The sequence below is a fragment of the Mytilus galloprovincialis genome, chromosome 8 (assembly GCF_965363235.1).
Source record: "Mytilus galloprovincialis chromosome 8, xbMytGall1.hap1.1, whole genome shotgun sequence".
In the NCBI taxonomy this organism is placed as follows: Eukaryota; Metazoa; Mollusca; class Bivalvia; order Mytilida; family Mytilidae; genus Mytilus; species Mytilus galloprovincialis.
Window position 1 is genome coordinate 31,128,309 of NC_134845.1, and position 72,089 is coordinate 31,200,397.

The following is a 72,089-nucleotide window of genomic DNA, read 5'->3' on the forward strand; positions in this document are numbered from 1 at the left end:
CTTGATTTAATTAGTATAAGTGAAAGATTTTAACTGATTTAGTCATTACAAACGATCCGATTCAAGCTCAAATATGAAAAATCTCTCAAATATGCCAAAAAACGTCACTTTTCAGATGGTTTTTGTCAAAAATGAAAGTGGCCGCATCAGTGTTCATCCACAACCTTTATATATGTTATGTATTATCATAAAATACAATTTACATTTCAATATTAAGGATGAACACGAATGCGGCCACTTTCGTTTTACAAGGAAACTGTCTAAAATTTAACTAAAATGATAGAATTTTGAAGATTTCAGTAATTTAGCATGACTTAATGGTGCTACAACCCGATATATGTGCATTGTATTGTCAAAAACAGCCCATATTTATGTTGCAGAAGCATTCAACTGTCCAATAAATAACTAAAAGTTTACATTTAAACAATTTTGTAAAACTTTTATATTTTGGGGCCAAAAAGGGGTCTTACCGGAACTTCTCCTTTCCCCCTGCTAAGCCGAACCATTTTCTTTGTAAGAGTTATCTCCCTATTCACTGTTTATCATCAGAGTGCATCTCCTTCGTAACAAAAAAAGAAATCGACAAAATTCTTTTAACAAATTGTTCATTGGATCCTCAGAAATTTTTGGCTAATTTGGATCGTAGCGATTCGATGATATTTTATAGGAGTTATCTACCTTTACCAAATAAATTTGTCGGTATGTATTTTTAACTCATAAACCATTAACCTCATAACCCTGGAATGTTTTTATTTGAGACCCCTAGGTACTAACTTAGAAAATGAGGTCAAGGTCAAAGGTCAAGGTCAAGTTCTAAATTTTGATTTTGCCTTGTTTTGAGATTTTCTCCAACAGTTTTAAAGATACATTAAAAAACAAGCGCAAAATGCTTGCTTTATTGTAATGAAGATATTTTACATTTGATCTGATACAATTAAAGTGCATCTTATAGGAGTTAGTGCCCCTGAAATGTCTCAATATATAGTTATTTGATTACAACTTCAACTAAGTTCATTATAAAGCCATATAACCTTGTACAAAAGGTTAGGTGACATATGACCTTGAAAAATGACAACCGGAAGTGACCTTGAGAATACCGGAAAACGATATTTTTGCACTTTTTTCATATCAAAGTACTCAGAATTCATATATTTTGTAATCTAAATACATTTACTCACTAAAGACTAGAAGTGACTTTCTGTAAACTGGAAGTGGTCAATTATATCCCGGTTTACAGGCAAAAGTATATAGAAACTATATATTTTGGGAATCAGTGTGAAAGAAGCTATCATATGAGACCAAAAGTAACATTTACTAAACCGGAAGTAGCATATTATCTACTTTAGTTCACTTTCAAATATATCAAAACCATTATCGCATCAGTCTGAAGAAACTAGCTTCTTTTCAAAGTTTCTTTGATGTGGAAAGGCCTTCAATTGTTCTCTGAACAATTGGTTTTTAATTACTATATGATATGGGTATTGTTCATTGTTGGATCCTTTATGGTGAATTATAGTTGATTACATCAACGTCCTTTTGTCCTTCTGGTGGATAGTTAGAAAAGTGTAGTTCTGAATTGATGCATGTAACATTTAAGATATTGCCTACTGCATACTGAAGATGTGGTATTGTGACACCCACCGAGACAGTGCTCACAATTATGTAAATGAATTACACAGCTTTACCAAATAATGGAATATGTTTATTGATTATGATTAAACTAGAATAATTGTGTTTGGCAATGCAGGTAGATTAAACATATAAAAATACTCATTGTAACTAACAAACACTATTAAAAATGTGTTTGAAAATGCATTTATTTAAGGGGAACATTTAGTGAATCATGTACATTTTCATACAAATGTATGCCAAAGACGATCTATGTAAATAGACACGAAAACATTATAATTTAAACAGAAGACAGCGCTTCAAAAAAAACCAAATACTACTACACAATTCTACTTTTATTTAATCCCACAACTAGGCCAAAACTTGTATAGGGATTGGAAATATAGAGATATACATTCAGTCTCCAAAAATTTAAAGCTGTCTCTAAAAACTATAGTAATATAAATTGACGCCAAATGATGCTCAGTCGAGTAAGAACATACACAATTCAGCACATTATTGCTCTATGTTAAAAACTCCTTTTTTTGTAGGAAACCAATTATTATGTTTGTTTAACATGGTTAAATATTAGTGTAATCTATAAATTATCTTATATAATAGTATAAGATATCAATCTTTTCAAGGGTCCATAATAAAGGATTCAGAACATGATATTAATAAAAATCATACCAAAGTTGTGAACAAGTAAAGAACATATTATCTTACATTTAAAATCATTTTCAAATCAGAAAAATATTCACGTTGTGGTGATGAAAATGAAAGAAGATTTTAACCAAATCTAGGGAAAGCTCACATAACCTCAATATAGAGCTAGAGGAGGAACCACACTCTGCACACGCCACGCAGATTTGTCTTATGTTATCAATCGGTCGCGGGGATAACGTGTCATTAAAAACAAGCAGTTCGTGACGTCAACTATAACCGGACATTCACAATCTGTTGATTGAGATTATAAATATAATTAGTTATATACAGTTGCATTGGTTAAACAATATACATTTATGTACACATAATAAACGAATTAGGTAAAAAATTGTCATAATTCGGGAATAAACATACTGAAATCTTATCTACATATTACTGTTTATTATTCATCAATTATAAGTAGGGTTTCTTTAATAATGTATACATGTTAAATGTTTGAATCAAGTTGATCATTGAAATCATGTTTAGTATTTTATGTTTTGTTTTATAGTCATAATAAATCTGTAATTATTCTGTCTTTATACGAGCACTGTGATAAAATTTTAAAATTATTTGTAGTTGTATCGAATTTTAAAGGCTTGCATATTTGTGTAGTCACTGATATTATATATGGCAACGTAAATTATGTCTCAAGGTGATAACAGTGTAAGATTCAATAATGCACAAAAACCTTTGAAATTTCAAGAATATGGTTTGAACATTAATCCGTTACAAACAACTGTAAATACTAGTGAGTATTTTCAAAATAAATTTTTTTTGAAGTGCACATGGTAAAATTTAGAAGAGGTTCAAAGGGAAAATCACGTCTCCGATGTTTGCTACATGACATCGACTGGGGCAGATCCAGGATTTGTGTAGAGAGGGAAGAGGAATTCCGTGTAACGTAATTATTTAGCTTTTATTTGAAATTTTTGTTATAATTTTGTATTATTTTTTTTTGACAATATAGGGGAAGTTGCATCCATTTCCTCTGCACTAATCAGATAATTACTGTATGAAACCTTCTGAGAACTACATCGCCAGATATTATAGCATAATTGTTTTTTTTTTTTTTTTTTTTTTTTTTTTTTTTAAACATTTGCTAAATTCTTTGATTTGATATGATCTGATATTATAATGCATGGCTATTATAGTACTGCAACTGACATCGAAAAAGACGCTTAGTTAACGAGTTTAATGGTCCGGAATAACACACGGCTGCAAATGGTTTTAAATGATAGAATAATATCTATATTTTAATTTCCGTCGGGTCGTAAAAAGTTTCTATGGTCACATTTTTATTTTTTTATCCCTTTAATGGGGGTACCCCTCAATTTACGGTTTTGGGTAGTTACCTTAAAATCCAAAAATATATTTTTTGGTTAAATTTCCCGCTATTTTCGTAAATATTTTCTATGCACATATCATCAAGGATCATCGGAATGATGAAGACATAAATATAATACCATCTCCAAGTAAAACTTTCAAACTTAAAGTTGGCTGATTTTTTAGATAGAAATTTAACGCGTTTTTCTTTAAAACGAGAAAACATATGATTCAAAAACAGTATTCGACATTTAAGAGGACAAAACATATTATTGCGATACTGCATGCAAATTTTGTTGGGCAAATTCCAAACAATTTTGTCAAAAACTCAAAAATAAAAACATCATTTGTACCTTTCATAATTACGGAAATTTCCTATCCGTCAATCAGCTCCACCATTTATTTTTTCCTTCACAATCAATTTGATAGTTTCGATGTGATTATGTAGATTTTGTAGGAAAAGTTAATTTATTTTTGAGTGATTTGAATATATATAGTAGTTCTTTCGTGTATTTTCTGTAAAAAAGTTATATTTTTGTTAATAAAATTTTGACTTTATATAAAAGTTAACCAAATCCTTCGGGATAAGAGGTTTTTCCGGATAATGACTATAGTTGACATTGTGTGAAAATACAGTGTATGTCAATGTTTAATCTCAGAGCAATTAATATGCATGCAAGTGGTCGGGGGAAAAGTACTATTGAAGATTAGCAGAGATTTGGTGTGTGACAAGATGATGCTAAAACAAACTTCTCTTAATATTCTGCTTTCAGTGGGCGAATCATCAGTGATGTTATGAGACTTGCACCAGAATTAAGGCAAAATTGGTGCGTCTTTAAATTAGATTGATTGATTGATTGTTGGTTGCTTAACGTCCAGTGACAAATATTTCATGCATGTTCAGGACGAGACAAGTTAACAATAAAAACAATAGGTAGGTTTTGTCATAATAGAGGCCATTCGGGATGATGATCGGGAAAATTTAGACTGCCAATGGAAAATGATGGTATATTGGATGGGGACAGAAATTGTCCATTTCAACATGTTACCTACGGACCCCTCAAAGAGTTGATGCAAGGGTTTTTAACGTGCAAAGAACGTGACACTCCCTTTACACGAGGCATCGGATTTAACGTCCCCATTCTGACCGGACGTGAATGCGAACTTGATACATCCCGCACAGCTAAACGGACGCCCCACTTCGTTTTACTGCCGGTCGGGGGAAGACCAAGTGACCATATTTCGTTTCCCTAGTCACCCTAAGGGATCTTTAAATTAGAAACAACAGAAATCCATATATGTGATCAAACTAATCGACATGTATCCTCACAACCTGACACTTTTATACGATCTCGCGCTCAGTTTCTTCCTTGTAGTTTGGATATGAAAACAGGGGTTTTGTGTAAAAGAAAAACCTTTAAAAAAAAAACAGAAAACTACGCAAAACTGAGTCCTTTAAACGTGTTGACAGTCTGTTAAGTTGTGCTTATTAATGTGAGTAATCATTTATCCATGCATAACCAAGTACTTATTGAAGTCAACACCTGTGCAATTAAGTAAAACAGTTACTGAAAACTTAGAATTTGAACTTGCTGTCAGTTCATTAATAACGATTGTTAGTGATGTAATTTGTTCTTCTATAAGAAAAAGCCTTTCTCATGTAGCACATCCTCTATATATACCGATCAATTTTATCCAAGATTGTCTCTGATGCTTACCAAACTGCCAAACTCCAGAACTAACTAAATATTGTGACACCTTACAATTCAGACACAGTGGGGCCAAGGGATATGAAATATAGAGTTTAGCTCTGAACTCAATTTAGGGGATGCCATATCTGTTGCAGGAAAATTGAAGTCTATGTTAAGACTTTAAGAATTACACCAAGGTGTGTCTGAAAATATCAAGGATACATTAAAAGAAGAACAATTACTTCACCCTGCCACCAGTGCTCTTATGAGCTATGTCCTTGTTTTGGTATTTCTATGGAAATGATGCCCGCATAGCTTGTTAATAGATATAGGAAGATGTAATATGTGTGCCAATGCTACCATTAAAGGTCACGGTCCGGTCTTCAACACGGAGCCTAGGCTCAAAAATTCATTTGTTAGTTAATTGATGAAAAATAACACAAAGGCGCTTCTGAACCGTATATTGTCCCTAAAGATAACAAAAATTCGTAAACGTATGGCTATTACAAAATCAATCGTTTCTGTAGCAACATTCGCCCCATTACATTTGGGATTGGCAGTGCAGATACATCATGCATGTGCATATGGGAATATGGGTCACGAACATTGATCGAAACTTTGTACTCACATTTCTTTTGTGTTTCCTATGCAAAGGTAAGACTATATCTGACGAGTTTGACCGAATCATGACGATATTTACGCTCCAGATAGCATTTGTACTAAAAAAACTGTGTTTGCTTTGAACAAACTCTGTCCTGCGCCTAACTTGTTCTTATAAAAAAAAAGGTACCTCGCATTCGCCTCGGGTGACTTTAGTATATTTTGTGTTATAACTGCTCTGTTTAGACTTTGCAAAAACACAATATGTATTTATCTATAACTAGATACTAATTTTCACAAAATACACAACCTTTAAGATGAAAAATTAAAAACACTGTTTCAGCGCTTGAATTTAGTTTTTTTCAAAGATAGAAAAAATATTGAAATAATTTGATAAAGTGGTGTTTTAAACTTTAGAAAATAATTCTGTAATATACTATAGTTAAATACTATACACAATATGAAAGTTTATGGATGTGAAAAGGTCAAGGCCACTTCTTCTTTTGTTATGTCTTAAATGGAAAAAAATCAGAAGGTTCCAAATCAACGCCATTTTGTAATGGCAGCTCTTCATATAAGTAGTCAAATTTGTCGTTTTAACATCGTTTATATCATATGCTTATGATTGAATCGTTTTTGTAGCATTCTATTGAATAAATATCAGAATATTTCTCCTTTTTGTCCTTGTGGTTGAACTATTGATATTTTTAGGTCTGACCTTTGACCTCAATTTCACAAAATTGTGACCACTCTGGATTTTTACGACCCAACTTTTCTTATTGTACACGTTTTCCTCTTTCCATCGATATATAATTTAGGTGTGTGTTCTTCCGGACCATTAAAATTTAAAAAAATGAACTCTGGTTGCAGTACTATTATTGTATCATTTCGCAAATCTGTGTTTATTTTATGCCTATAGACCCCCATCCGGCTGTGAAGGTAAGGGTGCATTGTTTAGTTGACTAAGATACAGGATACTTTCAAATATACCGTGCAATGTATTTCCTGGTTCGATCCCCGTTCCGTGGAGAAAATTTCAGGGATACCATTGACATCATTTGTCAGTATGGTCTTGCAAACGATGATAGTCCGTCGGAAGATGACGATAAATGGCTGACCCGTGTTATGATAATGTATCTGGCATGTTAAAGACACCCTTGTAGATTTCGAAAAAGAACAGGATAATGCCGCTACAAGGCAGCACTCGCACCAGTAAATTGGAAAGGGATTAATATAAGTTGTCATTACTTGTTCCCCAATCCACTAAAAACAAGTATGTTATAACTAACATTCTTTTTACTGCATGGTCGTCCTGAATATGCATGAAATATTTGCCACTGGACGTTGAGCAACCAACAATCAATCAATTTTACTGCATGGACTGATTGCAAAAGTTTAATTAATGCACTGGTTTAAGCTGATAGTTCGACAAGGACTTAGCTTCTATGTAACTTTTTTTATTTTCGCTGATCGAGATTAAACTTAGTGGATTGATATATATGCGTCCATTCGTTTTTCGTTTCAAGAAATAAAAATTGGGAAATTTTACATCTTCCATTATTTTTTTAATTCGTTTTCCACATTCATCATTCACCATTCAATTTTTTTTTTTTTGTTATATTAGAATTTGATTTCAATATTCAATTTCAACATTAAACATTCGTTTTCTACCATTACATTCGTTTTCAAAATTCGATTTCAACAGTCAATATCAAAAATAATTTTCAACAATGTTTTTTTTTTCAACATCGAACATTCGAACATTCACCATTCAACACTCAACTCTAATATTCAACATTTGAAAAACAACTCTTCATTATTTTTTTTATTGAATTTCAACACTCAACATTCAATATTCGTTTTCAACGTTCAACAACGCAACATTCATAAGAACTTTTTGCTAACATAAATATCAAAAGAACGTATTACTGTTTAGTTATTAGCTTATTCTTTAACCTCCTCTGCATTTTTAACAAACAACAAATATAATGGGGTATTATAACCCCCTGGTTTAATACTCTCTCACCCTCACGTTATATATTGTTGAATATAACAAAAAGGGATTAGATGACTCAAACTATACCAGAGAAATATTCTTTATTTCTATGGTTAAACCCCTCTTGTGTGGAAGCATATGATTTCGAGATCACGAATTAAAAATTGAAAATACAGATAATAATCGAAAACCAAATTGAATTCGTCATACCGATTCCTAGGAACAAGTTACTGCAAAATTTTTCTTCGTGATCACGGATTAATTCCGTTATCTGAGATTGTATTTGTGGTTTTATTTAATTATTATTCGTTATCACGGATTGACGAATCTGTGGAATCAGTAATCACATTTGTTTAAAAAATGTCTAAAACAAAGTTGCAGAAGATACATCCCATGGTGAAGATTGTCGTTAAAGCAATGTATTAAATAAAGGCAACATTAGCATACCGCTGTTCCAATTCTTTTATATTTATTTATACTAATAATTTTGATCTATAAACCAAAAAAGTCCTATCTATAATGATATCAATCAAAGCAACAAAACATTTACATGTAATACGAATAACATGCAGAAGGATTTGAACACTAATACAGCAACGAGACAGCAAACAAACAACACAAATAACTTGAAGACACAAAGTGCAATATAGGTGTATATGCTTCGTATTAAGCTCTGTACCTAGAATAGTCAACTGTTTGAAACTGATAACAGGAAGAGAAATAATTGGTTAATTTTTTTTACAATGTGCATAGATAATTTCGCAACAATTGTAGCAAATAATTGAAAGTTGACGGTCATTTGATTTAAATAATTAAAAAGCCACATCAAAAAAAAAAAAACCACAATCGAGATCAAGAGCTATCGCCTATATACAATTGATAAATAAAAATGTTATAAGTACATTTCCTCATAAATTCGAAAATGATACATAATAGTCAAATATGGAGGACAAATGTATTAACTTAAACTTGTAACAGAGCAGAAACCTAAGCGTATATTTGCTATCTGAAGAAACGAGAACGTTCTGTTGAAACTATTATTTTCATGGCCGTCTTAGACAGCTCAATAAAGGAGATTGGCTTAGGTTTTCTGTTATATGCGTCTGACTGTAACTCCGTCTCGTCTCAAGATTTTGGTTTATATAGCTTATCATGAAGGCGTGGTTACATGAACCTGACATTTAGGACAGGTGTTCATCGTAATGTGAAATTTTCGTATTATATAGCCGATTACGGTTTTGACCCCGATTACACATTTTACGAAAAAAAAAAAGTGTAACAAAAATACAGAACCCACAATATCGGAAGTTTATACAAACTGTCAAAATCAAACTTAATCAACTAACGAAACGAGTGGAAAACAACTGTCACATTCCTAATTTGGTACAGGCATTTTCTGATAGATTTGCTGGATTGAACCTAGGTTAATTGCTACATTTTTAACATCCCACTTATATGACACTTGTTTATAGTTCCGTTCTACTGACAAAATGAATTGAGTGACATAAAATTTATCTATAAAAATGTGATAGTGTGAAATCATTAATTTTTTTTGGATCAAATAGTTAATCATTTAGTTTGGTCATACCAACTTAGAACATACATGTAGAACATATGTTAATGATGAGATGTTCATGCTGATATCAAGGTTCATTGTAAATGCGCAAAAGATAGAGCTATGGGAGGGTGTTATATGGAGACGTATTCGCGTAGCTCTTTTTAAAGGTCAGTTATCATTAAAATAATCTTCCTCTTTGAAACGTGCGGACAGGATTTGTGCACTGCTAGTAAATGGATAGTAAAACTTGTTTTTTTCATAAATTCACTACCTTAACATAGAAATAACAGATGGATTAAACATGGAGTCAAAAGAAAGTAGAAATTAAAATCTATACATTGCCATCTAAAAAATCTTAAATTTCATCCAATTTACCTTTTTGTTGTTGTTGTTGTTGTTATTTTTTTTTTAACTATTTATCAACTCATACAGCAAACATGGTTCTTTTCTAAAAGATTTAAGAAATCGCCTCATTTGCTATTATAAACGGAGTGTCTACATATCTGAGTCTGTATTGTTTTTGTACTTAGTATTTATACATCCAATATTCATGTTTTAGTTATGATGTTTCTTTTGTAAAAGCGGGGCGAAAGATAACTGAGGGACATTAAAACTAATAAACCGAAAATAAAATGACAACACCATGACTGAAAAAGAAAAAGACTATCAGAAAAAAAAACATTTGTACAAAAAACACATCATAAAAGACTAAATATTGAGCAAAACCACCCAACCAAAAACTGCATGGGGTAATCTCAAGTGGTTTGGAAAGTAAGCAGATCCTGATCGTCGTGTTGGTCATTTACGTATGTATGTTTTAAGTACGGCTAGATATTGTGTTATGTCTTATCGTTTGTGGTTTGAATAATGTGTTTTTGGTATATTTCACATATGTGTTATTTGTCAGTAAAGTCGATTTGATTTCCATTTTCCATGGCTGAAGTATTGTGTTAGTCCAGCTAATTATGACGTCGTCACAGCATTGATTTAAAATAGTCTTTAAGACCGTCGTAAGCATAATAATTATTAGGACTAGTATTGTGAAAATTATTGTGAAATTTTGGATCTCATTCCATATAATTGTATTTATTTCAAGATTACCTGTGATAATAAATACGTCACTTTTTGAGGCGTTGGTCCATTCATGTGACGCGCAGTGTGTGGTGTCCTATGTTGTTCATTCAAGGGAGGTGTCCGTTTTTATTCTGTAGTATATATGTTGTAATATACTGTTATTTCCTTTCTTTATGTATTTCTCTGTGCCAATTCGTCTTGCATTTCATCGGTATTTGTTAGCATTGCTGTATAAGCGCGAGGTTCGGCTAGACATGAAACCAGGTTAAACCCGCCATTTGTTTTTCTGTGAATGTTCCGTAACAAATCAGAAATATGGCAGTTGATATTTAATAGTCCGTTTATAAGTATGTTGACGTTTGTTTTTGTTGCAGTTTAGTGTCTCTGTTGTTCCGTCATTTTCCTCTTAGAGTTGAAGTGTTTTCTCCCGATTTTAGTTTGTAACTCGGATTAGTTTTCTCTTGATCGATTTATGACTTTAGAACCGCTGTTTACTACTGTTGCCTTAATTAGATTGCGTTTTACCCGTGATGTTTACATATACAGAACTTATTACACTACAAATTTAATATTTGTGCAACATAAATGTTGGAATTTACGACGTTCGATGTAAAAATATAAAACTACAATGGGGAAGGAGATTACTCAATCATATCGGCTGAACATAGGCTCAACAAAAGAGGAACAAATACCCCTAAAACGTACATCAACCAAAAAAAACCCAAAAAAAACATTATTTCCCAAAATCTTAAGTTGTTTCAATACTTTGCAATAAGTCTTAGTTTTAAACAAAATATTAAAAAAAACTCGATTATTTGATGGTAATGCATTTGAACACTTACAATTCTTTAGAATAAAACGTTTTATTTTTTAAATTGATATTTTTTGAACAAATTTCTATTAACTATTATGCGAATAGAAGGCTTTCTTTTATGAATGGAAATGTGTACAGCGATAATCTACGTCCCCATCGAGAGGCCCTGACATACTGTATATCGCTGTTTTAGTGACACTGATAAAGATAACTCGTTCCATAAAAAAAACAATAAATGAGATACGCGTACATTATCCGTAATGAAAATTATCATAATACATGTACATAAATGTATGATACGTTTATATTCAATGAGCGATTCAAGTTAGATAACGTTTCCACGTTCAGTTCACAATGAATGTTATCACTAACCGGAAGTCGGAAAAGATAACAATAATATAAATAAATGTCGAATACACACTTCATCAAGGTAAGTTTATAATTACTTTATGATAGGTATTGTTCATTGTTGGAAACCCTTATGTTGACTTATGGTTGATAATATCTTCGTCCTTCAGTCCAACTTTTGGATTTTTTTTAAAAGTATAGTTTTGAGAAAGTATTTAAAATATCGAACTTTGAAAGGCTCAAATAATTGTGTTGTCACTGATATCATTTACCGACGGGAATTATTAAAAGGCGGTCTCATAGTAATAACAATGTTTCCATAAGCAAATTTCAATGTTTTATCAAAAACGTTGAAATTTAAAGTTTGAACTGTAATTCATTGAAAACAACTTTAAATTCCAGTTAACGTATTTTGAAAATATGAACTCTATACATGTAGCTGTTGGTATTAACAAAGAGCAACAATGACGTCTACGAATATTTTCTTAAAAATATTTCACAATAGGCAATGGCGGATACAGGATTAACAAAAAGAGAAGAGCGAAATTCCATAAAACACAATTTTTAACTAAAAAATCATTATAATTGTAAGAAACATGAGATCTTTCAGCTGTAATGAAAGGGGCAAACCTCACTACACCCATCTTGGATTCGGTACTGATAGGGGTACTGATTTTCTCAACCAACTGTATAATATAACCTTGTTATTTATATCAAAAACTAGTAAAAAACTTTAAAAAAAACTCTCCCTTTTAATCACAATCAAAAGGTTACAATGTATAACTATATCTTGTTGTTACAGATAGGTGTTTCTTATATTTTCCAGATAGAACCAATGTTAGAGTATTCGTTTTTTTAAACAAAATTAAGTAGTTTTCTAGGTTTTATTTTTTGTTGCATAGCCATTTTTTTTTAATTAGTTATTCATGATTTATTTCTATTTCCGTATTTAAAAATAAATTACGCAAATTGTATTAATTTGTGCACTTATGACGTTATTGTAAGAAACTTTCCGAAAAAAACAGTGTCTGATATAACAGCGTTAATTATGCATGAATTTATTAGCAGATTAAGTATAAAGCTTATCTCTTGCTAATTGCATCTGCCAAAAATCTTATTTTTGATATTGAAAAGCACGGATTTTTATAATATCATATTGCTATCCTATATCCCACCCGCGTCGAAGGAGGGATATATAATTTAGCAAACTTAGATACAGACATCTTAAAATATAACGTGCGATACATTTTTACATACATTGCTCTTCAACATCCTGTTTAATGCAAACAATTATAGGACAGTATTACTAGTGAACAGAAGTTCACAACTCAACTTGTTTAACGGTAACAATTCATGAAAACTATGTTATTGCGCGAGTTGAAATAAGGTGAGAGTGCGTCATAATGAAAATAAAATCTCACTTTAACCCATCTACATATAAATCTGCCTGTCAAAATACAGTATAAGACACTTTCTTTCGTTGTTGCAGATCATATATCTTTTATGTTGTTTTTCCCCGCTTCCATCGGATTATGTCCCAATGACAAATACCCCTCATTGCGGTTTATAACTTTGAATTTTTGAAATACTAAGGCATTTCTACCTCAAGAATAGATTACCTTAGCTGTATTTGGCAAATCTTTTAGGAATGTTTGGTCCTCATGGCTCTTCAACTTCGTACTTTATTTAGCCCTTTTAACATTTTTTTATTCGAGCGTCACTGATGAGTCTTTTGTAGACGAAACGTGCGTCTGGCGTAAATAGAAAATTTCAAACCTGGTATCTATGATGAGTTTATTTATACATTATAAATCTGCTGGTTATTTCCTATCTGCAAGGATTTTTTTCTTTTGTGTTATATAGAATACTTCGTTTTGTATCAAATGATGTTTGCTTTTTCTTTCCAAATGAATATATCAACTAATTCTTGTTTACATTTTTGTTGCAAGTGTCTATCTATGTATGAGTTTCCACCAATTTACCGTTTATTATCTAGTATTTTATTTGCTGCAAAACTGTCAAATGTCTGGGGTGAATCTAGTTCTCCTTAAAGTTTTGTGTTGAAATTCTGCCCAATAACTGAATGTATTTGTATTTTTATATTTTGCTTTGTTGGTAGGTAATGCCAATATAATTAACTAGCAATAAAACTTATATTTGATTTAAATAAATTTATGGTCTACTCTGGCATCTTGTATCAGAACAAGATTAACAAATATCGTTTAAGAACACTCCTTCTGCGTCATAAATCAATGATTTTCGACAGTGTCGATTTAATTTAGATGAACAAATATTGTCAATAATGATATATAACTAAGCTGTAAATACTAAATGTTCCTTCGATAACGTTAAGTGCTTGTACTTTGATGTGGCGATTTTGAGTTGTAATCCCCATGTTTCAATGTCATAGATCAGCCAAAATTCAATATTTACTGCATGTGTGTCCTTATTTATCATCAAAGAGGTAAAAGAGGCAAATTTCCAACGAATTTAATTCACAAAATGAATATTGTGAAAAAAGTATTTAAATCTTAGTTTTATTTAACAATATCACAGCTCTTAACATAATTTATGGTCAAATCCATAAGTCTTAACGTAATTTTAAAATTCTTATGGTGATATCAATGATAAATGTCGTTTCAAGAACTTATATGTGTTCAGTATTAACAAAATATGTAATCAAATAAACGTAACCGCCGATAAGTGTTAACCGGTGTATTGTGTAGATTCAACATTCATTCGGAAAGGCATATGCATATGTTGATTTTGATACACACGATGTTGATATAATGTTAATTTCCAATTTCTAATATGACGTTCTTCAAACGAATACACACTCGTGGTAACATATGAATATATTGTCTGAGCTGTTCTGAACATACTCCCATACCTTGTGCTTTTTAGCTCACCTGGCCCGAAGGCATAGATTGCCTTAGCTGTCTTTGGCAAAACTTTTAGGTATTTTGGTCCTCAATGCTCTTCAACTTCGTAGTTTATTTGGCCTTTTTAACTTTCTGGATTCGAGCGTCACTGATGAGTCTTTTGTAGACGAAACGCGCGTCTGGCGTATATACAAAATTTAGTCCTGGTATCTATGATGAGTTTATTTACAACCACTTGGTCGATGCCGCTGCTGGTGGAGATTTATTTCCCCGAGGGTATCATCAGCCCAGTAGTCAGCACTTTGTGCTGACATGAATTATCATTGATATGGTTTTATTTATAAATTAACTGTTTACAAAATTTTGAATATTTGAAATACTAAGGCTTTTCTACCTCAGGCATAGAATGCCTTAGCTGTAATTGGCAAAACTTTTAGGTATTTTGGTCCTCAATGCTGTTCAACTTCGTAGTTTATTTGGCCTTTTTCACTTTTTGGATTCAAGCGTCATTTATGAGTCTTTTGTAGACGAAACGCGCGTCTGGCGTATATACAAAATTTAGTCCTGGTATCTATGATGAGCTTATTTTCTCATCACTTTGCGTCCGTCGTCCGTCGTCGTCGTCGTTAACTTTTACAAAACTCGTCTCCTCTGAAGCTACTGGGCTAAATCAAACCAAACTTGGCCACAATCATAATTGGGGTATTTAGTTTAAAAAATGTGTCCGTTGACCCGGTCAACCAACCAAGATGGCCGTCATTGCTAAAAAATAGAACATAAGGGTAAAATGTAGATTTTTTGGCTAATATCTCTGAAACCAAAGCATTTAGAGCAAATCTGACATAGGGGCTAAATTGTTGTTCAGGTCAAGATCTATTTGCCTTGAAATTTTTTTTCAGATGAATCGGAGAACCCGTTGTTGGATTGCTGCCCCTAAATTGGTAATTTTAAGGAAATATGCAGTTTTTGGTTATTATCTTGAATATTTTTGAAGATAGAGATAAACTGTAATCAGCAATAATGTTCAGCAAAGTAAGATCTACAACTAATTCAACATAACCAAAATGGTCAGTTGACCTCTTAAGGAGTAATTGCCCTTTATAGTCAATTTTTATCAATTTTTTGTAAATTTTTGTAATCTTTTACAAAAATCTTCTCATCTGAAACTACTAAGACAAATTTAACCAAACTTGTCCACAATTATCGTAAGGGTATCTAGTTTATAAAATGTGTCCGATGACCCAGCCTGTGAATCAAGATGGCCGCCATGGCTAAAAATAGAACATAGGGTAAAATGCAGTTTTTGGCTCATATCTCTGAAACCAAAGCATTTAGAGAAATCTGCTGTTGATAAAATTGTTTCTTAGGTCAAGAGATCTATCTGCCCTGAAATTGTCAGACCAATCGGGCAACTTGTTGTGGTGCTGCTGCCCGTGAATTAGTCATTTTAGGAAAATTTGGCAGTTTTTGGTTATTATCATGAATATTATTATAGATAGAGATAAACTATTAATAGCAATAATGTACAACTAAGTAAGAGCTTCACATAAGTCAACTTGAACAAAGTGGTGAATTGACCCCTTAAGGGGGTTCGCGGGTCTAAATCATTTATATAGGATTTCTCTATATTTTTCTATAAATGAACTTTATCTTATAGTTAATAGAAAAATAAAATAAAAAAGTGGGGTCACCGTTCATTTGCGCTCACAATGTGTCTTCGAAAGAAGCATACATTTTTGTAAAGGTATTTTTTTTCTGTTGATGTAATAGGAGAAATAAAGGTAATATCGAAAAAAAAAGAAAGAAATTTATTACAGAAATCGCTCAAATTTTACAATAATTTAGTTTAAGTACAGCTTATATGGAAATTATATTAAAAAATATAGGTCACCGATGAGTTAAAAAAGATATTTCAATTTGAAAGCCAAAAAATGGCATTTTTCCACCAAAGGGAGATAATTTGGAACTTTTTCAATGATGTATACATTTTAAAAGTCATCTGGGGCAAACACGAATTGTTTGTTTTGAATGATTTTTGTACCATATAATAAGTAACAACTACAAAAGGTAACAAATAAAATTTGAAATGAAAAACAAATGTTTATTTTTTTTCTGAAATTTTCATACCCTTGAGCCTCCTTAAGGAGTTATTGTCCTTTATAGTCAATTTTTAACAATTTTCATAAATTTTTATAAATTTTTACAAAATATTTTCCATTGTCTCTTCTGGGCCAATTTCATTATAGATAAAGATAATTGTAAGCAGCAAGATTGTTCAATAAAGTAAGATCTACAAACACATCACCAACACCAAAACACAATTTTGTCATGAATCTTTAATATGCACATAGACTAAGGTGAGCGACACAGGCTCTTTAGAGCCTCTAGTTTTCTTTACGAGCTACTTGACGTCATTGAATATAGTTTTCAAAGGTACCAGGATTATGAATTAATACGCCAGATGCGCGTTTCGTCTTCACAAGACTCATCAGTGACGCCCAGATCAATGAACAATGACATAAGAATAAACGCATTTTACAGGAGAATGCACGTTTGTGAAATCGTAAATTATCACAACAGGGAAATGTAAACAAACGATATTAAATAATATAATTTAGTATGCCAGACGCGCGTTTCGTCTTCATAAAGATACATCAGTGACGCTCATATCGAAATATTTATAAAGTCAAACAAGTACTAAAAAGTTGAAGAGCATTGAGAATCGAAAATTCCAAAAATTGTGTTAAATACGGCTCTGGTAATCTATTTAATTAAAATGTGATATAAACCCTTTTTACGTACTAAAAGTAAAGCTGTTCATCCAAACCTCTCTAAATGAGTTGATGTAACTAGTCTAAGCATGTCACTATTTCAGTTTACTCCGTTCTATTACGTCAATGTTATAGTGCTTTTTTTACAGGAACGGCAAATATTTGCCTTCATCTACAGCGCTTCGATCCAGAAGAATTGCCGTATTTGTCCTATAAGAATAGAAATAATTCATGGGGGTTTGAATTATTTCTTAAGTAACTCTATCCTTGATTGGAGAATATAACGCCATCCTTGATTGGATGGGTCAATAAAGTCTTAACATAACAAACATGTATGATGTTTATAAATATGATTTATTGATTTAATTATACATGGTCATCATTTTATTGATCATTCGTATTTTAACAATAGATGACAGTATTCAATTCATACATGTTTGTTTGTTTTTCCATTCCTTCATCCAATCAAATACAGCAAGTCTGTGTTGACATACTTATATTTTCTAGTTCTTATTGGTGATTTAACTGATGAATGTCGATTAATGTCCATCTGTGTGCAGTTTATGTATTATCAGAATATATATGATCAAATAAGCGTAATAAGCAATAGTTATTATCTGATTAAGACGCAGTGACGTTTGTCCTCAAACTTAATTGGATGATTTATCATTATCGTCATAACAAATATTGGTTTCTGACCAATAAATACAATTATACAAAGACTTTCGCTGCTGTTAATATATCAAAATTCAAAAAGGTATGGAAACGAAATCATAACAACATTGTTTTAGTAGCCAGTATTTACCGAATAATGCAAAGTTTTATGTGGGAAAAAAACTTGTGATATTATTCACGTGTTTGTTCCTCAACTATGCAGATTTTTATTGTTTTGTACCACGAATATCTAATTTAATCTACATCCGTAAATAATTATGTGTCCAATGTTGTTTCGAATCTTGATTCATACATCTATTCAGCGGAGTACTTGCTGTTGTTGGTTGATGATGACTGCTGTACTTTCCAATTATTTTGGGATTCCTTTACCTTTTACATGTAAAATCATAAGGTTGCTAGAGTTAAAATAAATATGACACACGCATTAACGTCTATGCCTTGTTGTTGGAATAACATATAGCTGATGTTTACCATCTATTGGTATTCAACCGCCATCATCTTTAATGCATATGACCCAGGCACCATTGGCTACTTCTTTATCTTACCATATAGTGATTAAATTGACCTGCTGGTGTTTAACCCTACTTTCTGCACTTTTGTGGTATTTCGTGTTGTTGGTTTTTATAGGTGGAGGAAACCGGATAATACCATGGATACAAACCTTTGATATAATTAAGTATCTATAATGCTAACTGTTAATGAAGCAAATGCTCGTATTTAAATACCTTGTGCTTTTCTTTTACAGGAAAATGGTTAATTCGTTACAACGAAGGACAGGTACTACTTTACTTGTGATGTGGATTTCATGGGCAATTGTGAATTTAATATACACAAATTATCCAAATTTCAACCCAATAAAAATGCTGCCGGCACCCAAAAATGAGAGTTCATTCAATTTTACTATTTTATTGTATGCCCCACCTATTTATCCAAAAAATTATTACAAAATTGACTTTTTAAAGAAATGTGTCTTTCATAATTGTAAAATTAGCTTTGACCGTTCCTTGCTTCGTTATAGTGATGCTGTGATTTTCTTTTATAAGGAAATAACTTTTAAACCGCCGTATAAATTCCCTAATCAGACGTGGATATTAACAAATTTCGAGGCTCCTAACTTTAAGTCACCTGGAAAATATATTAAATACTTTGAATTTGATTGGACCATGTCTTATCGCCAAGAATCTGATGTGTATGTACCATATGGGATTATAAAAGAGAGCAGAATACATGCTAAAAAGAATTATTCGTCGATATATGCAATGAAAACATATGACGTGGCTTGGATAGTAAGTAACTGTAAGACTAAATTTAGAAGGGAGGAATATGTTGAAAAACTTTCTAGATATATAGACATTGATATTTACGGTAAATGTGGATGGAATTCATGCCGAGGTTCATCAATTTTTCAGTGTAAACAGAGACTCAGTAAACGTTACAAGTTTATGCTTGCCTTTGAAAATTCATTATGCAAAGATTATTTGACAGAAAAAATATTTCATTTGTACCGGGAAAATATTGACATTATTCCTATTGTGAGAGGTGCTCCGAACACCGAGGAACATTTACCTAACAACACCTTTGTGTTAGTTTCAGATTTCAAATCTCCTAAAGATCTTGCACACCGATTAAAGACAATTGGAGGCAATGAGACACTGTATACCGAAATGTTAAAACAAAAAGACAAATACACAGCTTTTTCAGATCCAAATGAAGAAACGGGCATGTGGGGTCTATGCAGAGCATGTCAATTATTAAATGATAACTATCAATCAAATAAGACAATGGATATAGCAAAATGGCTGTCCGGAAGATCTTGTATTTTACCTTCTGATTTGTGATTATTTCAACATTGGAACTACAACATTATGCAACCAAATTGGCTTTTTTTGTAGAGAAAGTCATTATTATATATTTGTCATAAGTTATATAGAATGGTTTAAATCTAATGAGGATGAAGGTTTGAATTTGAAATTTGTTATGAATATAGGTCTTTCTTACGCTTGTTTTTTCCTTTGTTCAATGTGTAAGTAATGAAAATTAAAATGAAAAAGCTTGCTAATTGATTATTCGATTTATGATTTCGTTCATTACATATTAATGTGTGTTTGAAATCAATAAATTGTTGACAGTTGTTTTATTGGCAATTAGACCTTACCTTCGTTTTTTTACATGTAAATATAACTTCAAATTGAGCTCGAACTATATCTCAAACTATATCGAAGTGTGTCGAATAAGCTCTCGCCGCGATATAGCCTTTTTGTGCTAATGTGACGTAAAGCAACGAACAATCAATCAACCAAATTGAGTGTAAGCAGTATACTATCCGATTTATACGACATTGAAAGTTTAAGTTTTGGCGAGACATGCAGCGGCTACTTGTATTCTTAAAGATGGAAAGGAAAGACACAATCTTAGTTTTATATGTACCTTGATATCTTGGCAAAGTACTAAATTATGCTTCTGGTTTGATAGATAAAAATAAGAATGTTTATCACTAATTGTTTAAATGAACTAATAAATCAGAAACTATCCGTCCATTTTTGTTTGTAGTTTAAAAAAGTCACAGATTTACATTAACTTCGTGTTTTAAACTGATTTATAAGACTCCGGGTTAAATATATGAATGAGTTTTGTGAATTAAACCAAATCATGTGATATCATCTGAAATATCTTGAAATAAAAATTTGCTGATATATAAAGATTTTTAATTGCAATATGTTTATAATTTTACATAGTTTTCCCAGTTACAGTGAATCCAACAGAATATTTTGTGGCATTTGGAACAGTTTTGTAATTTAAATTTATTCTATATTCAGTTTATTTTGTTATTGCTACTGATTGCAATATTGTGTGATATTTATATTTGCATATATGTATGTAGGACTTGCAAGTCCTGAAATTAAATTGTGCTGATAGATTTTCTAATTCGAATATTATATATTCTTTCCAAAAGTTTCCAAGGCTATGGCAGATTTGCTTGCGAATTCAGTACGAGTCAATACATATATCTAACAAATTACTTTTCTTAAAGTAGTTTTTAAAAGAAATCTTCTTTTTCCAACATTACATGTATTCGTCATAAATATAGCAGAAAATGATAAACGTTAGGTATATGAAATCCATGACATTCTAATAATACACTTTTTACTCATTATTCATTTATTTTTAGTCTAGCCATAATATTAACTTTTTTCTTTACATTTCAAAATTTTGGGTACTTTTCATTGTGAGTTTTATCTTTTTATATATATTACGTAACTACCTCGCTAAACATTTCAACTGTATTCCTATTTTGCTCCTTGATTATATCACGTAAACCTTAGCGACCTACGTTTCACATTTTCTTTAATATTCCGTTCGTCATCAGTAATTTATAATATGTGATCTATTTCCCCCTTTTTTACATTATACCATTATGACTTGCTTAGGAGGTGAATATCCCTTGCTTGGGTTGACCATTTTGGATATTCACCGACTCAATGGGCCATGATTGTTTTATTATAACGAGCAAACATATAACTATGAAAGTAAAAATATTTTAACAGATTGTCAAAACATATCGTCGACATTAGATGAATTTCCAAGCCTTGTATGGACTTTTAACCTGGCCGTTGCCATATTTGTTTTTTTTTTCTCTGACGTGAAGTGAATTTAAAGAGAGTCAACGCTTGATAATCGAGAACGACAAGGGGTTATTCACCGGTGAATAACAGGGTTGTTCAATGGAGGCTTCTATTTGTCGATGTTATTCACCGGAGAATAATAAATGGAGGCTGCAATGTATTAGGGTTATTCATCGCTTCTGCCTATCTTTGAAAAAAACAACATCGAAATTAAACTATGACACGTGATACCGTATTAGCCAATCAAATTTTACTCTGTAATATAAGGTATGATAATAACATTTGTACGTTACTACTTGTTATCCCCTTAATTAGTTCTAATTAACATTTTTGACCTTCACTTCACATTTTCTTAATGTCAACACTTGATAATCGAGAACGACAAGGTTAATTCACCGGTGAATAATAGGGTTGTAAGATGGAGGCTTTTGTTTGTCGAGGTTATTCACCGGAGAATAATAGATTGAGGCTGCAATTTGTTAAGGTCATCGCTTCTGCCTATTTAAAAAAACAACATCGAAATTAAACTATGACACGTGATTCCGTATAAGGCAATCAAGTTTTACTATATAATATAAGGTATGATAATAAAATTTGAACGTTACTACTTGCTGTCCCCTTAATTAGGTCAAATTTACATTTTTGACCTTCATGTCACATTTTTTTAAATATAATTACGTGCTGTAGCTTACTTTTATCCTTACAAAGTCTTTGTCCATTTCATACTTATGTGGTATGCAATGTGCTTTTCTTTCTGTTGAAAGTGCATTGAATATGCAGAATAATTTTCTATTACAAAAACACGTTTATTTTTTGTGAAAATTTGCAAGCATCCTCATTATTTGACTAACACTTATATTTTTTCAGGTACACGCTTATGTGGGTTTAACTATGGAATATTATGCAACTGATACATTGTATAAAAGAGGGGCGAAAGATATAAGAGGGACAGTCAAACTCATAGATCGAAGTAAACTGACAACGCCATGGCTAAAAGAAAAGAGAAAATCTATCAAGTAATAGAACACAAAACACAACATAGAAAATTAAAGACTAAGCAACACAAACCCCACTAAAACTGGGGATAATCTTAGGTGCTCCAGAAGGGCTAGTAGATCCTGCTTCACATGTAAATGATATCTTGTGTTAAAGAAAATTTTGAAACTTATTATTTGTATTACATGTATTTCATAGTCGAACAAATATTAAAATTGGTATATCGCCATAAGTAGTGGTTGATAATAATGTGTTTTAAAATGTTGCAACAGTATTTAGTAAACTTTTAAATTCAGTGACCGTGTCAACGAAGCTGTCTAAGGACTAAAACGCGTTTTTTGATGGTTTCAGGTCACTAATCCTAATCCTAATCCTAAGTCAGATCTACGAAAGTGTCTTTATATTATATCAATATGATCAATCTGATCTTAGAGGTAGAATACATACATGTTTTTTTATGATGGTCTTACAGTAAGGATTTTCTAAATCGACATAGACACACCAAATATGTCCTTTTGTCAGTTTTTGAAGATTTTGTTGTATGAAGATACGTGTACGATCCAATATGTCATCCTTAATATTATTGTCGCCTCGTTTGATAGCCTGCTAAAAACGTTACCGTAAGGTTATTTACTTCGGCAAACACATACTCAAAAGATTAGTTTACATATTATAACCATATTTTACACAAACTTTTAAATTCATTAATAAAAACACTATACAAAGTATAATACTGTTAATCAAGCTAAACAAACTATTCTTCAATCTATGATTTTGTAAAGATTCAATTGTGCTGAATTTTTTTTAATATGTAGACTAATTATTCGATAAAATACTTCTATGTAATGACAAGAAACGTTAAAAGTATTAAGTTTAGTTTTTGGAACACTAATTATGTTACAAGTACTTTATAAGTAAGAAGATGTAGTATGAGTGCTAATGAGGCAACTCTCATGTATAAAAAGTAAATAATTATAGGTCAGGTCAAAGTATGACCTTCAACGCAAACCCTCGACAGATACCGATCAGCAACCTATGAAATGTTTGAACAAGACATGCGACCGATATTTGTGTAACATTATAAGATATAAAAGCACACTTTAAATTACCAATTGGAATGGCTTAACCCGATCAAAAGTTCATTGCTTTTCTATATGCAAAACAATCTGCAACGGGCATCCATCGTACCTCTCAAAATATTATGTTTTATGGATTAACAACTATACATGAGGAAACTACACTAAAGTAACAACGATTGGTTGATAACTTGTTTGATAATTGTGTCTGAGGAAACTAGACTAGGGTAACATAGAGTGGTCATTAAATGTTTGCCTATTGGGTATGAGGAAACTATACTGGAGTAACAAAATTGTTTTGATTAGTTGTGTGATAAATGTGTCTGAGGAAACTAGACTAGGGTAACATAGAGTGGTCATTGAATGTTTGCCTATTGTGTATGAGGAAACTATACTGGAGTAACAACATTGTTTTCATTAGTTGTGTGCCAATTGTGTGTGAGGAAACTATACTACAGTAACAAAGATTGACTAATTGATTAATTGACAATTTTTTATTTGGAAACTATATTAGAGTAACAAAGATTGGTTGATTGATTAATTGACAATTTTTTATTTGGAAACTATATTAGAGTAACAAAGATTGGTTGATTGCTAATTGTGTCTGAGGAAACTACCCTAGAGTAACACAGACCGGTCAATTAAATGTATGACAATTGTGTATGAGGAAACTACATTTGAGTAAAAAAGTTTGGTTGATGGATTGATTGACATTTGTGCATGAGAAAACTATACTTGATATTTATTTTTCAGTCATTAATGTTGGAACAGATTATGCCGTTAGTTTGTTTGTTTGTATTTGATAGTTTTCATTTAGGGCTGACACTGCGGTTTCAGGTTGTTGACCTACAGTTGTTAATTTCTTTGTCAGTTGGTCTCTTGTAAAGAGTTGTCTTATTGGCAATCATACCACATCTTCTTTTATCTATATGGAGTAATAAGGATTAGTTGAATGATTGCCAGTTGTGCATGAGAAAACTATATTGGAGTAACAAACAATGATCGATTGATTGATTGACAACTGTTCATGAAGAAACTATACTGGAGTGTCAAAGATTTGTTGATTAATTGATTGACAGCTGAGGAAGAAGAAACTATACTTTAGTAACAAAGATCAGTTAAGGGGGTTCGCGGGTCTAATATTTATTTATTTAATATAGGATTTCGCTATATTTTTCTATAAATGAACTTTATCTTATACTTAATAGAAAAATGAAATAAAAAAATGGGGTCACCTTTCATTTTCGCTCACTATCTGCCTTCGAAAGAATCATACATTTTTGTTAATGTCCTTTTTTCTGTAGAACTAATAGAAGAAATAAACGTAATATCGAAATAAAAAAAGAACTAAATTACAGAAATCGTTTAAATTTTATAATTATTTAGTTTATGTACTGCTTATTCAAAAACAACAATAAAAAATATAGGTCACCGAGGAGTTAAAAGAGATATTTTAATTTTAATGCCAAAAAATGGCATTTTTGCACCAAAGGGAGATAATTTGGAACTTTTTCATTGATATCTACATTTTAAAAGTCACCTGGGGCCAATTAAAAAAATGTAAAATATGTAATGAAAGATAAATGTTTAGTTTTTTTCTAAAAAATTATACCCGAGAGCCTCCTTAATTGACTGACAATGTTCATGAGTACACTACCCTAGACTATACTAGAGTAACAAAGATTTGTTGATTTAGTGACAATGTGTCAGAGGAAACTATACTAGATTAGCAATGATTTGTTAATTGATTGACAATGTGAATGAGGAAAGTATTTTAGAGAAACAAAGATTGGTTGATTGATTTCCAATGTGCATAAGAAAACTACACTAGAGTAACAATGATTGATTGATTGATTGACAATGTGCATGAGAAAACTAAACTAGAGTAACAATGATTGGTTGATTGATTGACAATGTGCATTAGAAAAATACACCAGAGTAACTAAGATTAATTGATTGAGTGACAATGTGCACGTGCATGAGTACACTATACTAGAGTAACTAAGATTGGTTGATTGATTGACAATGTGTATGAGTAAACTACACTAGAGTAACTAAGATTGGTTGATTGAGTGACAATGTTGGTTGATTGATTGACAATGTTCACGAGGAAACTACACCAGAGTACTGTAAATTCAGAAATGATTGCGATAATTTTATTATTGCGAAAAATGCGCCAGGGTTATAATCGCGATAATTTAAACTCGCATTTTGAAATATTTTATATGAATACAAAAGGATTTTTCTCAATATCGCAAAGATTATAATCGCATTTGAGTCTAAAATGACGAAATCGCAATAATAAGTGCACGCAATAATTTCTGAATTTACAGTAACTAAGATTGGTTGATTGTTTGACAATGTGCATGAGGAAACTACACCAGAGTTACTAATATTGGTCGATTGATTGACAATGTGCATGAGGAAATTAAACCAGAGTAAGTAAGATTGGTTGATTGATTGGCAATAAGCACGAGGAAAAAGTAAAATCACAAAAATACTGAACTTAGAGGAAAATCTAATCGAAAGGTCCATAATCACATGGCATAATCAAATAACAAAACACATCAAAAACGAATGGACAAGAACTGTCATATTCCTGACTTGGTACAGGCATTTTCAAATGTAGAAAATGGTGGATTAAACCAGGTTTTATAGCGCTAACTCAATCACTTTGATGACAGTCTCATCAAATTCCGTGATATTTACAACGATGCGTGAACTAAACAGACATAATAAATAAAATAGTCAAAATATGGGTACAGCAGTCATCATCGTGTAACAATTTTAAAAGGAACAATTTAACAGAACACAAAAACATCTCTACATAAAACTACACCAGAGTAACCAAGATTGGTTGATTTATTGACAATATGCATGAGGAAACTACACCAGAGTAACACTGATTTGTTGACTGATTGACAATGTGCATGAGGAAACTACACCAAGGTAACTAAGATTGGCTGATTAATTGTATATGCATTATTTAACTATTATTAAAAATGATAAAAACTATCTGATGGACTCACAAATCGAAAACAAACGAATCTTACAACAATAATAAACTCTTCGTTTGAACAGATAGCAAATTTAAGCTTTGGGATCTCAAAAACATGTTTAACCCCACGGCATTTTTTCGCCTGTCCCAAGTCAGGAGCCTCTGGCCTTTGTCAGTCTTGTGTGATTTTTTATTTTAGTTTCTTGTGTATATTTGAGTTTAGTATGGCGTCCATTATCACTGAATATATATATTTGTTTAGGGGCCAGCTGAAGGACGCCTCCGGGTGCATGAGTTTCTCGCTGCATTGAAGATCTATTGCGCACCTTCTGTTGTTGTCTGTTCTATGGTCGGGTTGTTGTCTCTTTGACACATTCTCCATTTCCATTCTCAATTTTATTTGGTATTTAACTTGTTATAAGAAATACATCTATACTCAATATTTTACTTTAATGTATCGTTATGTATTTCTATGTTTGTCATTCATTTGACTTTATTATGATATTTCTGTCTTTACTCATGATTTCAATTGTTTTTATGTGATGCCAGTTTGATTTGAAGTAAACAATTTGCAATGTAAGTATTTTCTGCAGTTTTGTAAAATTGTGAAAGTACATCGTATGCAAAAAATAAATAATAAAGAGTTATTTCCGTTGAGATATCATGTCGGAAATACATCATCAGCGCCATTGTCGAATTATCATGTAGCACACTATGTGTCTTTTAGTCATTTGAGTCGTTTAATTTCTGTCTTGTTGGTATAAAACCCGGCTATGTTAGAATGTAAGTATTTAAAGTTTATCATTTAAGAACTCAATCTCAGACAACAAATTAGTTATATTGTATACATGTATACACGGTTGTCATAAGGAATGTTTAGAAAAATTATCGTGAAAGAATAAGTAATGTACGTAGGTCAATAATTTTGATTCGATCATAAAATATCTGGTATGAGTTCGTAAAGGAAATCTCATCAAGAAAACACATACAAAGTCAATAGATAATATATATTATTAAATTATAAGAACTATTACAAAAAAAAAAATAATTAATCTGTCAAAATCGTCGAAGACATGAACAGTATCTAAAAAAAGATATCGCCGTTTTTACAAAAGTACAAATGGTAGCTTTGCATTTCAATGACATAAAAAATGTAAACAAACATGATTCTTTTCATGATATGAATGACTGAATTACTATTTTGTGAACAATGTCTTTCAATATTTATGTTTTGAATAACTCTCAAAATAAATTAAGTAACTCAATCAAAAGGTGGGTTTGAATATGATATTTAAGATTACCGTGTTTTTTTAGATGGTTAATATGATCTTGAAAAATCCTGTGTCGCTTATATATCACCGCACACATCATTTAAAGTGTTAAAATAATTTTACAATTATACAAATTTAATATGTAGTTAGTACAGCAGAATAATTGACTTCGAAGCCTTTTTTCGGTGAACTTTTTTTGTCTGGGAAGAAACTGTAAATAAATATAAGAAGATGTGGCATGGGTGCCAATGAGACAACTCTCCACCCAAGTCACAATTTGTAAACCATTATAGGGCAAAGTACGGTCTTAAACAAGGAGCCTTGGCTCACACCGAATAGCAAGTTATAAAGGGCCTCAAAAATGACTGGTTTAAAACTATTCAAACGGGAAAATCAACAGTCTAATCTATATAAAAAAAACAGAGAAACGAGAAACATATATGAGCCACTTCAACCTATAATGTTTTATGCCAATAGGTCTGTTTTTAGTCCGTCGTAACCTGGCAAGATTATACAAACGGGATTGGAATCTTAGGTTTTTCCGTATATGACAAAGCTACATGTCTTCACGAAATTTTACCAGCCTTGTAAGGATTGTGAATGAAAGAAGGCACGGATTAGTATGTACTAGGTCGTACGCTAAAGCAATTAGTACAACTTTGTTTTTCAGGCGTCAATATTTTCATGTCATTATTATCAACAAAGAATGTCTCTTCTTATACATATGATGTTTTAGAATAGTATATACTTTATATATCTATAAGAGGAAGATCCTTGATAATGATTTATATAAGTTCTGGTTAAATACTCACAAATTTTGCTTAATATCTTTTAAAACTAGATTTTCAAAAGAAAATGATCATTGATTCTGTTGATACCAAATTTGCGGTGTGTGAAAAAGTGTTGAAAAACATTGATTTCTTTGAAAATTAACAAATAAGGATTTTGTTTTATTAAGGTGTATTTTTGAAATTCCATTTTGATTCAAAGTAATTTAGTTTAGCCTCCCCTCATTTGTGTTTTGTATTATAAACGTGTATCAATTGTACCAATAAAAACCTGAAGACTCGATACAGGTTATGTATTACGATGCAACTCACAAAAATAATTGGTATTCAAGTTATACAAGATAGACTAAATGCAAGGTTTTAATGAACAAGTCTGTTTTAACAATTTTCATATTGTAAATCCATTTTGATAGATAAATTGTAGCAAAGTAACTTAATTGTGTATTTATTATTTGTAGGTAATTTCCAAACAATATAAAAAAGACTTGAACCAAACCAATTCATGTTTCAATTCAGAAATCTGTTTCCCGATTATTTGCGATAAGGTGTAACGAGGTCAGCTTTATATGAATGCATGTTTGAGCAGTAACTACAGAAAGCCGATCGATTTCATTAAGTTACGAGAGTAAGTTTAATATTATCAGTTATTTGATAAATCAATTCATGTCTTCGCTGCATACATTTGAATGCATGTAAACCGTCACACAGGTACTGAGATAACACTATTACTAATGTTTACTTCTGATATAAATGTATCGGAAGAATTGTAAATTCGTTTCTGTTATCAGTTGGACCAATTACACAATAAGTATGGAAACCAGTGTGTGTCACATTGCTTAGGGTTTTATTAATAATTCAGTGAGGGTAGACAGGATTGGAAACATCTTAAGTATGGAAACCAGTGTATGTCAAATTGCTAAGGGTTTTATCAATAGTTCAGTGCGGGTAGACAGGATTGGACAATAATTGATTATAATGAAAACATATATGTCATAGTTTCCATAAGGAGAGACATTTTTTATTATGTTTATTATTTTGTAATAAGTGTTACATATCGCAATTGTATTATCAATTTTACAGTGAATCAATATTGAAACATATTTGGACATGTGATTCTGTTTACTTCGACATACCTATGGTACATTTTATTTAAAGGATGTTTGTTGCAATTGAAAATAAAAGTATGATGTACGGTATAATATCCTGCGATATACATCCTCGTGTATTGCCTTTTATGGTTAAGTAATTTAGTAGAAAGATTAACCTTTCAAAATTTGAATATTATAAGTCTATATTTCGATGGCATACTTTCTTTCAGTTTCATCTATACGGTACTGTTTTTCACTCATTCATTTTGGTCAATCTTTCATATTTGGTAGCATTTGATATAAGATTTAGAAATCAGTGTTAATCGTGCGTTTTTTATCAGTCAATAGGTTTATTTTATACTGTTTTAATATTTATTAAACACTAGTATCGTGATTTTTAATATAACATATCTCGTTGTTATGATGTAATGCATTTTTGTTGTACGAAATAAATGCAACAGTAGTATACAGGTGATCAAAAGTCATAAATTGATGGAGGAAAACAAATCCTGGTTACAAACCAAAACCGAAGAAAACAAAGGAACAACAGGAACACCGAAGTGCAACAAAGACACACGCCAACACTTTTTAAGAAAAAAAATATGGTTGTTTAAACCTTGCTTAATGGCACGCCAAACCTCTCGCTTGATGACAATGTTTCAAAATATCGCTTAAAAACTACGTGACAGAATTAAAACACAAACACTCGCAAGAACATGCATAAAAGAGAAACGCACACACACATATAAAAGTAGTCGACACAACATGCAAACCGCAGAACTAAATAGTCAACCAACGATAACAATCTCATTTAAATTCGATGTTCTGATACGCTACACGGTAATCAGAAATTATGGTTTTAATGAGATTGCCAACGATCAGAGGATACAAAAAACAAAATGTGATGTTTGTTCTTTATGGGTCAATGCTTGGAATTTAATGAATTCGTCCATGATGTTAGAATATAGTATAGGCAGAGTTTAATTGGGTAATGTAGTTTTTTTTTATCGTCATAACATTTAAGTGCTATGTCTACGTTTTGATGTAAATATGTTTTTTGAACTTATACAATAAAGGTGTCCTGCAAGAAATGTCATCGTCTCGTTTTCATTGAGCAGGCATTGAATGAAGATGGAATTACTAAGTAAATCCAATATTACAGCAGAGCAAATGATGTTTGGCGCATATTAAAAATATCGATTGTAGTGTGCAGTGTAGTTTTTTTTTTCTTATGTCATACAATCAACCCTACCTAAATCAATATAATAACAAAACATACATAAAAAAACACAAAAATAAATGTCGGGTCAGATTATTCGAAAAAAAAACGTTTCTGCTTCAGCTTGAAAAATTTCAAACATCCAAAATGGTAGTAAAGCAAATGCTATTTACAAATATTATGTATAACAAAAAGGTTGTGTGAGGTAATTTCCGTTTGCATGATAACAGTTCTCAAAGCAACTTAAATTTTCTTTGGTGGCGTATTACAGGTTTTTTAACGGATTAACGATTTCCAACTAGGACCTATGGCTAAAACTGGTTTAAGTTTCTCCTTGGTTAAAATTCAACATTTGCATAGGGCAGAACCTTATCATTGTATGGTTTTTACATATATCCAATGATACGTTAAACGCTTGTATGTTCCCATGTATACAGAAATTGTCAACAGAAGTGTTTTCAAATAGTTATCAAAGGTACCAGGATTATAATTTAGTACGCCAGACGCGCGTTTCGTCTACATAAGACTCATCAGTGACGCTCATATCAAAATATTTATAAAGCCAAACAATTACAAAGTTGAAGAGCATTGAGGATACAAAATTCCAAAAAGTTGTGCCAAATACGGCTAAGGAAATCTATGCCTGGATTAAGAAAATCCTTAGTTTTTCGAAAAATTTAAACTTTTGTCTACATGAAATTTATAAAAAAAAAATGACCACATTATTGATATTCATGTCAACACCGACGTGTTGACTACTGGACTGGTGATACCCTCGGGGACGAAACGTCCACCAGCAGTGGCATCGACCCAGTGGTGTAAATAGTTATCAAAGGTACCAGGATTATAATTTAGTACGCCATAAAACTGTTCAGCAAGGTTATGAAGTAAAACGACTGAAATTTGGGAGTGATTTCATTCATGAGCTTCTTATAGAGAATGAAATGAAGTTAGCCATATCTTTTGACTTCACGTTCCGCTACATAGATTTTTTTTACGTCCTCTTACTAAATATTTCAATGTTTGGTGACTATGTTTAATACATTTATCCCCTCAAATTTGGATAAAGATACTTCAGATACAGTTAAATAATTCGTATATCTTGACTGGCCTGTAGAAATTGACATCGATGGTCGATTGTGGACAACATTTTTACAACGAATCAGAACATTTCAGTGTTTCAAGTGTGAACTTTCAATTTTATCTAACAAATTCCTGCAGCACAAGCTACTTCTGCCTCTGTTGTACTACCAGTTGTATGTTATAAATATCAACATTGAATAAATGTTAAATGTTGGTGAACTTGTGTTGTCTTTAATTAAGCTTATAAGATATATGTTACAGCTACTACTATAATGATTCGTTATCTTCTTCATAATTTTAATTAACTATATCAGCCACTGCAGTTTCATATGCAGTTGCACAAATAACTTTTTCATAGAGCTTAATGTAGAGAGCTTGAACTTAAATTAAAATTTCTTATATCAAACTTCTGTTGATTCACCTAGCCCAATCCTAACCCAATTTGACCTCAACTGGGTGTAAAAATAATAATGGCCGTTTGATTTTAGCTTTAAAATGACATTGTTGGAAATCAGTGTTCCATTATCTAACGAGATATTTGAGAGATATTCTAGAGAATGCGTCCAAATTTTCTTCTACCGACCAATTAAGTACTATGTTTTAATAGTATAAATGATCATATGACACTGTCGTGCAGCCATACCTGTATCTTGATATCAGTGGTTTGATAATATTGAATTTATGTGTATAAACACTTTGTGAATTCTTACTTACAGGTATAGTTTTTATTACTTTTTTTCAAATTGCGTTACAGAAGGGGTTTCTAAAATGCAAGAAAAAGAATATGCATTTAAAGTTGGCTTCAACAAATAGCACACATATTGTTCATCTTACTTTTCTTAAAAGAAAAGCACACACAAGGGACTGTGTTATATTTAAACTATACATATTAAAAAGGTAACTCTTTTTCCTTACCTGTTATGATGGTTAACATTTGATCATTCATGCTATTACAAAACTTATATATTTTCGTAAAATAAAAAAGACATTTCAAGCCTTGACACTTTTATTTTTCATATATATTTGTGTATATAAAAATATCTATGCTCTCAAATTGCAAAGACAAATATCATACAGACGACCATTTTATAAATCTAAGGTTGGAAGTTTTCCTGTTTTTTTTTTCTTGCCAAGATTTACAGGTCAAATAGGGCTTTGCAGTACTCCCTTCTCCCCTCCCCCCAAAAAAGGACAACCCATAAAATAAACGTGTGTATACAAGTTCAAGTTTTATTCGGTGTCCATGCTTTCATCATCAGGACTAACATGGCCTTCGGACTAATAATAGGATTCATGTATATTTGATAAAACAGTTTAAGCCTGCCAATTAATGACTTCTGATATTGAAAACACCATAGTTTAAGGCAAATGCGAATGCATTTATTAAATAAAAAAATAATCCATGACTTGTCATTTTAGGGACACAAACAAATCACCCCAATTTCATGCAAAAAATGATGATAACGAAGTTTTTGTATAGTTTCCTTTAAAAAAAAGGTGTGGCAACCTGACCACTTGGTGTTCTCGTATTAATCTGTCCAATTTTCACTTTAAATGATTTCTTTTCAAATATCGTCTGGTCTTACATTTCTCAGCAAGTCGGAAAAAAGTTAAATTCATTGTGATTGAAGGTATCTCACTTTTAAATCTTTCAGTTAAGCTGACAATTAGGACGCACTTAAGGTATAGAACCACTAATTCAAGCCCGGTCGGGAAGAACATACAAGAAAGTAGTACATATTTTAAACAAAATAGTTCCTACGCATAGCTGTATCTTTGTCAATAGTGGGAATATTTTGGCAGTTTTTATATCAAATGAAAGCTTGGGCACTTGGGATCACTGCAAAACCCTTTTACTTGAATAATAAAGGAGTATTTGAAATTTTAATAGGATTCAGATCAAAAGTTCCTGTTTTTGTACTATGAATCTTCGGGGAACCAGTGCGCTCTAATATGCAATTAAAGGTATGTTGATTCTTTCAGCACAAGTCAGGATAAGGTACAGTTTTGACATGAATAACTGCCACTTTATTTGAACTTAAGACAAAGTAGCCATAAATGCTTGAAATTGCAATTTAATTTAACATAGAAAGCAATGGGGCTATGAATTAGTGGTTTTATACCTATTACGCTAATCGGACTAGTCGGAAAATTCCAATAAAGCAAGAAGAGGCAAAAGAGGTAATTTATTATCTGATAAAATTTGATATTAAATGAAAACACAACAACACACACAAGACGTTTGAAACTGATCTCAACAATGTAATATCTGTCAATTCCCATTAGTAAATATTTGTTCTTAAGTTATCCACAGAATTAGTTCCCCTTATATTATTCTAATATATTATTCTAATATAAGGCAAAAAACAGCGGATGACATCATGACCAGTACCAAATTTATCGCAGTAGATGAATTTGAGAAAAACTGAAAATGACTTATCAATTCATAGATATTTCAAGTAGTCAGATCTTGTAGTCAGAAAATACCTGTACATTAGTTTTTCTCCCCCCCCCCCCTTTACTTATATTCCCCAATAATATTTTACCTGTGTACAATATTCTATTTGGCGGCAAGGTTATTTGTTTAAGGTAATGGTTTTTCCTTTTGTAATTATTTAACATTTCACAGCTGTATACTACTGTTGCCTTTATTATTTGCCCCTTATTTTATTGATTTTTTAATAACACTATGTCATAGATCAATTTCATTCGGTCAGTGTATGTTTACTTGTGTTTATATGTCTTTTAATTTTAGGGGCCCTTTATAGCTTACTGTTCAGTGTGAGCCTAGGCTCCGTGTTGAAGACCGTACTTGGTTTTTCTTTTAAAAATTGTGACTTTGATAAAAAGTGGTCTCATTGCCACTCATACCACATCTTCTTATATCTATTCATTGAAGTTTATTTCAGAATATTCACATAAACACACGCTCTTTTGTATGGTATTGTTTTTAAGTCTATTTAATTATTATATTTCGTTTTATATTTTTAGAACGTTAAAATTTTAACAGGAGATGAAGATTTTGAACAAACATGCTTGTTTGAAAATATCCATTCTTTTTATCATCACTGTTGTATTACTGATATCAATTTGTCAGAAAATGTCTGCACCATACGATGACGTTGTACTTAAAAACCAAATAAAGCATCTGATACAGGTACGCATTACTTTTAGTTTATAAACTGACATGATACACAAGTAATAGCAATCATATCCACTACAGTTGAGTCAGACATGATATTTTCAAAAGTTTTATGAATATCCGTTTTCTTTGGTGTACCTTGCAGCTCGGCTTGTTGTTTTGTTATGCCATAAGAGAAAATGCGTTTACTTACTTTGACGTCACATCAAATATTCAAAACATTTATATAAGTCTGGAATCTGATGTATAGTAGTTGTCGTTTGTTTATGTAATTTATACGTGTTTATCGTTTCTCGTTTTTTTATATAGATTAGGCCGTTGGTTTTTCCGTTTGAATGGTTTTACACTAGTAATTTTGGGGCCCTTTATAGCTTGTTGTTCGGTGTAAGCCAAGGCTCCGTGTTAAAGTCCGTACATTGGTTTATAATGGTTTACTTTGTTATTGTTATTTGGATGGAGAGTTGTCTCATTGGCACTCACACCGCATCTTCCTTTATCTACTTAATTCGATGATCTAGTGTTGTAGGACGTTGTACACTGTACAAGCCCAGTTGCAACGGTGTTGCATAAGCATCACACATCATTTTCAAGGGTATCACCAGCCCAGTAGTCAAAACTTCGGTGTTGACATGAATATCAATAATGTGGTCATTTTTAAAAATTTCCTGTTTATAAAACTTTGAAATCTTCGAAAAACTAGGGATTTTCTTATCCCAGTCATAGATTACCTTAGCCGTATTTGGCACAACTTTTTGAAATTTTAGATCCTCAATGCTCTTCAACTTTGTACTTGTTTGGCTTTATAAATATTTTGATATGAGCGTCACTGACGAGTCTGATGTAGACGAAACGCGCGTCTGGCGTACTAAATTATAATCCTGGTACCTTTGATAACTATTTACACCACTGGGTCGATGCTACTGCTAGTGGACGTTTCGTCCCCGAGGGTATCACCAGCCCAGTAGTCAAAACTTCGGTGTTGACATGAATATCAATAATGTGGTCATTTTTATAAATTTCCTGTTTACAAAACTTGGAAATTTTCGAAAAACTAAGGATTTTCTTATCCCAGGCATAGATTACCTTAGCCGTATTTGGCACAACTTTTTGGAATTTAAGATCCTCAATGCTCTTCAACTTTGTACTTGTTTGGCTTTATAAATATTTTGATATGAGCGTCACTGATGAGTCTGGTGTAGACGAAACGCGCGTCTGTGGTCTAAATTATAATCCTGGTACCTTTGATAACTATTTCAAGATATTACATTCTGGATATCTTTGATAAATTGTACAATTCAGCATGATAATTGCAACGACTATTCTTCGGAAATAACGAATAAAAATGTACTTTTCTAGCGCATTATTTTGATTTTCACATTTATTAGAACTTCACCGTCAGTTCCGTCTTTTTTATATACAATGAATTCTTTTCCACGATCGCGAGCATTGCAGAGCCATTAAAATTAAAACAACACGTTATCAATTGTAAGCGTCGAGTTTTTTCTCCATCATCGGATTCACAAACTTTATAATTTAAGTGTTCTTATCATTTGTGTATAAAGAATAAAATAAGAATTATGTGAGCATCTTGTAATCTTTCAGAGAGAAAAACCACATTCGGTCAAGGGAGATTTCAAAACAAAAGAAGATATACACTGCATTAGAACAGTAAGTTGCATATGACAAATTATATTTACTGTTGTGTGGTAACTCAGTGTCATAACAAAATGAGATAACTACATATATCGCTTAAGTACACTTAAAGAAATAAATATTCCCTTTACACTAAGTAACAAAAAGTCGCTCCTATTTGCCTATGGAAATGTTATATTTTCCAAAACAATGAAATACGCTATTCAAATGATTTTGTTTTTAATCATTTTTTAAATAGCACCTTGTTAATTAGCAAGACTTAAACACTGATGCGGAATCTCACTTTATTTAAGTAGGTCTTTCGTGTGATATCGACTATAGTCTTCAGAAATGAAGAACTTTAAAGATAGTAAAATATATTAGTTGAAGGTTTTAACATTATTTTTACCATTCTTTTGTTTTCAGGATGTAGTCTTTTGAATTTACAAAATTGACAGCTTGGTTAATTTGTCACAAAAATGCAACAAAATTTTATAAAACTTCCTAATATTAACACCAATTTATAGTTTTTAATAAGTTAAATTTATTCAGATTGGTACACTTCATCTTTAGTGAAGGCATGAAAAAAATTCAATAATTGTGAAATTATAATTTTTTTCATGAGAATAACCAAAAATGGGTAAAAATTAATGTAAATGTGAAAATCATAAAAAAAGATACCTTTAAATGGTGGTAGCAAAAAAGGAAGTGCACCACCATATGTGAATTTTTCTTCATCAGTACCTTTCTGACAGTCACTTAAAAGAAAAAAAAGTTAATTTTAAAAATGATTGGCTTCTCAGAGCTGTACATCCTTAGGAACATAAAATTAAGAATTGCAAGCATCAATTGTGATTGAAAACAAGTAATCTTTTTTTAAATCTTTTCAATCTGTGCACAATCTGATCTGTATTATGTGTTATCATTTTCTCCTTCGTGGATTGCAGGTCGAGCAATTTAGAAATAGAGATGGGAATTTTATTGTTCCACCAGATAAAATTTTGAAAGTATTGCCGCCTAATGTGGTTGAGTGTCTATATCACAGGTAACATTAAACCTTTGATGTATTAAGCTATAATTAATGATATTCACTAAAATATGATTTTATGCAAAAAAATAACAAACCTTACATACTGACCTATACATAAGACACAATAGATTAGATAAAGTTCTTACAATTTTACACCTGACTTGCACTGTCATGAGTCAATGTTCAGTGAACCGTGACGTGAGGAAACATCAATTGAATCGAGTGGATAAACATATGATTGTCAATGAAAAAAAATTCGTTATATAAAATATGGTATGATTTCTAATGAGAGATTTAAATTGCAGAAAATTGTAACTCACATGATAGAAAGACGTACGGAAACTTATATTTGCAACGTCTACGTCATTTTGAATTTGGTGTATTCTTCTCACATTCGCAATCATGCCACATCTAAAAATAAATTGGGGTTGAAAGTATAGGTGGAAGAAATATAATATAAAAAATGACAATTTTGGATAAAAAAATCACGAGTCGATAATGAAAGGACAACGATTTTTTTTAGAAGCCAAATATCTACAAGAAAAAACAATGTATTATCGAACAAATTTCAAACATTGAACAGGAAATGTTTTAAAGCCATCAACTTGTCTTTACCAAATAAGGCATTATCAATGATTAAGATATTTCTATACAATTGAAGAAATCGAATCCATGTTGATATCAAACACAAATTTATGTTAGCTTGTATATACAAAAACTATAAATACACAAAAATGATAAGAAATTGGAGTATGGAAATACGGAATATGCCAAAGAGACAACAACCAGATCAAACTCCGGACAACAGTCGAATATGTGATAACGTACTTTGCTGAGTTAAGCCATTTCAATTGATACTGTATATTTGGTCCTATTATGTTGTTATATTTCATTTTTGTTGCCGATTAGGGGGAAGGTTTGCATTAATTTTGTCTCAACGTTTAAACCAGCTGCATTTTATGATGAGTTTATTTATGCACTTGTCCTAATTCAGAAGCCTATTTGTCAGTAGTTGTTGTGTGTAATTGTCGTCCATAAGTGTTTCCCGTTTTTTTAATATAAATTAGGTCGTTGGTTTTTCTGTTTGAATTGTTTTACACTATACATTGTGGGGCATTTTAAAGCTTGCTATTCGGTTCGAACAGAGGCTCTGTGTTGAAGACCGTACTTTGACATATGATTATTTACTTTTGATACATCTTGACTTGAATAGAGAGTTGTCTCATTGGAACTAATACCATATCTTATCATTTATATTTGTTGCTATACATTTTATAGACTAACCACATCAATTCAAGCATTTTGTGCAAAACGGGGTCGACATGGAACTATGAATAATGGATGGAATATTTGTGAAGATGGATGTTACAAACCAAATCAAAATACAAATATTTGGGTTATTAGGTATGACTAAATAAGTTTATTTAAAAAAAAATTTTAATGAATTTTGAACTAACGGTTTTTGATAAATATTAAGTTGTACCAACCGCAGAAGTGTCCTTTTGATTACCTGACGCTTGATGTCTATTTTCTATATTAACACTTGTGACTTTTGTTTTGGTTTTGCATTTTCAGATGTTTTTGCATAGCGCAATACTAAGATATGTATGGTCAAAATATGAATCTGGGGCAGTAAAATGTTTATGATTTACTCAAGTACTACCAATCAGTCGAACATTCATCTAGTGTATAGTTCAAACTGTTGGTACCACTAGCCAAGTTGCAAGATCATTCATATTGATATGATCATTCGAATAGTATTTGTGTTTTAAAATTGGTATTTGAAATTTTTAAGATTTAGGAAATCTCCCTCATGCAAAGCTCTCATTATTTCTCACTCTTCTGATCAGAATGAATGGTATGGTTACTGGGTACGTTAATGCACTAAAGGATAGTACAAACATCGAAAGTATTCTTTCTGGTTGTAAACATACAGTCATGATCTACTCAATCAAATATAATTGTGTAGGACTATTTTGAATAAAAATACTTTTTAAAAGGTCAACATATGGAAACATTGCTTTACTTACAGCAAACATTTTACTTTTTTATTCTATTTTTTTTTGTGTTCATTGCATAGTATCTATACAGTAATGATTAGTATTATTATCGTTTTTATCGTCAGAGAGCAATATGATGATGCTAAAAATCGAAAAACTATTTTATTATGACAATTTGTTGCACTATATGATATTTTTGGTTCTTTTTTAACTGAAGAAAAGAACATAAAACGATATGTATATATTCAACAGCACTGTGAATGATAAGATGAATGCTCAGAGTATAGATTTACATTATAAAGCAAAAGTTCATAGACACAAACCAAGGTATTTATAAATACTGAAATGTATTCTTAAAATACACTGGAATCAATAGTTTAGTTAAATTGACAAAAGTATCCGAATTTCAACAAAACGTCGTATTGATTTAATCGATAAAAAAATAAAAATCAACAAAGCACTCAATACAATGATAATATAAAGTGTTATGGAACCAAGAAAGAATAAAGATACATAAGTAACCACAAACTTACCACAGAAACGTTCAGTTTTGGTTTTATTGGTTTTTTCTAGAAACCAGCCACCAATTTAAACACAAATTTTCGGATGTTCAATTGATTTTAACTTTATTTCAAAGTGAACTTTGTACATGAATAAGAACTTTTTTTTGTTGCTTTTTGAATGTTGACCATGTTTACTAATTTCTAGTATGAAATATGGACAATATGATACAGCTATCACACCAAAAGATAAGAGTGGACTCTTTGATCACTCAACACAATTCGGTGTTTGGAGCAATGAAGTAAAAAGAAGATCGGTATGAATACATTTTAGTATTATATTTTGTACAATATGAAGTATTGTGTTTTTATGATAATTTATCATATACTTAGCATTGATATGATAGCTTTTGCATAAGTATAATGAGCGGAAGTACACAAGCCATAATTTCCCAACTGGGCTGATAACCAATATCAGGTGCATCTCGTGCACAAAACCCATAATAGTGCCTCTCGTGCAAGTTACTTCCGGTGTTTCCGGTATCGGTTGTTTACTTTTCCATTGTGACGTCAGATATTTTTCAAGACGACGTCAAGATTTATGGGAACTTTTGTGGGGATAGTTTAGTACTTGCTAACAAATGCCATTGACAATTATGAATCATTTTATAGTACAACAAACATGGAGTAATAATGATCATAAAACTCTTCCAAATTTTCAATGTTTCAAAATGCCTCTATAGGATATGTTATCATAAAAATGTATATGGCGGTAGTGATGCTGTTGTTGGACAATTATAGTATATTTGATTCATAAGTTCTGTTTTAGTTATTGCATTTGTTTATTTTCCTTACATAAAACTATTGTCGGAAGTATATGATAAAGCGATTAATACATGGCCTTTTCCATATCAGCCTGGGTATCATCCCTCGACCCATATCAGCACCTCGACTCCGTCTCGGGCTGATATGGGGGTCTCGGGATGATATCCAGGCTGATATGAAAAAGGCCATGTATTAATCTCTATATAATGATTTTACAAAACTCTCACGGATGAAATTCAATACCGAAAAATTATACCAATATGCATGAAACTGTTGAGAATTTTAAATCAATTTGAATTCATGTTTAAAAATGTGTTTTTAGATGAATGTATATGTACTTTGAAGGTTTGTATTTCATCAAAATATATATCCATACCGCATTGTTATAATACTTTACTCAATTATTTTCGACGATACATGCAAATGTGGATTAACCAATGTGAATATCGACGCTTAAACGAAAAGTGACAGAAAGTAAATATTTTAATTATGGTCGGCTCCATATTGTAATTTGCGTCGTTTTTGTACCGTTAGTATTTAACTGCGTTTGGTGTTGTTATGGGGTCTTTAGTTCAAAGAAACCAACATTAAATGTTGAATCACGAACATAAAAACAAAACGTGTCTCGTCGTTTGTATATGCTCATTTTTACTTTTAAAGAATAGCAGAGATGTGATCATTCTGGATGTCGAAAATCTTACAGAGAAAATATTGAGTGATGTGATAAAAAATGGACTTCTCAACAAAATCCAACAACTGTCAATTCGTATAAATTACGCAGATGATCAAACCGGCATCAAATACCTATCAGCACTTAAACACTTGAGATCCCTTTTTCAAGCAGGATTTAGGATATACTGGACAGAACCAAAATGGTCATGCATTCTTCAGAACAAAAAGAGGACAAGATGTGTATATTTAGATATGGTACGTTAACAATTTAGAGTTTCATGCTGTATTCATTTTGTATTTCCATGTTTAGGTTGAATTATCGCTCACGAATGCAAGTTTCTAAAGTAAGTTCATACCGTTTTTGTAGGTTCATCTCTAAATTTTATGAATAAAAACATTTTGTGTTGAAATGCAGTGAAACGGCATTACATGTATTTGAGTATGTTTTTGTTTTATATATAATTGTTTTCAAACGCTAACCATACATTTAGCAATTATCGTTGTTTGCTGTGTAGAATACATTTTGTTATTATAGTATTTATCCAACTGTTAACGTTGGTTCTATATTTTGAAATTTCTGACACTTTCTTCATGTGATGGCTTTTAACCTTACCTATTGGTTATAGCTCATTTTGAAGACAGCACGATGACTTGTAAAAAGTTATATCACAAAAATACTGAACTCAGAGGAAAATTCAAAACGATCATTTAAATGATAAAATCAAAAGCGGAAACACATCACACGAATAACAGTAATATTCGTGACTGGGTACAGGCATTTTCAAATGTAGAAAAGGATGGATTGAACCTTGTTTTATATCGCTAAACCTCCCACTTGTACGACAGTCGCATCAACTTCCATTACAATGACAACGATGCGTGAACAAAACAAACAGACACAATACGTAAAAATGTCTTGTTGCTCATGTTATAAGGAAGCCAGTGAAATGTCTAATTCGGAAGATAACATTGTTTACAACTTTTTGATGAATTATTTATAGATTTACCATACATGTAAAGACTTAGAGGACACAGAAGGCATATCAATTGGCATAGACGAGATTACCACATTGGTAGGTAAGATATTGATAAAAAGATACACTAGGTAGTACATGGTATTAAATATACACTAGAATTAATATATTTATATTGAAATACTTGTTATCTCCAAAACCTGTCAGATAGTTTTAATTATATTTCCATTTAGTCTCTGTATGTGTTTGTCGGCAATTAGTTGAGATGTCATGGTAGTGCCTTATTCTTGCAAAATCACAGATTTTTTTTCCATTACTTCAAGTAGTGCGCTGACAATTATCTGCTCAAGAAAAAATGCAATTATTAATTGAAAACCAATATAAATTGTTGCAGAATAAACTTGACGATAACAGTATTTTAACAAAACTTGCAATTAAAGTATAGGTTTGAATTTGTGATCAGATTTTGGTATTTCACTTATAGTTTGTATCTTCAAAAAGCTAGACAAATATACAGGTATAAGAAGGGACCAATCTATCGTAAGTGTCACGCTTTTTCTAACTATGATTTTTCTTTGATAGACTAAACAAGATTTTCTTCAGAAGTTGTATAAAATGTTCTTAAATTTTCAGCTGTGTGTTTTACATTTTGTATAACTATTTAATTCAAAATTCGATTGAAGACTGTTCAATCAATTTACAGTTATATGCTTCTATTAAACAGATAATACTCATTTTGTCATTCCTGATGATAGGAGACTTACAACCTTTAGCGAAAAGGAATTAAACGGTCTATATATAAGGTATAGTTTATGTAATCAACTCAGTCATCTTACTTATATATTGTTTATTTAGTACAAATTATTTGAAACGAATTTCTAATGAATTATACAATTTTTTAATACAAATGAAAACATTTATTAACTTTCAAATGTTGTAAATTTAGAAAGTTTGAATCGTCTGTAGTCGAAACGTAGCTCTTATGCTTTGGGTTATCTATGATAACATAAAGATGTACTTAAGAGAAATTAAGCAGTGAATAATTCAAGAATTCAAAATTGATACCATACGTAACAAGAGCATTAGCTAAGAAAAATAATAAAATAAAAGTATTGATAGGTTATGGATCTCCTTTCGATGATATTTAAAAGAATTAAACGGTGAGAACCCCGCCACATTATTTATGTATGTGCCTGTCCCAAGTCAGGAGCCTGTAATTCAGTGGTTGTCTTTTGTTTATGTGTTACATATTTGTTTTTCGTTCATTTTTTTACATAAATAAGGCCGTTAGTTTTCACGTTTGAATTGTTTTACATTGTCTTATCGGGGCCTTTTATAGATGACTATGCGGTATGGGCTTTGCTCATTGTTGAAGGCCGTACGGTGACCTATAGTTGTTAATGTCTGTGTCATTTTGGTCTTTTGTGGATAGTTGTCTCATTGGCAATCATACCACATCTTCTTTTTTATATTGACTCCGACTTTAATCTTAAATTTGGTAATTTTAGTCTCAAATTTTAAGAAATGAAATCTAGAATCTGCTTAAATTTTGAAATGACCTTTTATGAACTATTGAAGTCTTATATGAAAAGAAAAATTGTGATATTGGGCAAAAATGTTTTACCCTGTATCATAGGAAAAAAACCACGGAGTCCAATATCTGACAAAAATTCCTAAACTTGACATAATTAAATTCTTTAAGTGATATTGAGTTAAAAATTGAATGATTCAGTCAAAATTTGTAATAATGAAAGCAAACTTTCGAGGACAAAGTCCCAGTTATAGTTGAATATGTACAATAACAATAGGTACCAATCAAGCTAGAATATATAGCAATGGGGATATGTGATATCAATCTACCAGCGTTCAAATAACTTGGATGTATATAATCATAGACATATAGGAAAATAGATAATCTATAGTCAGATAACAAATTACCTTATCAAGAACAAGAGTGGTTAAAGGAGGCGACAGTAGACTATCGCTGTTCAAAAGTCATAAATCTACTGAGAGAAACTAAATCATGTTTTTTTTAAGAAACCAAAGGTATATTCAAACTCAAACAAGAAACGTGTGGTCTTAGTTACATGTACATATGAATGGTTAGCAGAAAAATGTTATGCAATGAAATATAAAATATATCAAAAAATATCTATGTCGACACATCAGGGTCAGGCCATTTAAAGATTTGTGAAAGTCGCTCACTTTTCGTGTGAAAGCTTATAATTTTAGCTTCAAAGTTGATACATGTGATTTGGACATCAATGTTTTTTTTATGTTGTAATAGAATAGGAAACTTTACCCATCCGCTATTTATAAGTCCTATGCATATAACATTTCTTCTACATCACCATTGTAGATATCTGACATCAATACAAACACTTTGCAAGGAAGTATTAAGATTAGGTTTAATAAGTGACGGGGGATGGAACGTATGTCATGACAAACAATATAGACCATCTGACCCGTGCTTAGTGTATTCATTTGGGTAAGTATATACACATTGTTAAAAAAACTAGTTAACATATTAAAAGCACAAACGATGAAAATGGTCAATGACGTCGACAGGAGGATTAAATAGAATTATTCATTCTTAAACTATTGAATTTGGTCTATATTGAACATTTATTCATAACCATAAATACAATTGATATACATGTTGGGACATCTTTACACTAATAAACTGCTTTACAAGCATTACATGTATGATAAATTTAAAGAATCTACTCGAAAAACAACTGCTTCGTTCTCATGTCTATATATTGGAAAAAAATGTTAAACAATTCTATATATTCCAATAAATGTGTTATGTTTCTAGATTCTTGGTTGAAAATTGAAATACATAATAAATCCGAATGAGTATTAAGTGTTCAAGTTAACCAGCACACCATGCAATAGAAAAGTCTTGGAGTTTTAGCAATCAGAATAAAATTACACTTCAAAGTACCAATGATACATAATAAATATTCCAAGCATTTGAAAGTTCTCAAGCTCATAACAAAAAAACATTTAGTAAAAGATGATACAACTAATTTTTAAAATATTTTCAAATGAAAAAAACACTTTATAAAAGATGTTATAACCTTTGAGTTTTCCGTTGATATTCCAATAATACAAGCACTGTCTATATTGTCTTTGTTTCTTATAGGATATTCTGGGATTTTAGTTTTGACGATGCGGTGGCAGAAACGTATGGTTGTGAAATTCACTCGTTTGATCCTAGGTAAATAGGAAGTTAACATTAAAGAGTCTTCATTTCTAATGAGTTTTGCCCTTAAAATCTTAATTAATTTCTAGATATTCAGGAAACTTTTGATTCACATTTTTATAGTGTAAATAAATAAATAATGATGATTATCTAAAACTGTTCATTTATGAAAAATGAATTTTAATGACTGAGTGACTTATTCAGACAAGTATGCAATAAATTGCGATTTAAATTGATGGATTTGATCAGATTCAAACATGTGGTCAAGGGTGTACTATACGTGATTTAGGTTCATTTAAACTGACAGGTAAGGCCTTTCGTTTTTTCTCTGTATTGTTTTATATTTTGGCACGGTTGGGCTTTCTGTAGCTGACAATACGGTAATGCGTTTCGCTTATTGCGTGTACGCCGTTTGGACAGTAACTGCTGAAATCCGCCACATTTTGAGTTTAGTTGTATCATTGTCAACCATCTCACATGTACTGTTTTAATTATATTACGATCAGAATAGAAGCATGACATGTGTACAATAATACTTCCTAACAAAGTGGCGCAATGAAATTAATTTGAAAAATAAATAAATGTGGTGCATTGTTTGATTGATTGGACAAAGTTATCTTTTCACTGGCAACTGGCAACTGTAAATAATGTTTAAAATGCAATCATATACATGTGTATGTATCTATTTGTAGTATGAACACTTCGGATTTCAAGCGTGGAAATTCCATATGGTTTCACAAGCTTGGTCTGTCTGATCAAACAGGAATAGATGGAAAACACAAATGGAAGATATTGACACTACAAGATATCCTTTCAAATCTGAATCATACATCGGTAAGATCTATTAATGTTTTCAATATAAAATATATATTAGTCAAAAAAACCAATTTACAAGTAATTATATATGGAGAATGGCCCTAGCCTCCAAATTATTGTAGTAGTTCAGTTGAATTTTAGAAAAAAAACTTGATTTAGAAGTTGCAGATCTCTTCCATTGGTCCAAATTGACTCCATGATGAACCCTTAACTAAGGAATAGAAATTACATTCTACAACATTTGCTTTCAAAATTGTCAACCTTTCTACATGTTCTAGCTGTTCTTTTGGTCATTCTTTGTATGAAGACTACCAAAAGATAACCCCTCCCTCCAAAAACAAAATTGGCCGTCGTTTCCTCAGAGCTCTTCAGGTCTTCTTGATTTTGTTACTTGTATGCGGCATTTACTTGTACCTGTTTACATTTTCAAATATTATCCATAGTGTTAACATACTGTTTTGTTATCACAGCAAATGGCATAAATTACTATTACATAGATCAACTGTCAGAATTTAGTCCATACTAGGTGATAAATTCTCCTTTATCTTTTATTTCAATTTCTATTTTTTCCCTAATATAATGTGGATACGTACAAAGAGAGACAACTCTTATCTTCAAAATTTTCCATGTACAACCCTTACATTATCTAACAAAATTATTAAGTTTCTTTCATCATTATTTTCTCATTTAATTATTAAGCACAACTTATATATTGAAACTACATTGTATCTAATAAGAATTAAGCCTCAGATATAATAAAGATTAATGGATTTGAAATTTAGTCACATAATATTTCGTACATAAATACCACACATCAAAGGAAAGCGACTGTTCAATAATCATTCTTGTCAGCCAATAGTTGGCTTTTATTTCATCAAAATGTTATTTTACTATTTTTGTTTAAACATTAATCCGAGTAACTAAATAGAATGACAAAAAAGCAATTAAAGGATCAGTAACTACATCATCAGCTCAAAGTCAAAGCGAGTCTTTCAATATGCATATATTAATTGTTGAATTGTGTATCATGTGTACTTTAATTGAAACCATTTATGTCCATTTAACAAAATTCAATCACTCTTAACTCGATGCATGTTGATACCGGTCCCTTTCTATCGATTCGAGCGAAATGCTTTGCCAGATGTACAGTTCACGTTATGGCTGTTATTCACAAGGTCGTGATGTTTTTGTATATTTTTTACGGTTTTTTTTTCATGAGAGTTAAAATCACACTGAAGTATATGAGTGTTTAATACTGAACTTGCCTTTTTTGTAGAAAACATTGGATATTTTAAAAATGGATATAGAGTCTATGGAATGGCAATCTCTACTTAATATGATAAAAACTGGTGCACTTAGAAATATAAGACAACTGTATGTGGAATTTCATGGATCAACTGCATCAGTACAAAAGCTTCAAATATTAAGAAGTATATATAATGAAGGATATAGAATTTATTGGTACCACAGAAATCCCGCTGAGACCAATATAAGGAAATGGAAATTTGTGGAAAACACTAGTTGTTATGAAATATATTTTCTAAAAATTAAATGACAGTATGATTTTCTACCATAAATAAAAACAAATATATATTCGTCAATTTCTTATGTTTGATTGTTAGTATAATATCATGTGTCGCCAATGGTCATATCCAGTCTAGTTATCCCTAAACCCGGCTTGTCCGTTCATATTATCTTTAGTGCGACCAGCCATGTCTAGAAATTTTCTTCAAAGGTAATATGTTTATATTTGGCCTACAGTTTGACAATTTTAAGTTTTCTTTGTTTCAATGAATATGAAATGTGTCAGTTTTGCTTCAGTTTACTTGTTTCTTCATAGACAATAACTGTTTAGTGTCTTTTAATATCTACAAAATTTCCTTAAAACTATCAATTCAGGGGCAGCAACCCAACAACTGGTTGTCTAATTCGTCTGAATATTTCAGGGCAGATAGATTTTAACCTGATCATCAATTTTACCTATGTCAGATTTGCTCTCAGGTTTCAGAGATACGAGCCAAAATGTACATTTTACTTTGGATAAAAACAAACAGTCAGAGATAAAATTATTATTCATTGGTCTATGTCAAATGAAACATTTCCACAGAATATAGGATCGTAAATTTTTCTATGGTGTATAGCAATACTTTTGAATAAAAATTTAATTTATAATTATTAAAACATAATCAATGTATGTACCGATAAAAAGTAAAAACACAGTATTGAACAATGTTGAAAGATCTTATTAAATTGATAACCTTTCAGAATAAGTAAACTCAAAGTTCGATCAGTTTACCTCGATATCGTATATAATTTTAATCAGAAACAAAACAAATAATGTTGTTACACGAATTGCACTTTTTTTCTTTTGAAGTTTTAATGAAATAATTTGCTTAATAAGTGTGTTGAGGAAAAACCATAGTATATTATCTGCACTTGGATGTTGTACCATACTTTGATAATTAGATATGCAGCTCAACGAGAATCCAAAGGAAAGAAGGCGGAGCTAAGCTTTGGTACAACATATTCATTTTTATGTTATTCCATGGCTGAAGCTACACCCCTTTATTGAAAGATATCCCCCCTCTGAAATATTTAGGAAACTGAAAAACGTTAAAGGTCATGAACATTTACTTGTTTTCGTTTTATATAATAACAAAAAGCAATAAATAACTTTTACCACATCTCAAGAAACACTTTTCGACTAAATAGGAGTGTTACAATGCAGAGGGGTCTGGTGGAATGGGAACAACTCCAGGAAAAGGAATCAATATCGATCAGCGGAGCAAGACAAAAACACATGTTTGGACGATTTTTTTATTTTCTTAAATTCATTTAATTTGTCATAAAAAAATTGCGATCAAATAGGGAGACGTACACTATCTACGCTTCCTGGATCCGCCACTGTTTAGTGTTTTATCATTAAAGTTGTGGTTAAATAAACAATCTTATTATCGAGTTAATAAGTTAACGGAAGAAAAGCGGTTTGTACGAAAAATTCAAATGTATAAATATGATATTTTTCAATAAATTGAACAACATGAAAATAAACTCATCATAGAAACTAGGATTAACATTTTATGTATGCGCCAAACGCGCATTTGTCTACAAAACACTCATCAGTGACGCTCAAATATCTTTTATAAAAGGCCAAATAAAATACGAAGTTGAAGCGCAATAAAGGCAACAGTAGTATATCGCTGTTCAAAACTCATAAATCCATGGACAAAAAACAAAAACGGGGTAACAAACTAAAACCGAGGGAAACGCATTAAATATAAGAGGAGAACAACGACATAACACTAAAATGTAACACACATAGACAAAATCCCACGAAAATAACAAATATAACATATATATATATAACATCAAAACCAAGTACATAAATTTGGGATAGACAAGTACCGTGACACGTCTTATCGCAATGTGAATTTACGCAATAATTAATGTGGACCAAAAATTCCTAAAAAAACGTTGACAAATACAGCTACGGTAATCTATAGCTATTCCTTAGGTAAAAACAATATAATTGATTTGTATATATTGAAAACAAAAACAAAATTAAAATCTTCTGGTCATTATACTAATTATTTAATTCTTGAAAAATTGCTGGAATCTGATGTTTTTGTTTACATTCTTATGGCATAATGAAATTAATTGCGCATACGACCATACATAGAGCGCAAACCTTACTTGCGCGAGCTTCTATCTCATTGAACAAAACAGTAACGTGAGCAATTTCTAACATTAGGTCAAGCTGTCACCATTTTATTTATATTAAAATTATATATGCCACGTGTCTTACTAATTAACATATTTACAAAGTCATCCTTCGGATTCATTTGTGTAAATATGCTAACTCGTAAGAATCATGGTATATATAGTACTTAAAAAGTAGTTTGAGGCAATTGTTTACGCAGAGTTTTCCTCACAATTCTGCCTTGTCAAATTACCAGTTATTTTTTGCCCTATACTCAATAGCGTCATATACATTCCTTACAGCACATTGACGGAGAAGTAACGTTGAGAACGATAACTACGATATTAGATATATATAACATTGAAATTAAAAAAATATTTAAATTGCAGTAGAATCTGTCATTGATATTGTAAAATTGAAGAACCATAGTGTCGAATGTCGGAGTACTTCGTATTATTTAGCGTAACTATATATATTTCAGGAAGGCCTATGTAGATAGAAATGTTTCCAAATATTATTAAAATCTTGTTTTAGCAATCAATGTTGCATATTTGATAAATCTATTATATGCTGGCTTTTAAATATAGGTTATATCATCCATTTACTTTTATGATCACTATATACGTGTCAATATGCCTGATAATGAATTCTTGGAATTTTACCTGGATCTATGATGAATATGTAACAGTGTTTAAATACAATACAATAAAATACAATACAATATATTTTTGAATCAATATAGAATTAAAAACATGTGCTATATACACAATTGCCAATGAAACAACTATCTTACAAAATTCTAACTAAAGTGGGTGCAAACAATTATAGGAAAACATATTAAGGCCATTAAAAATGAGAAAACCATGATACCGTATACATAGTTGGCTATACTAGTCCCCGACATGAAGGATATGAAATAATTCGAATTAAAAACCTACGGTCTACTTGTAATATATAGACTCATGACTTGGGACAGTCTCATAAAGAATCTGGCGGAGTTAACCAAAATATGTTGGATAGCGCCAACCAACCCTTAATCTGGGACTGTGTTGAAACAGTAAAACTTGAGCTTTACAATTGTCATTTCGGAGCATTTTATACCTGACTATGCGGTGTGGGTTTTACTCATTGTTGACCGTCGTATAGTTGTTAAGTTTTATGTCACTTAGTCTTACTGGAATTTGTACCCCAAATCGTCAAATAAAATCATTTGAAAGGGGCTTAACTTGTCAGATCAACACAAAGCAGAAAACATCTAACAAAATCACAGACCGGACATGCCAAAATATGTATATGTTACAGTGAATTTTTATAATCAGGGATTATGCTGAACCGCTAAAATCATTAGTGATTATATAGATTCCCTGAAAATGACCAGTGATTTTACATAATCACTGAACATTTTAATAAATATTCTACAAATTCCCTAACATAATTTCATGGATTATCAATAATTCAAAGATCCTTATCATTAAATTTTGCTTCTTTTCTTATTCCTAGAAAGTTTACGTGGACATCTTTCGTTCCTGATATATTATATAAAACTTAAATGATAAGTTTTTTCATTTATATTTTATACAATTGTTGTGTTGAACCTAATTTGTTATAATGACCTTTTTTTTTTTAATCTTATTTCATGTTCTCAGTAATAAAAAAAAATCAAATAAAGAGAAGAATCTTTTTGCCATTTTATTTTTTCATACTGACTTTATTAGCTTGGCTTTGCGGGCTCACTTGATATTCTTGCTGATAAGGTCACTACCAAAATAAAAAAGATCCCTTATTCTATATATCTATTGTGCTTATCATTCATTATATTGTGTTTAACATTTTAATATTTTGAGCCTATCATATTAATATATTGTGCCCTACAGTTTGATGTATCAATGTTATCATTTTTATATATTTTGTCTAAAGGTTTAACATTATAAGGTTATTATTTTGATATATTACGGTTCACATTTTTATTTACTACAATATGTTATACATTTTAATATCATTTCAGTTATTCCGTATAATCCCTGATGTTTTTTCTAGTAATTAAACATAATCCCTGAAAATTTTAGTGATTATATATAATCCCTAAACTAACCAGTGATTCTACGTAATCCCTAAAATCATTTTATCAAAATTCACTGTAACATATACATCCTTCACACAGATTATGAGTACTCCCACAATTAGTTCATTGAGATTATTAATGTATGCATGACACTACATTAATTAGAGAGTGCATATACATTAGGTGTATTGCCTACCTTGGCATGTAATATAATCAATGGACCTTCAAAAGATTAGCAGTTAAAACAGTCCATTATATTACACTTTTTATTCAAATTGAGTTGTGGTTAACAGTTAGGATCTAAATGAAAACTGTTATCTTCCTTTACACAGTATGTAACGTTATTGATATTTATTTACTTTGTCCCAGATTCACCTATAGTCAAAGATAATTTAAAACAATTTTAAAACAAACATTTAGCTTATACAGTTGAGACTATCATATTATCTAAAGTTCGTAAAGACACTTCAGGTGATCGTTCCAGCACTGCATTCAAGGTAAGTGCATAATATTTGTACTTGTTTGGCTTTATAAATATTTTGATATGAGCGTCACTGATGAGTCTTATGTAGACGAAACGCGCGTCTGGCGTACTAAATTATAATCCTGGTACCTTTGATAATTATTGATATGCATTTGCATAAAGTAGGAATTTATTATATTATACATTTAAATACAGTTTTTCAAATGTGCACGTCCGATTGGCTTTAAATTTCAAATTACCCGCTAAAGGAACACTCAACACACACATTTGAAATATATAGATATAGGAAGATGTGGTGTGAGTGCCAATGAGACAACTATCCATCCAAATAACAATTTAAAAAAGTAAACCATTATAGGTCAATGTACAGCCTTCAACACGGAGCCTTGGCTTACATCGAACAACAAGCTATAAAGGGCCCCAAAATTACTAGTGTAAACCCATTCAAACGGGAAAACCAACGGTATAATCTATTTAAACAAAAACAAAAAAATAACGAGAAACGAGAAACGAGAAACACGTATAAATTACATAAACAAACGACAACTACTGTACATCAGATTCCTGACTTATGACAGGTGCAAACATTTGCAGCGAAATTAAAGGTTTTAATGGATCCAAACCTTCTCCCTTTTCTGAAACAATAGCATAACATCACAACATTGAAAAACGCACTATAAAATATCAATTTGCAGGCTTAACTCAATCCAAAAAAGTAGATTAATACACTATAAACGAATAAATTTGATCTGCGATATCTGAATGCAAATGCACAGTTAATAAAATATTAGGGACAAACATTCAAGGCCAAAAAGCAAACACACAAGTCCAAACAAAACCATGGCAAGTCACCATTGCGAAATATTTAACCCTTTGAAAATATTCACTTTAGAAAAAAAAAACGGTTTAAAAAAAAATACAGGTAAATCTTGAAGTTTATACAAATGTTGTAAGAAGAAGTGAAACTTAGAATATATTCCAAATAATCAAAGCTGGTATATAGACAAGATCCATATAAATATAAAATAACAAAAAAAATTATAGACAGTATCAACAGGTCGAATTAACAAGAAAATACGATTTGCGAGTACTCGTAGTTACTGACAGCTAGTTAGAAGCCAAAAACAAATAAAAAAATCATGCATCAGAGACTAAAATCAACTAAAACACATCCCAGGGATTTAGTATTTTAACGTCATGAACAGTCAGAGAAAACATGACTTGTGCAATGCCAAAAATTAATGTATCGACAGGTAGAAGGCTAGTGAGGAGCGACTTCTATATAGATAAAAAAATTAACGTGTCTGTGTCTCTATACATACCGCCTCAAAAGAAGATACAATGCAGGAATAAATGTACAAATACGCGTTTTGCCGAAGAAAATCTGTTTCCACATGTTTAAATTTGTTTCATGTGCAACAATGTAAGCTATATAAAATGAGGCAAATAAAAGGACAAGAATGTGTCATCCACATGCTAGGATTAATTTGTGTAAATACTTGGTCCTTATTTGCATAAGTTTATTTAAACTGATATACGTTAGATATGCCTTGAAAATAATCACGTGAATAGATTTGTTTCATCTGAGGAATTTTGACTGCTTACCTGACCTTCTTTCTTCATATCTATTTATCTCAACTTGACATTAAATATACTATTAAACTAATTCTTTACAATCAGATTGAACTACGAAATATATCGACACTGATTAATGATAAAACTTAAGGTTTCTCAATATTTGCTAAATTTTTCTCGGGGTTGGTGGTTTAAAAAGGAACGTTTTATCAGTATTGTTTTTAATATCAAAATGGAATTGATAGTCAAATCAGTCATGTTGATTTGATGAAGCAAAAATAAATCCTTCACCAAAAGGTACGGATTACTTCCAGGTATCAAAACTACGCCAATTTTGTGTTTGGTGTGATTAATTATCCTTATGGAAAGAGAAGAATTTTTATTTTGAGTCATCAATTATTTGTCAGTTTTAGTTTTCGGACAATTATAATTTTTTGGTTTTAATCACTTTATCAATATTAATTCCATTTGTCAAAATTGAGTTCAAATAGATAAAAGGCTGGAGGATCAAAGATTTGTTGCATCTATTTTGAGTTCAAGAACTTGGCTAGACTGTACACGGACAATAAAACATACAATAGTAAAAAAATACGTAATCATCAGACCTAGGATGTTATTATTATATTTTCATGCGACACCATTTTCGCTGGTTTTTTCCCGTTCCTTTTATTAAATTGAATAGATTGTGGTAAAACCGAAACTCACTATATCGTCATCAATTAATGATGCTCTGAATAAAATGGGGGTTTAACTTTGACAAATACATTGTTGACATAATGTATATTAACGTCGTTCCGACTTTCTAAACCTAAAAGTATCCTTTTTATATTGTACACTATAACTTCTAAGAACATATTAAATATCTAAGATGAAAAATTGTGTACATACGCATGGCATGGATTTATAAATATCCCAATCAATACATACATATATTTCACTGGGAAGTCATAGTACAATTATATATTTCAAAGCCATGGGAAAAAGTGAAATTTCAATAAGGTATTAACAACATCAGATCATGCATAACTGTAAGATAAAAATGTTAGTAAAGACCATCAGTTTATACAATAGATTTCACAGTAGATGAATATTCATGAACCATTGACGAATATATTTCAACGAATTATTTTATTATATCTGTCAAAGCGCATCCGTTGATATTTTTGCCATTTCAAAAAAGTTACCCATACCAGTGGCACGAATGTGTTTATGTTTGTCTCACTCTTCCGAGCAATTATTCAGCTTCGTGTATTAAATGCGATCCTATATCCATATAATGACCGATCGGGTTTCGTCGAATATAGCGACCGTGTGAGACCCTCATGGTTAGTCTTGGTCGTTAACATCCCTGGTAGTTGTCAAATACTAATAAAAAGTAAAATCACAAAAGTACTTAACTCCGAGGAGAATTCAAAAATGAATCTCTAATAATGTTACACGTACCGTTTAAACTTTTTTGTTCTTTCGTCTATAAGTCACCAAGCAAGCTATGATTTCAAATTGAAATGTAAAACAATTCAGATGAAATAACTAACGGCCTGATATATCTAAAAAACAACAAAACAAAAAATACAGCAGCAAAGTCTGTCAAATTGATTCCGTTTATAATACAAGGTTGACTACTGTATTCCAATTTTTACATTTTTATCTCTGTATATTGTCTGTTTGTTATACTCGCCATTGCTGTCAATATGATGGAATTATATGCGACTGTTATACAATTTTGAAATTTAGCTAGCTGTACAATCTGGTTAAATCTATTATTTTCTGAATAAAGCAATGCCTGTACTAAATCAGTAATATGACAACTGTTTTCAATTCGTTTGATGTGTTTCACCTTTTGATTTGTAATTTGATATCGAAATGTCCGTTTTGAGTTTTGCTTGGAGTCAGGTATTTTTGTCCTTTGATTTTAATGTTATTTAGTACTCTAGTTAATTCAAATTATTAAAGTTTTTGATGGTTTTAAAATGTGATGAATGGGGTTTGTCGAACAACAAATACTAATTGTAGCATTATAAATAGCAGTTGTTAACAATAAAAGATAACACTTGTGAAGACCAAGAACATATTTTAGTTTATCCGACTTAAAATATCACAGGTAAGAGGACAATGATAGATTAGGGGAAAAGACGATAACCGGTCTCGGAGTCGACTCTACCCACCCCTCTCCCCAATAGGTATCAACGGATTTGTATATTCTAAGAATTTGAGAAAAATAGTTTTTGTAACCAATATTTCATAAAACTTACGACCCACTGAATCGAGAGTCGAATTTGTACATGTGATAGTCTCATAACACACAAGAAAAAGTATACAAATTTTCGATACAAAAGTTAACTTGGAGCAATCAAAACGACTACCTACCAAAATAACTTATACATTATTGAAGCAGTCCTCCAATTAAACTTTCCTCTTAGCAGACCAGAACTAAGATCTGTTTTTCAGGACCATTGCAGACCAGACCTGTTGACAGGTCTGCTTGACCAGCAGGTCTGCTTTTGATCAGTTCTTAAGACAGGTCGGCTTGACCAGAACCAAAAACAAGTCTGCTTCTTGACCAGTCCCGTGGACAGGTCTGCCTGCAATGAGTAACCTTTCACACATAATGGTCAGAGCAGACTTGGTCACAAGTTAACTTGTGTGCAGAACTGGTCGACAAGTTAACATGTGTCCATGACCGCTTTAAAAGTAATTATCGCAACGCTGGTAAATAATCACGTTTGATTGGTTTAAAACCGACACGTTATGGCCCCTATGGATGACGTCACATCTACTGTTTATGGGGACGTCATCTATTAATTTTGTTATGTTTCATTGTTTAATTTTCAACAAAAAGCAGCAGAAAAAGTCCAGCGTGTGATAAATTCGTTATACGGTTAACTACTGACCCCCCACGGACCATAGAGGGTAAACAAAATCATATGGATTGTACTTACCCTCAATGGATCCGTAGGGGGTCAGTAGCGAACCATATAACTTACATTAGTGGAACTGTCAGTTAGTTTTTTCTTTTCTTTTTCGGCAGTCAGAAGAGCGGTTAACCTAAATTCTAATGTCCAGACATGATTTCAATACGTGTTAAAAAAATACAAAATATTTCAAAATCAACTAGAATACGAAGCCATGATGAAATAAACATGCCGTAACGCTATTGTTATGAAACAAGCAGATAAAGCAAATGCATTTATTTATGTTATTATCATCATTAGAAATAATCGCATCAGAAAAATTATTATTGAGAAAAAACCTTAATGTCTACCCTGTACCAGATATATAATTTACAATTTGAGATAGGAGTATATCAATATGCAAATGTCTTCCGAAGAAAGAAGATTATAAAAGTCAACATGAGAAATATTTAAAGGAACCGAAATCAATTAATCTAAGCATGAGGGAGGCGACGGAGACATATGCATCCTCAAGTTTAAAAGAGAAAAGTTTATGGAATATTGATGTCAATGACTTAATTTTGAAAAGTAAACATTTTAATCAGTACGCCTGTGTGCATACTTGAGTAAAAATTGGAACAAGCTGTGTATTGAAGTCAATATACATTCCTAAACAAAACCTCATCAGTGACGCTTGTATCAAATAAGTTTAAAAGGATAAATAAGTACGAAGTTGAAGGGCATTGAGAACCAACAATTGGTAAAAGTTTTGCCAATACATTTAAGGTAATCTACCTAATAGATAAGCCGTAGTATTTCACAAGCTTGAGCTTTCTAAAATGCTGGAGACTGCTTCGCTCTATCCTAATTTAAGGTAAATATGTGTATGTGCACGTGGTTGTTGATTAAGTTAAGGAAATGGTTTTTTTTTAATTGATTGATATAAAATGGATGTGGTAGACTTAAAATATCAATTTTTGTATATATATCATTTTCCGCGCGAAAACAATTATCACGTGATCAGGGTGATATTCGGTGACCAACGGTTAACATCAAGCTTGCAATGCCAAGTAATAACATATACAGTGGAATTGTAAACAGCAATAAATATTAAGTTTCAATGAAAAATATTTTGTTTTACTTAAAGATTGTGCGTTGTACATCCATGCTTTTAAAATTTTGTTCACTGTACTTGTTGAAAATTAAAACATTTACTAATAGACACGACTCTGGAGGTGTGCCTAGATTGGCAGAGTTATAAAATACAGATACTGCTTTTTTGTTTACATTGTTTAGCAAAAGCAGATTAACAGAGGAAATGAACATATAATTAATCATTTATATTTCAATATTGAATTTCGGTGTGCAATATATGCATAATAAAACGAACATGAATAATGACAGTTGATCGAAACTAAAATACACAGTCGCATCATAAAGAAACAAATCAGAATCTATATGTGATAGGTAATTATTTCAAGAGGGCGTATATGTCGATTGAAACTAATAGCGAAGCAAACAAATTAAAATGTTTGTAAACAGCTAATTTATAAATATGACCATATCAATGAAGTTCATTCTTTTTTACAGTTTAAATGTTTAAATATCGCACAAACTTCTGCTTCTGTAACGTTTTTTTTGTTGAGTGATCGATGTCTCATGGCAATCGACATCACACGTGTGTAATAAACTGATAGGTAAAGCAAAGTTTTGACAGAAGTTATCAGTCTGATTCGACTGTCTAGTGTTCAACAGATAATTTCCTTTTCCTTGAATTCTCCGTTTTTGTAAGAAATATGAATATTGTGTTTTCAGGGTACCTAAAATGACCACTATGAACATTATAAAGGTAATGTGTTTTATCTTGGTATATTAATTAAAACACGACAAAACGACACAAAAACAAAAAGACCGAAAGCGGTTAAAGGGTGTTCAAGAGTGTTCAACAATTTACAGAAATCATTCGCGCTGTCCGACCATCAATTCATCAACTTCGAACAAACAAAATTTAGAATTTATATTTTTTTTTAAAGTGGAAATTTAAATTGATCAGTCCAGTTGGTATTGTAAGAGTTTGTGAATATATTATCACTCATGCATTTGTAATCTACCTTGATACTTTCCTATTTTCAATTGTTTCTGTTGTAGTTTAACTGAGATGGGTATTTCAAAAGTTACCGATGTGGCATTCACGCGTCAAAATTAGTTCTTTGTCAAATAACATAACGTGCATAATTGTTAAATTAGTATATATGCTATAAATAAAGCTAGAGTAGATGTAAATAGATATAGGAAGATGTGGTATGAGTTCCAATTAGACAACTCTTCATCCAAATAACAATTTATAAAAGTAAACCATTATAGGTCAAGGTATGGCCTTCAACACGGAGCCTTGAGTAAACTTGTTTTATGTTCTGATATTTGTTAAAAACTGCAGAACTGTCCCATCTCGTAAAGGAATTCATATGAATAAACACAGTATTTTATGCAAAAAAATCCAGATAACCGAAAATAAACACTGCAGTGTATACTTTAAGATTATTTCAAATAAGGTATAAGCCACACTAATCATTTTTAATTAATTGTTTCCTCCTTGATACACTCACGAATAACTTTTCTTGCAAATAACAAGTCACATTTTAAAAAGCTAACTTAATCTTGTTTGGCATCTAAGAAGTGAATTTAAATAAAATTATTATGTAGGACATCGTTTTGGTCAAATTCTTCATACTCGCTTTAGAATGGATTCAAGTTCATTTAATTCCCACCTATTTGTTCGTAATTTAGTAGACTCTCCAAATTGTCGTTGTGTTGATGTGGAAAGAAATGCTCACTTCCTGTTATCTTTTCCAATATACACTGGTTTAAAACATGAACTATTAGATTATATGTCAGTTCTTCCTGTCCAAGTTAACACAAAACTTTGCTTTTTGTATTAACGGTAATCTCAGATGAGCAAAATAGTCTTTTATTTAGTTTGGTGGAGAAATATATTATTAAAAGTAAACGATTTAACCCATGATGTTAATGCTTCATCTTTCAATCGGAACCCAAGCATTTCGCACTTTATACATTACAATAATTCATGTTTATTTATTATTTATTTATTTTTTTCTCATTATTATTTTTTTTCTTCTTCTTCCACCATTTTTCATATTCATGTATTTATTACAGAACATGCTAGTATTTATATTTATGTATTGTTCAATAAGTGTATTATTTTTGTAAAATGAGACAGATTTGTAAAAGCAAATTGCTCGTTTCTGAATCCTTAATATTATTTCATTTGCATAATAGAGTTTAATATTGATTGATCTAAAAAATATATTGTTTAAACTAATGGTAAACAATTTAAATATACATTTATTATGTTAAAAGAGTTCAATGTTCATACATGCAGTTCAAAAAATGTTACTGATTTATAGGAGGGGAAAGGGCCGATTTTGGCCTCAAATTTCAGATTCATCTGATGAAAAGTCACTTTTTAAACACTGAAGTGTCTAATTCAGTCGATTCAATTAGTTTATGTGAAAGATTTGAACTGATTTATTGATAAAAAATGCTCAAATTGAAGCTTTAATATGCCATAATATATTACTTTTCAGATGGTTTTTTTGTCAAAAATGCCATCTCTGTTCACTCTTAACTTTTATATATGTTATGATTATCATCAAACACAACTTACATTTAAATTTTTATTTTTATATTTTCTTCCCTACCAAGACAAAACGCCCGTCTGACGTATCAAAATATAATTCTGGAACCTTGATAACTATTTACAACCGGGTTGAAAATTGGTAATGGTAAATAGCAACACCTAAATTCAACTCACAGTTAACGAACTAATCTGTTGGATTTCATTTGTGTTATCTACACATTTTATGAAATCTTATTTGTAAACATAGGGTAATTGCTGATCATTTATTACCCTATCATTGATTATCGATCACGGGTAAAATTCTTATTTCTCCAAGAAATATGATAACGCCAGCTGTATGTGTTATATTTTAAAATCTTTTTTTTTAAACTCATCAAAGATACCAGGCTTTTAATTTGATATTCAAGACGCGCATTTTGTCTTTGTAAAAGTAGCAATAGCACGGATCGGAGTAATTGAAAACATTATTTCTGATGCTAGGGCTCTCGATACTGTATAAATATAACCATTTTGCATTAAATGATTGAAAGTTTATTGCCATTTATCACCAAATTTTAGGTACTGAAGAAAACTTGCATGAAATATCATAGCCGGCGTGGATGTGTGACATTGTTCTTCATAATTGGTCTTGCCTTGTACATCGTTGATATATCAGTAGTATCGCACGAAAAACATTGGTGGAATGACAGAAATATTTCATTCATTTTAAATAACCTAAATTTAGCCAGTTCTGGTTATGACAAACATAGTACAGCGTACAAACTGTACCGTATTTTGAAAACTAGGATTAATGATGTTTGTGAATTTCCACCGGATAGTCTCAGTGAGTATGAACATATTACAACTAATTCTGAAATACATTATTTAGTATTCTCCTTATCTTATAAGGCTATGATTTATTGTATATGTGTTAAAAGTGTTATGTTCAAGCACTATCCGGAATCCAAAGAATCCAGAATCCTCATTTTACAATTGGAACTCGATTATCTGCAATAAACCACATGTAAATCAATCTGAAGTATATGAATCAACCTAATACTGATGATAATGTACAACAAACTAAAAGGTCTTCAGATCACTCTGTCCTCTTATGATACTACCATTATCGGAATAACAAAACGTGGATAGGACATCCAATCGCCTTATATCATTTGTCAAATATTGTTCTTGAAATTAAAATGAATTAAATTTGATGCATACTAAAATACGCAATGATATATCTAAGTACAAATACATCACTGTATTTCAAATACATGCATGTACGTGTAGTTGAGATTGATTTCCTGATGAATTTAAATAAAGAAATTGAGTTCTGTCGAACAATAATATTTTCATTATTTAATATCAAAAAGCCTATAAATCTTTTAACTGCATATCATTTATTTGTTAATGTGTTTCGTAAAGCAGATCTCAAGTTATGTGTATACCATTTACAGCATATACACATTATTACTAAAATTGTTTCCTAAATTTTCATTGGTTTTCCAACTCTTTCAGATGGGTATATACCACTGAATAGATCTGTTTTGAACATGACTATTTTGAACAGTATTCATTCCTATATAAAAGGTGGACATTATAGACCGCCCAACTGTACACCTGTACAAAAAGTTGCCATTATTGTCCCATACAGAGATAGACAAAAACAACTCCAAGTCTTTTTGAATAACGTGATACCAAAACTAAAGCGACAACAACTAGAGTTTGCGATATATGTTATCGAGCAGGTGAGTTTCTTAGAAAAAAAACCCCATCTATACACATACTTTGGCATTACAGGGACAAAGGCAAACAAAGTCCATATAACAGCTAAACAGAAAACAGTAAATTGACCAACCAAAACACATGATTGAACTCAGGTGACCAGGGACATTAGGTCATTTGTTTTCTTCTGATTGCATTCATTGAATAAAAGGTCACTCAAAATTGGGTGGAGTTTGCAAGGGATAAATGGTGACTACTACAATTCGAATATAAATGTATTTATCTGTCACACAGATAATTAGAAGTAAAATCCAGATTAACGTAGAACATTTAAAGATATGACTAGATTTTTTTCTTTTAAGAACACTTGTTTTGCATTTAAAAGTCGCAGTGAAAGCAACATACCTCTATCGGGCATATCATGAACATAAACGCAAACTATGTGGTATCTTACTAACTGGGACATGCTGCTGCTGGAAAAATAAAAGGTTCTGACTATATAAATTCACAATCTGTGTAATAAATTTAGATAACTTAAGAAGCTTCTTAACTAGATATTACTTTTTCTTCATAAAAAAAAAGAATTTAAATTCTTGTTTTAATCAATGATTAAATCTACTATATCACTGACTTTTAAAAAAGTTGGCTATAGTTTGTTTTTATGTATTTACTTCGTATGTCAAGGTATAACTTTCTTTTGTTTTAAAAATAATTGCACTAATAAGGAACACAAATCTATTATTTACAGCATGTTATGTCATAAGGACTTAGAAAAACGACAAAAACCATATCGCTACTAGATGTTAGCTGCTATTACGAATCAGTCAACAATATTGATATTTCTGGTCCTTAAACTAAGTTTTCTTATGTTAATTCAAACTTACTATCTCAACTGTGTGCCAAACATCAGTTTTGACATGTTCTCTCTGTTGACATAAGCTCCTGCAAATAATTTTGGTATAGGGCGATGATGCAGGTATGATAAGATTAGCTTTGCAAGTTTAAATAATTTAACCCTCGGTCTTAAATCTATAGATTCAATCATTGACTCCGCAGAATAGCTAAAACAAATGCTAAACAGAAATAGTAACAACAATGTCTTTCTTTATGAACACCAAAATCAGATCAAGTTAATAATATTACCTGTTGTTTTTATCTATTATTTTCAGCTAATGATGTTTCCATTCTATCCTCCAGATGATGACAAGATTCTTCCATGTTTATCCTTCTTTGCTTTTCATCCTCTATCTGTCTGTTCTTCTCCCTTTCAATTTCTGTCATTTTACCGTTATACCTTTCTCTAAGGTTATCGAGGTCGCAGTCCCAGGCATTTTTACTGGCTTTCAGGGAAGTTTCAGAGCAAGAACAAATTAATGATACTGTCATTATTTAAATTTCACAGCTTGATACAAAAAAGTTAAATAAAAAAAATACCGAACTCCGAGGAAAATTAACAATGGAAAGTTTGTAAACAAATGACAAACACATCAAACGAAGGAATAACACTTGTCAAATTCTTACCCTGATACAGGCATTTTCGTAGGTAGAAAATGGTGGAATAAACATGGTTTCATAGCTGTTGATGTTCAATGTCATGCTTATGGTTTGTTATAAAATCTATGTATAATGCTTAATAATAATTATATTTGTTGTCTTAATATTTAATGATCATATATTAACATAACAAATATTTTAGAAATCTGGTCTGTCGTTTAACAAAGGTATGATGGCAAATATAGGATTCAAAGAGGCCGTATCAGACATGGAATTTGACTGTGTAGTGTTTCATGACGTTGATGTTCTACCTGAAGATGACAGAAACTTTTACATCTGTTCTGACAACCCAATTCATATATCAGTTAAGGTAGAGCAATTTGGATATCGGTAAGTTTCTCGTTATAAAGGCTTCTTAGTCAATATAAAAAATAAAACAATGGAACTTGGTATGATTTACAACATTGTCCAATGTTTAAGTTTGAATTTGTTAGCAATACTTAGTTTGACTATCATAATAGTACGGTTGAAATTCACAAAAAGCGTCGGAAAAGAAATCTCTATGCTGGGCTCTGTTTGCGTAATATATTTGGAATGAATACAAAAATGTAGTATACCGCTTTCGAATAATATGTGTTAAAAAAACCACTTAAGGTAGATAGGGTGTCTTCCTCCATCTTGGATTTGAAAATATCAGAAAGCAAGGTCTAAATCTTTAATAGAATGTGCAAATGTTTAGAGTAGTAGGTAATTCATGTGTAAGAACTTCCACTTCGATATAGAAAATGACATGTTTTATCATATTTATGGTTGTATTTTACAAAAAAAACAGAAAAAAATTGTTTAATCAATTTTTTTCCAACTTTGCAACATAAGGGGATGCAACTCAAATGCAAGGGCAGATAATTCAGATTAAGGTACTTTTACTATAGAATGTGTTAGGAATTTACCTATTTTATAATGTAGCAAGAAAACGGGTCCGGTGACCCCATTGTTTCTTTTTCTTAACTGAAAGCATACTATTAAAGCCATCTTCTCATATGTTATCTCAAAATTCTATGGTGTAGATTACGCTTTATTGCAGAAAATTGGGTTTTCCATGCATAATCTATACAAAATTTGTCAATTTTGAACACCGTGTAGCGTGAAAATAAGCCCGGTGACCCATTCTTTTTATTATTTTTAAAAAAAAAGCATGATATAAACTACATTTTGGCAAATTATTAAAAAATTCTATGGATTATAATTTAGACACCACATCTACCTTAAAGTCTTTTCATATTGGTCATTATCGGTTTATTGACCGCTGAACGTATGATGTCTTCAGACTTAATCTTCAGTTAAAGTAATTGCATTAGGTCAACGAATGCATGTGTTTATAAATACATGTATTGATTTCTATGAAAAGGCTGTTATAAAAATATAGTTAACATAATTACACAGAGTTACTTTGGTTTACTTTGAATTATTTGCCCTTTTATGTTATAATTTTTTATTCTTTTCGATATTTCTTTTGAGTATTGAGGTTAACCTCTTGAAATATGTGTTATTACTTATAATTAATGTACTTGCATTAAATATAAATTACAAAACAGGATTACTAGGAAGTACGGAAAAAATACTCGTTTACGAATTTTGAATACTGATAACCCAAACTTTCCGATATAAATTACTCCAGTTAGAGAAATGAATTCCTAAATTTTACTAGACATTACATGTACTACTAATAACTACTCATTATAAATAATTAAGCCCATTTTAATTACATGTACATTATTGGTAATTCGAAGTAACTGTGTTTAAGAGTTGAGATAAATCTGGTATACATAGAGAATTCTGGCTTATAACGTGTTCCTCAAAATGAAGATGTTAAAATACATATTTCAGTGAATACCGAACAGTTATGTTACATGAACATATGATTAAAAAAAAATGATTGCAGTTATAGAAGTAAATTACCTACTGAACATTATGTTGGATTATCATTTAGGATTTCCGATTGAAACAGCAGCTCATCTAAATTTAATTGGTGGAATGGATTAATTTTCACCCGCTTATTTAATTAATATTTAATACATTATGTAGTTACTCAAAATGAATTTATAAAAAAAACTGTTATGTTTTATTTTTATAACTATTTCTTAATAATATACCCTTTATAATGTTAACCAATACGAAAGTGAAATCAAGTGCCCGAATTTAATCTATTAACATTTAACGGGAAACAAATATGTGAGACTGTAATCAACAATCCACTAAAATGAAAATTCCGGCCAGGTACATGTTCATACAACTTATGGCAGGGTAAATAGTTTGTGTTAATGAGCGCTCAACCTTCATCTAATTAACTCGGGTAAATGTTGTAACAGTACTTGCCAAACCAATATTCAAACATAAGTTGCGAAAAGTAACATCATAAAAATAGTTAACTCCAAGAAAAATTCAAAACGGACAGTCCCTAATCAAATGGCAAAATCAAAAGCTTAAACACATCAATCGGATGGACAACAGGTGTCATATTCCTGACTTGGTACAGGCATTTTGTCTACGTAGAAAATGATGGATTAAACCTGCTTTTATTGCTTGTTAATCCTCTCAGTTGTATGACAGTCACTTTCAATTATATTGACAACGATCTGTAAACAAAGTAGACACAACAGGTATAAATGTAAAAAAAAAAGGTGCAGCAGTCAACATTGTTTTATTATAATAATCACTATTAAAAAAAACACTTTTAAACACACATTTACAATGACACAATAACACCATGACGGGATGTATAAGTACAGAGCCACGTGATATGTAACAAAGAGAGTCTAAAAGGCTTATAAACAAAGCATATGAGCAAAAATGAAAGACAAGACAATATGATTATCATAGAACAATAGCACAATGACGGGTGTTAAAGAACTGAGCCATGTCAAATAGATACCACCAAACACAGACAAAAATGTGAAAGTAATATTCATAAACACAAATAAATGAATACTACAACACGTTATTAAGATGATAAACAACGTCAGTACCTAGATTGTATACCTCAAGACCATCTTTTATTATTTGTGAGGTTCATACGGAATATTTATCATCAAGGTCTAATTGGTACCTTCCGATGAACTTTTGTTAGAAAAAGGACGAGACGTTCTTTGCCACAACTCTAGTTCATCAACTTTCTGAACAGACACTGATGACGTTCTACCAAGTATTAAACTTATCGGAACGGTTCTTAATTAACTCACAAAATAAAAGTCAAGTATCTAAACAAACACTGTAGTGCTTATCTAGGAATAATACCAGCTACTGGAGGCTAACAATTAGATCATGTCTAATTAATGTATAGCACGTGTTTACCCTGCCTGTAACATATTGATAAATCGTATTTAGTGAAATGTGTGTGGCAGTCTTAGAATAGTACACTATGACCTTTTGCAATGCGAAAATGTAAACAATGCCAAAATTTAAAATTCAATATTTCATACAAAACAACACATCTTTTGGCAAATCAAAAGAAAAGGCGTCAATGATTGTCTTGTTATTAAGTAATAATGATTCTGAAAAATGTCTTATTGTATAGATCATATCGAGTATTACATATATAAAATATCGTCATATAACTCTAATATATTTGAAACACATACTTTTAAGATTATTTAACAGTCTAAATTATCCATGTTTGATAAGATTTTTGTATTGAAACTATTGAATCGTTTTAGTTTGATATATGAAAAGTTGGCAGGTGGAATAATCACATTTTCAAAAGAACAGTTCCAGGAAATAAACGGATTTTGTAATCAGTTTTTTGGATGGGGAGGAGAAGATGATGACTTGTATAGAAGGTAAAATATTACATAACATTCTTTTTGGAAACCATTGTATGTTTAATATTTGGAAAAATTCTGAACTTAAACAAATAATAACAAGAAGTTAGTTCCTAATGTGCAGATACTTATATCTTGCAGTACATTACACTGTTTTCTCTTGCTACACTTTACATAATTATTATTCAGTATATACATGAAGAAACAATCTTCTTCAATCATTGAAAATAGTTAAAAACATGAAAAATTTAAGTACTACTTAAAAATATAAGTCAGCAAAGTGACTTTGAATAAACGAAGGTTGTCATTTTGTACCTAAAGACCAATTTTTATATATGCAATTTCGAGTCACATGGAATATCTATACGTGCGTAATTAAGTATCTTATTGAAGCCCACTATATGTATGCCATTTCATACCATATTTCTCAAATTGCAATGTTTTTTTTAACAGTATTATTATACACAGCTGGATAAGAATCGCGTCTTTCTTTAATCAAATTTAATTAAAAATTTAACCTTCAAAATATGATGTTCAACTATGAAATTAGGTTTTTATTTCTATTTTTGAATGTTTCCTTTTAGTATTGCCAAATCGATTCTGATAACAACCATTAACAAATTACTTTGTAACATCGATCAGAACAATGTTTTTGTTTGCACATGCATTTTTAACATATTATTTCAAATTGAAGAAAAAAATAATCATTGTTGCTGCGATACAAATGGTTTATATTCCTTGAATTCCCGATACAAACTTTAAAGTTTACCTTATTATCATTTAAAATCACCTCTGCAAACATATTGCAATGCAAACATGTCTCTGTTTGTGGTCTCAATATTCTAGATAAGGTCCAAAATCTAGTGTACTTTAGTTACATTACTTAGGTTTTCCTATACTTACTTACGACTCACTTGATTGTTTTATATGGAAAATTTCACTATACTGGAGCAAATGATTTTTAAATCAGCTCCATATAATGATAAGGAAGTGTGTTCTATTGCAATTGAGACAAGTATCCACGAGATACGAAAAGAGTGAACGTTAGAATCTATAGGTCACAATACAGCCTTCAAAAATGAAAATCAATACCGTATGATATGCTTTTAAATCATTTTTGGTAAATTTATAACATCACTTAATATGAACTTATTTAAGCGAGAAAACCCGAATTATAAGAAAACAACGAACAAAAATTTTATTTCAGACACCAGCTATTATCAACTAATGAATTAAAGCTCCTGACTTTAGACTAGATTTTGATATTGCCGTTTCGTTAACTACATACAATGGTTGTGTCATCAGCCAATTGAGATAGTTTGGTGATATGCGTTTTATCATATATAGTATTCAAAATACCTTCAGTGTCTTAGGCGTTAGGAACGAATTCGCACAAGCATAATCGTTACTGATAAACAGAAAAATATCAGATCAATTTCTTATTTGATTTTGTCCTGTTTGAGTTTAAAAAAAAATTGATATCCATCCATTATTTATAACTTATTTGTGTATTCTTGTGTATGGAGCTGCCATCCATGAATAAAATCCTAAGCGCTGAACATGAGTACTCATTCATAAGAATCAAAGATTTGGTAAAGTTATCAATTGTAACAACCCTATCTTCAGCAGATAATTTTGAAGAGTGGTTTAAATCTGCTTTTGATAAAATTAGATTAAACTATTGTTAACACATACTGACTGGTGCAGATCAAAACAATCTACTTTCCACAATTTATATATTAGACGGTCATTTTTATAATTATATTAATTATTATTTTAGAATAAAATTCCACAAATACGAATTGATTCGGCCGTTTGAAGATTTTGGTATTTGCGGCAGTGTTAGCCACAAGCTTGCTGAAAAGAACAGTGATAGGTATTTTTGAAATTATATTCAGCTCAATTGTCATAATTTGGCTTATAATACTAATATTAATATTATATTCGATTCTTTAATGGAAATTGCATGATTCTAAGGATAGGTGCAAATGTCAAATATAGAAAATCAGTCTAGAATATTTGAATTAATAAATATCGAAGCTCAGCATTCAACACAAGATACGGAATGGCTGTCATCTCTTTTCTTTACATCCGAGGTTATCAAAAACAAATCAATCTCAGATTTCGATATTTTATCTCAAACAAAATCAGATTTTGTGGCACATTTGCTTCCATTTTCTGAATAGGAATAAGGGGGTAAGATATACGTCAGTAAAAAAGCAAGCAAGATACAAAACAAAACACACATCTTATCAAATTAGTCAACATACAGTCGTAACATAAACAAAATACCGGAGTGAATCAAGCTTCAAAGTGTCAAAAGTCATGCAATATCGGAATAAATAAAATTGTAACTATCTATTTTCTTCAATTTTAATTGTCTTTTTCTTTGCATCTAATGTTAAACAAAAGAGACAGATAACAGAGCATACAAAATACAGCGAGACCATTTAATTTTGTGATAATGGTAATTGAATAAAATAAATAGCATGAACATAAGTAGAAATAAAACAATAAAAAAAAACATCTACCATATATAATTTCATTAACTGCAATTATGAAGTATTGCCACCCTATCTTTTGACTGTTGATCCTCACAATGTCAGCAACAACATAAAGAGAACAGGAAGACAGACGTCAACGTGGCTCATACCGGTTCGTCTTTATGTTTAAAAGTACGGGGATTATAGGGGGAAAACGGCGAAAATACTGTTTACATTAATAAAGTCTTAAAATCTAAAAACAACACGTCATGAATTTCTGGCCCCCTTTCCTGGATTTACCTTCATCAGAAACATTCAAAGTAGAATGTTTGAGAGCCAACGATGAATAAAACAGAAACAGTAATCTATCAATTACAATGAAATTTAGAACACTGTGTTGTTATGGATTGATAACTCACAATAGTATATGCAAAACAAGTTGATTTTAGATTTCCAATTGTGAATGTTCCATTTTAATGTAGCAGCATTCCAACTGCGATGGATATGGATTATATATCAAGCAGTTGATACTTCATCCCAGAGATGCATTCCCTGTTATGAGTTTCTTTATAGAGGGTTCTTGCTTACATGAAAGCCGTTGAAACGACAGTTCAAAGTGATAGAGTTAAAATGATACATTCAAATATTTTCTTGACACCATCACGAGTTGGTTGACCTTTAAGGAATATCACTTTCACATATGAAGACATAAATGTCGTTTCCACAATCCCGTCCTCTTTTCCTTAATTGAGAATTGCCGAATTAGATGCTACACCAAGTGTTTTGTAGATTTTTACGACGAAAATGCAATATACAAATTATGAAATTTCGTGTAACTGAGACACGAAGAAAATTCAACTGACAGAATATTTTGAATGTGTTAAGTCAATGCTGAGCAAATACATGTTTCTTTAAAATCTTTATCAAAAATAATAAAAAAATCATAGGTAATGATATCAAGGTTTCATCTGCATTAGTATTTGTCTTTCAATGGTAAGGTGGTGGTTAAGTTTTGCTTTGCTTTGATTTTTGATAAAAAAAAAAAGTATTTTTTGTTTGTATTACAGGAGAAAATTTTTAAAATATTCGTATGAAGAGTGGAAAAATGATGGGTTAAGTAATCTAGAGTACAGCTTGTTACGGAAAGAAAGGAAACAGTTGTATAGATGGATATATGTCAGCATATAAATAAACGTTAACTTAATAATCTGGTAAGAGACAATATTTCAAA

At 31.1% G+C, this 72,089-nt stretch overlaps 2 protein-coding genes and 1 long non-coding RNA gene across 4 annotated transcripts in view; all 3 read left to right on the plus strand.

Moving 5' to 3' along the window:
* The first annotated feature begins 11,672 nt into the window (after positions 1-11,672).
* LOC143085555 (uncharacterized) lies at positions 11,673-20,973 on the plus strand. Its single transcript, XR_012981363.1, has 2 exons — positions 11,673-11,802; positions 18,794-20,973. It is a non-coding gene; the product is annotated as an uncharacterized LOC143085555 (long non-coding RNA).
* Positions 20,974-29,291: 8,318 nt separating this feature from the next.
* Positions 29,292-48,585, plus strand: LOC143085556 (uncharacterized). 2 transcript variants are annotated; one of them, XM_076261987.1, is made up of 14 exons: positions 29,292-29,425; positions 35,182-35,347; positions 36,935-37,000; positions 37,912-38,009; positions 39,273-39,398; positions 40,247-40,321; positions 40,703-40,811; positions 41,980-42,246; positions 42,993-43,068; positions 43,690-43,768; positions 45,325-45,453; positions 46,114-46,188; positions 46,866-47,007; positions 48,266-48,585. In XM_076261987.1, the coding sequence occupies exons 2-14, from the start codon at positions 35,204-35,206 to the stop codon at positions 48,542-48,544; spliced, it is 1,665 nt and encodes a 554-aa protein (XP_076118102.1). In that variant the 5' UTR covers positions 29,292-29,425; positions 35,182-35,203; the 3' UTR covers positions 48,545-48,585. The 2 variants fall into 2 exon arrangements, with proteins under 2 accessions (XP_076118102.1, XP_076118101.1); XM_076261986.1 differs by lacking the exon at positions 29,292-29,425 and adding an exon at positions 34,234-34,371.
* Positions 48,586-59,526: 10,941 nt separating this feature from the next.
* LOC143085557 (beta-1,4-galactosyltransferase 4-like) overlaps positions 59,527-72,089 on the plus strand; it is a 15,586-nt gene continuing 3,023 nt past the window's right edge. The window contains exons 1-7 of the mRNA XM_076261988.1: positions 59,527-59,550; positions 61,918-62,182; positions 62,857-63,086; positions 64,760-64,947; positions 68,271-68,393; positions 70,156-70,251; positions 71,926-72,069. Coding sequence (XP_076118103.1) covers positions 59,527-59,550; positions 61,918-62,182; positions 62,857-63,086; positions 64,760-64,947; positions 68,271-68,393; positions 70,156-70,251; positions 71,926-72,046 — 1,047 coding nt within the window. The 3' untranslated portion in view covers positions 72,047-72,069. The remainder of the gene's footprint in view (positions 59,551-61,917; positions 62,183-62,856; positions 63,087-64,759; positions 64,948-68,270; positions 68,394-70,155; positions 70,252-71,925; positions 72,070-72,089) is intronic.

Bases quoted from the DNA above. Each gene is read 5' to 3' on its own strand.
- LOC143085556 (XM_076261987.1), top strand. From the start codon at position 35,204: ATGAAGATTTTGAACAAACATGCTTGTTTGAAAATATCCATTCTTTTT. The intron at 40,812-41,979 runs GTATGAATACAT...TTACTTTTAAAG, and splicing joins ATGAAGTAAAAAGAAGATCG to AATAGCAGAGATGTGATCAT. The intron at 43,769-45,324 runs GTATAGTTTATG...TCACCATTGTAG, and splicing joins TTAAACGGTCTATATATAAG to ATATCTGACATCAATACAAA.